The 72,089-nt window shown below is 36.0% G+C and overlaps 1 protein-coding gene and 2 non-coding genes across 3 annotated transcripts; 2 read left to right on the forward strand and 1 right to left on the reverse strand.

Annotated features, from left to right (window-relative positions):
• Positions 1–4,094: 4,094 nt before the first annotated feature.
• On the reverse strand, positions 4,095–4,890 carry LOC133304816 (uncharacterized). Its single transcript, XM_061504879.1, has 2 exons — positions 4,398–4,890; positions 4,095–4,348 (listed from the first exon to the last, which is right to left on the reverse strand). The coding sequence occupies exons 1-2, from the start codon at positions 4,888–4,890 to the stop codon at positions 4,095–4,097; spliced, it is 747 nt and encodes a 248-aa protein (XP_061360863.1).
• Positions 4,891–5,818: 928 nt separating this feature from the next.
• On the forward strand, positions 5,819–5,925 carry LOC133304820 (small nucleolar RNA R71). Its single transcript, XR_009750670.1, has one exon. It is a non-coding gene; the product is annotated as a small nucleolar RNA R71 (small nucleolar RNA).
• A 33,049-nt stretch (positions 5,926–38,974) lies between these two features.
• LOC133304823 (small nucleolar RNA R71) lies at positions 38,975–39,080 on the forward strand. The gene has a single exon (XR_009750673.1). It is a non-coding gene; the product is annotated as a small nucleolar RNA R71 (small nucleolar RNA).
• The last annotated feature ends 33,009 nt before the right edge of the window (positions 39,081–72,089 follow it).

Below are 72,089 nucleotides of genomic sequence, written 5' to 3' on the forward strand. Positions count from 1 at the left end.
GTGATGGAAAGATTTTTATGTGAATTAATGTCAATTACAATATATCTTTCTTGACACCTTGATCACTATGCACACTTACTGTAATTTTAACTTATGCATAACCACTATGAGTACCCATGTGAGTATTTTGACAACCAATTCGCATGAGCATCACAACAAACATTTCATATTCAGCATTTATTTAGGAATTTATGCTCTTAGAGGTGAACACCATTCTGGATTAATTTTTTTTTTGATTTCCAAAGTAATCACAACCAAAGTTCAGATTTGTCAAATTAAGATGAATGTGATTTTGATAGTGCCATGTTTCTAAGTGTGTAATGCATGGAAGTCTTCGAGTATACTAACTTATGATGAGCATATGAGTGTGATTTCCTTGACACATTTCATCAAACAGTTCAGGGTCTTAGGGGTTCCCATCCATATGAGCATTTCATCAAACACCTTGAGTGTAGCTACTATGAGCTGACATAATTAACATATGGTGCTTATGAGTGAGCATTCCAATACTTGTGTGAGAATCATGAGTGTGTGAGAATAATGTGGTGTGTGTGAGTCAGGCATTCAGATTACTCAAATTCGAAATGAAATCCATTTACCCCATTGAACCCCAAAATCCCCAAATCTGACTTTTCCTTAGAACCCTAGCCTACCATGTGTGAACAGAGAAGAACAATCTTCAAGCAATTAATTCAATAACTTAGAAATAGAGAGAAGAAAGCATACCTGATTCTTTCAAGAGCTTCATAGAGAGAAGGTAGAATTTGGTGTTAGGGATGTGTGTGCAGTGAATAAGGAAGAAGAGATTTTTTAAAAGAGATGGGGTAAGGGGGAAAGGTATTTAAAAGAAAATTTCAAAAATTTTGGAGTCGCTGAAGCGCGCTCTTCGAATTTTAATTTTCCCCCTTCTCGCGCGCCTGAGCACGCTGTTGTGCGCTCGAGCGCTTGATGGCAGGGGGACACCCCTGTGAACTTGATCTTGCGTGCTGGAGCAGCCAATGGGGCGCTCGAGCGTGCTAAGTGTCAATAATTTTCAATTTTTCCTGTTGGAACGCGCTCGAGCAGCTTTCTGGGTGCTTGAGCGTTCCTTTCGACCATTTTTCCTTAGAGTTGGGCGCTCGAGCGCTCACTAGCCACTCAGAAATCTATTTTTATTCCTCACATGTGTTCTCTTAGCTTTCTAATCATCTTAGCCTAATTATCTATTTTTTTGTTGCATTTTCTTAATGATTTGAACTAAAGAAATTGGAAAACAATAAATTCTAGGGTTGCCTCCCCAGGAGCGCTTGTTTAACGTCACGAGCCTGACGTACCTGACTCACTTTACCTCTACAAGGGCAACCGTGGTTGTTCCCTTGTGAATTTCTCCTCCCATGTATAATTTCAGACGTTGGCCATTGACTGTGAAGCTCCTGTCAGAATCCAACGGACTGATCTCCACTGCTCCATACGATTTCATGTTCTTCACAACGAATGGTCCTGACCATCTGGACTTTAACTTCCCAGGGAGGAGACGGAGACGAGAGTTGAAGATTAATACTTGATTCCCCACAGTGCATCATCAAGCTTCTTTGACCAGTCTCTTCAGGAACTTCCAACCGTCTTCTCTAATATTCGCTTCAGCTCTCGGTTGAATATCTCCACTTGACCACTTGTTTGTGGATGGTATGGTGTGGCAATCTTGTGTTTCACTCTGCATTTAGCCAGCACATATTTCACTTGTTTGTTGTCAAAGTGAGTTCCTCCGTCACTTATGATTGCTCGCGGCACCCCATACCTTACGAAGATATTTCTTTTGAGGAATGCAATGACTACCCGAGAATCATTAGTAGGAAGGGCAACAACCTCTACCCACTTGGAGACGTAGTCCACCGCAACAAGGATGTATTTGTTGTCATAGGAAGGGGGGAAGAGTCCAGTGAAGTCTATTCCCCACACATCGAAGATTTCAACCTCCAATATGTTGTTGAGGGGCATTTCATGTCTTCTAGAGATATTCCTCGTTCTCTGACATCTATCACATGCTTCCACAAACTTCCTTGCATCCTTATAGAGTGTGGGCCAATAGAAGCCACTCGTCAGTACTTTTGCTGCTGTTCTTTCTCCCGCAAAGTGTCCACCGTAGCTGGAACCATGACAGTGCCACAGGATGTCTTTCATCTCTTCTTTTGGAATGTACCACCTTATTACTCCATCAGCACACCTGTAGAAAAGGAAGGGCTCAACCCATAGGTATTTCTTGACATCATGTAGAAACTTCTTTCTTTGTTGCCATGTGAAGTCTACTGGAATTTCTCCTGCTGCTTTGAAGTTCGCAAAATCTGCGAACCATGGCGATGTACTTGTGGTCTTTACTTCCTCCATTTGCAAATCCGTGATAACATTGATAGCCAATATTTGCTCATAAGAGAACTATTCTCTGATCTTCAGCTCAGGTCTATCTTGAAGATTTTTTCTTGGATCCTAGAATGGTGATTGGCCACCAAGTTCTCCACGCCTTTCTTTCCTCTAATCTCGACTTCAAATTCTTTAAGAAGCAGCATCCATCTGAGCAATCGTGGTTTCGCATCCTGCTTATTCAACAAATACTTTAAAGCATCATGATCAGTGTAAACAATTACTTCAGACCCCAGCAAATACTGTCTAAATTTATCAAATGCATAGACAACTACTAGTAACTCTTTTTCAGTGGTAGCATAATTCATTTGTGCATCATTAATAATTTTACTAGCATAGTAAATCACATGCAACAATTTATCTTTTCTTTGTTCTAAGACAGCTCCTATGGCATAATCACTAGCTTCACACATTAATTCAAAAGGTATAGTGAAATCTGGTGCAGTGATTATAGGTGCGATGGTCAATCGATCTTTTAAAATATTAAATGCATTCAAACATTAATCTGTGAAGTTGAATTCCTCATCCTTGACCAACAGCTTGCATAGCGGTTTTGCTATCTTGGAAAAGTCCTTGATAAAGAGCCTGTAAAAACCTGCATGACCAAGAAAACTTCGAATACCTTTAACATTAGAGGGAGGGGGAAGTTTCTCAATAACAAATATTTTAGCTCTATCAACCTCTATACCTTCTTTAGACATCTTGTGTCCTAAAACAATGCCATCTTTTACCATGAAGTGGCATTTTTCCCAGTTTAAAACAAGATTACTCTCTTGACATCTTTATAAAACACATGATAAATTTTCTAAGCAAGTGTCAAAATAGGGGCCAAAAACAGAAAAATCATCCATGAAGATCTCAATAGATTTTTCTATCATATCAGAAAAGATAGAAAGCATACACCTTTGAAAAGTTGTCGGAGCGTTGCACGGGTCGAAGGGCATCCTCCGGTAAGCGAAGACTCCGTAAGGGCATGTGAATGTTGTCTTCTCTTGATCTTTTGGAGCTACTGCTATTTGGTTGTAACCCGAGTACCCATCCAGGAAGCAGTAGAAGGCATGGCCAGCTAGTCTCTCCAACATCTGGTCCAAGAAGGGAATTAGGAAGTGGTCCTTCCGAGTGGCTGCATTTAATCTTTTGTAGTCAACGCACATTCTCCACCCGGTGACTGTCCTTGTTGGAATCAGCTCGTTGTTCTCATTTCTTACCACAGTAACTCCACCTTTCTTTGGTACAGTTTGTACTGGACTTACCCATGCACTATCAGATATAGGATAAATCATTCCTGCATCTAACAGTTTAACTACTTCTTTCCTTCCCACCTCTTTCATGGTTGGATTGAGTCTCCTTTGTGGCTGCCTCACAGGTTTAATATCATCTTCCATTAAAATTTTATGAGTACAAAAGGAAGGATTTATACCTTTTAAGTCGGAGAAGGACCATCCTATGGCAGCTTGGTGCTTCTTCAACACCTTGAGAAGTTTTTCTTCTTCCATGGTTGTTAATTCCACATTGATGATGACTGTAGGATAAGTGTTGTTGTCACCAAGGAAAGTATATTTCAGATTTGAAGGTAAATCCTTAAGCTCCACCTTCATTGCTCCAAGAGGGATGTCTTCTTTCTTTCTTTCTTTCTAGTTCTTCCACCACTGGTTCTTTTTCTTTATCAACAAGTTCAGCTTCTTAGTTGATTTGCTCTAACTCGAGTGGAAACTCTCCTCTTTCATCGTGTCATCAAATGCTTCTTGTATTATGTCAAGCATGAAACAGTCTCCTCCATCTGACGGATTTTTCATTGACTCAAAGACGTCAATGGTGATTGTCTCTTCGTTCATCCTCAGCATCAGTTTTCCTTGCTCCACATCGATCATTGCTCTTGCGGTGGCTAGGAATGACCTCCCACGCAGTAGGGGAATCTCGGCATCTTCTTCCATATTCAGAATTAGAAAATCTGCAGGGAAGATAAATTTGTCAATTTTAACTAAAACATCCTTAATTACCCTCATCTAGTCGTCTGATCGATCTATCTGCTAACTGGAGGGAAACTGTAGTTGGCTTTAGCTCTTTGATTCCAAGAGCTCTGCACATGGAAAGTGGCATCAGATTTATACTTGCTCCCAGATCACATAATGTTTTTCCTACTTCAATATTTACTATGGCTATAGGAATACAGAAGCTGCCCGGATCTTTTAGCTTGGGAGGAAGTTTCTTCTGGATGATTGCACTGCATTCCTCAATTAAGGCCACTGTTTCGCATTCCTTCAGCTTAGGCTTCTTTGACAGAAGGTTTTTCATGAATTTTGCATAGTTCGACATGCTTTCCAGGGCTTCTACAAAAGGAATGTTTACTTGCAGCTTCTTGAGATATCCAGAAATTTTGTGTATTATTGTTTCTGGATCTCTTGTTTCAACCGCTGAGGGTATGGAACACGCGCATAGGGAGACAGATATGCCGATTTTGGTTGCCGGTCCAGAGCTTTCTTTTTCTCCCATTTGAACAGCTTCTTTTCTGGGCTGCTCTTTTCGGTTTCTCCTGCGTCTTCTTATTTCTCCTTTTTCGCTTCAGGTTCAGCCTCTTTCTTCTTCTCCACTGGTGGCTTTTCCACAGGTTGGATCACGATCCCACTTCTGGTAATAATTGAATTGCATTGTGCATTTGGGTTTTTATCTGTGTTACTTGGGAAGGTGCCTTGGGTTCTTTCAGCAAACTGTCTCGACAAGGTTCCAGATAGAAGCTTCTTGGTTCCGGAATGAAGCTCTTGTTTCTTCTCTGAAGGCATTTGAATTCTGAATGTAGTCCGAGGTAGTTTTAGACAGCTGTGCAAAATCCTTCTCCCACTCTGAAGTGTTGCCTTGAGGTGGAGGTTATTGTTGCAATGGCAAAGGAGGGTTCAGCTGGTGGTTTGATTTGTAACTAAATCCAGGGTGTTGGTTAGGATTTTTCCACCCTTGATTATGGTTATTACCATATTGGTTCCTCCTTGGATTGTTCTGGTTCTTTTGATCATACCAGATTCCGTTGACTTCAGCGTTTCCAGGTGTTCTCATGTAGTCGCAATCTTCAGTTGCATAAGCCTCTGCACAAATACCACAAGTTATCTGAGTACTATTAACAGAAGAAACTTGAGAATTAACAAATTGCTTTGTAAGAGCATCTAATTGTGCTTGTTGTTTCTTGTGAAATTGCAGCATTTGTTCATTTTGGGCTAAGATTGCATCATAGCCGTCGAGCTTCATGATTCCCACTCTCCTTTGTGTGACTGAAGCATTGTCATACTCTTGGGAAGCTAAAGATTCCAACAATTCCAATGCTTCCTCAGGATTTTTAACTTTCAACGATCCTTCTGATGCGGCATTCACCAAGGTTCTTCTACTCGGCGTCATTCCTTGGAAGAAAATTCGTCCTTTCTCCCAAGCTTCAATGCCATGTTGAGGACACTTTCAGAGTATTCCTTTGAACCTTTCCCATGCTTCGTACAAGGATTCACTTTCTTTTTGTTCAAAAGCAGTGATCTCTTATTTGAGCCTTACCAACTTTGAAGCGGAGAAAAATATGGCCAAGAACTTCATTGCTAAGTCGTCCCAGTTGCTGATGCTTCCCTTAGGCAGTGATTGCAGCCAAGCTCTTGCGTCATCCTTCAGTGAGCATGGAAATAGTTTGAGCAAGATGGCGTCACGTGAGACTCCATTCATCTTTAATGTATCACAGTAGAGTAGAAAGTTATCAAGATGAATGTAAGGATCTTCCATGCTTCCTCTAGCGAACTGATCTTTTTGAATCAATTGCAACAATGTTGGCTTGAACTCGAAGTTGTTGCATCCACGGTTGGTCTAACAATGCTCGCCGTTTGTGGAACTCGAGCTGGGGTCATGTAATCTCCCAACGTCCTTGGAGGGTTCTGAATTGCATTGTTTCTTCCTTCGGTTCCGTTGAACTTGAGGCTTCTTTTTCTTCCTTAGCCTTCCTTTCCTTTGCACTTTTTCTGAGTTTCCTTTCTGTCTTTTCTATCTCATGATCAAACTGCAAGATTCGTGGGTTAAGAGTACCTCGCATAAACTAAGATTGAAAAGATGTGAAGAAAAATAGGAAAATGCAGAAAAAGAAAACAGAAAATAAAATAAAATAATAGAAAAAGAATGCAAAAAATTAATGAATGTAAAATATTCAGAAAATTGATGTAGAATTTGAATGCAAAATTTTTTTTGGCAGTATGTTTAATGTTTAGAAAATTAAAACGTCATATCTAAAAGGTAATTAGTTACTTCTAATGTTGAAGGATCCAATCTCCGACAACGGTGCCAAAAACTTGTTGCGACTCGACAAGTGCACCGGTCGTAAATTAATAAAGTGTACCTGAGTACGAAATCGTTCCCACGAGGATCGGATTTTCAAGCACCAGTTCGCTAATCGCGATTTAGTTGGACAATCAAGAATAGGATTTGAGAGTATTGAAATTGAAATTAAAAGAATCAATAACATGCAAATTTGAAAAAATCAGAATTAAAAAGAACAATTGAAAAGATGATGGTTGATTACGAATTAAAAACAAGCGTAGTTAGGGTTTCGATTCCCCCCAATCTCCTCAATATGTTATGAATTAAACGGTCAAGAATTCGTTCTTAATATATTTCCAATCAATTCTTTCTAATTTAATTAGGGCTCAATTCCTTGTTACCCTAAATCTATGTGATCTCAGAAGAACCCTAGTTCCCTGGTTATTCCCCAAGAAAACATGCATTAAGATCAAGAACTCAAAGATTGCGTAATTACCCTATGTCTATTCCTAGATCACAAGGATTGTAATAAATTTATCAATTCAGGGTTCATGCACCAACATCCCTATTGTCATACAATTCCCCAAGATCATACTATTAGGAACAAACACATAGAAAGCATTAAAAACATATGAATTTATTCAATTATAAAAAGAAAAGAATTCAGATACAATTTAATTCATAAACAAAAAGATTCAATTGGGTTCCATCTACCCCTAACTACATAAAAGTTTATCCAAGCATACTGAATTCAAAAACAGTAGTAAAGAAAACAGAACCCCAAGCCTCCATTGGTGTGATGTTGACTTGGTTCCTCAGTGTTCCAGCGCTCCGCAATAGGAATCCTTCTTCAAGTCTCTATATAATTCTCTGGATTGGTGAATTGGTGTCTTTCCTTAACCCTCAGCTCCCTATTTATAACCATTGAAGCCATATCTTTCTGATTCTCCCAATGAATCCTTATCAAATTTGCAATCAAATATTTAATTGCCTCCTTTTTTATTTAAGATCTTGCAGATTGGGTGACAGATTGAGCTTCGAATCTTTGTTGTGATCCCTCATCAAATCTTCCCAGGGATCTCTATCAATCGATAAATCAAGATTGATTTGTTTCCGCTTTCATTCAAAATATAACAATTCTGTATCCATTGGCAAATCTAATCAAATCTTGGGCTGATTGGTTCGTGTTTGGGTGCTCAAGCGCGCTACTGGGCGCTTGAGCATCCTCTTGAGAATCAATTTAGGGATTCTGCCTGCCTTCACGCGCTCAAGCGTCCACCTGTGCGCTCGAGCGTGCTCCTCGATGGTGAATTTTTGTAGACTTGGGCGGTTGAGCGTGAAGTTGGGCGCTTGAGCGCCCTGAATTGCTCAAATAAGCTGGTGAGCGCGTGAAGGTGAGCTTCACTACTGAGCATTTGGCCAGACTGTATGTTCGCGAGATCGTGAGCCTTCACAGGGTGCCCGATAGCATCGGCGGACCCACTTTGTTGACTGTGTCTGCAAGTGCAGACACAGATTTTGGAAAAAAAAAAGTTAACTACTCGGTAAGGCATTGGACATGGATCAAACACTGGGAAGCATATAATGAATTTAATAATTTGTTAAATTTAAAGCATGGTTTAATTACTTTGATATTTTTGATATAATAAAAGATTATCTGTGACCCTGTGTAAGTGATGTGAAGCATTGAATTTAACTATTTGACACAGTTGTAACTTGTCGATTACAATGCATAAGATAGATTTTCTATTATGTGATTTTTTTTTGAACGAGCGGAATGTTTATTAGATATAATTAAGGGAAATATTATTCTTATTTTATATGAGATAATTATCTCATTTCAAAAGTTTCATCTACTTTTTTTCTTTTTTCTTTTATATCCTTTAGTGATGGGTTTCACGTGATTTTTCTATGTAACATGAGAGAATTACTCAAATGTAAAATGAGAATAACATTTCCATATAATTAATTATATTTTATATCAAAATAATAATAAAAAATGAGGTAAGATTATTTTGTATATAATTATCATGATGACTCTTGATTGCTATTTTTTTATATTAAATTGAAGTTTTTTTTCTTCTCTTTTCTTGTTTATATTTTTTAATACATTTTAAAAAAACAAAACATTTCGGGAGCGCTACCCCCGAACCTCGTCACCAAATATGCAGACATAAATAAAAAATTTTAGGTTCGCCACTGCCTGATAGTATCATCAATGATAGGGGCCCGAAGTTCACATCTCGGTTCTGGACGACGCTGTAGGGAGATTTTGGTACTCAGTTGAGATTGAGTACATCCTATCACCCTCAGACTGATGGACAAAATGAGAGGACCATCCAGAAATTGGAGGACATGTTGAGGGCTTGCACCTTGGAGCAGGGCTCAGCATGGGATAGGAACCTGCCATTGGTTGAGTTTTCATACAACAACAGTTTTCATACTAACCTGGGCATGGCACCCTACGAGGCGTTGTATGGTAGGAGGAGTCGAACTCCTACCTGTTGGTCTGAGGTTGGAGATAAGGAGTTTTTTTTTTTGGTTTGGACTTTGTCCAAGAGACCCCCCAGCAGATTCAGATGATCAGAGAAAAGCTAAAGCAGTCGCAGAATCGCCAGAAGAGTTATTATAATGTCAAGCATCATCCATTGGAGTTCAGTGAAGGTGAGCACGTGTTTGTGAGACTTTCACTGTCACCGGTGTTCGTCGGGCCCTCGGAGTGAGGAAGCTTAGCCCGAGATTTATAGTGCCATACCAGATACTTGGTAGGATAGGGCCTGTTACCTACCGGCTTGCCTTGCCTTGCCTCCGAACTTGGCCAACATCCACGACGTGTTTCACATGTCTCAACTTCGGAAGTATATCGCGGATCCATCGCACGTGGTGCAACCTGATGATTGGAGGTTCGGGAGAACCTAAAGACTCTCGTCGGACCACTCAAGATTCTTGATCGTGACGAGAAGCTTAGGAGCAAGACCATTCCGATGGTCAAGGTGCAATGGACAGGAAGAACTCCTGAGGAGTGTACTTGGGAGCGAGAGGACGAGCTTCTCCAGCAATATCCCGAGTTTCGGGACAGGTATGTTCCTGATTTTACTGTCGAAATCTTAAAAGGTGGGGTGAATGTAAGAACCCGCACCGTTAATTTAGGAATTTAATTAATTAATTATGATATTAAGGATATAATTCCATAATTGATACTAATAATTATGAGAAGGCCTTAATAATTATAGTAAGTGATTAATAATGCTGCAAGTTGCTTTTCTGACGAAAATTGCAGATACTGGTTCTGCTTCACGGTATAAATGCGTACCGATGAATCATCCCGGAAAATTATTAAAAGTATGTATATATCACTAGAATAATATCTAGGACTAGTATAACAAGTTTGGAGACAAAATAATGTGAATGGGCGTCAAGACTGATATCGGCTACGTAAAAGCGCTGTAAAAAATAAATTAAAAATATGATAAATCCTAGAAAAATGGCTAGGTTCAGGATCCCAAGTTTGAGATTAAAATGATTAGCAGAGCGATTAGCGCTAATACAGTGGGTTAAAACTTAAGTGGACTATAAATGGCTAGTGGCACATAACCCTAGGCCATATTTTCTGATTCTACATGAGGCTCTTGGTGGCTGATCAGCCTCTTCACATTGTATTGCCTCCCTCTCCTTGGAAAACCACAAAGTGATCACCTTTCTCATTGATTCTTTTCCTTAATGTGTAAACACTTAGTATTTAGCCTTGTGGGAGTGATAGACCCTTGTTACTGAGTGTCTTGGCTGTTGTGAGTTGGGTCCAGGGGTTGTGTTTCTGAGTCCTTGCGGAGGAGGCCATTTAGTTGGTATTTTGTTGCTCCAAGGAGCTATCTATGGAGAGAAAGAACCATTCTTGTGTGTCATTTTCGTGCACCTTTGAAGTCAAACTTGTGGAACTGCATAGAGAGCTCCAAGAGCACCTTTTATATTCTGTTTTGGACTTGGGGTAAGTTATTGAACCATGATAATGAGTTTTCTTTGATAAAATATGAGTGTTGGCATGTAAAAAGTGATGAATAAGTAACCAACATGATCTCTGTCATTAATGTGTCTAACAGTGGAGTCTTGGACGTTTTGTTGTGTTAAAAACACAACCTTGGAAGGATATTGTAAGCACCTGCACCGTTAATTAAGGAATTTAATTAATTAATTAAGCAAAAATAGAAAATGATTCAATAATTGACCCTAATAATTATTATAAGGCTTATATAATTATAGTAAGTGATTAAGAATGATGAAAGTCGCTTTTCGGAGGAAAAGTGCAGATACTGGTTCTGCTAGTCGGTATAAATGCGTACCGAAAAAGTATCCCGGAAAATTATGAAAAGTGCATGATAATTACTAGAATATTATATAGGACTTGTAAAACAAGTTTCAAGTTAATACAATGAGAACTGGTGCCAGAAACTGATACTGGCTATGAAAAGCGCGTACCGGAAATGTGCTCGGAAAAATATAATAAAAATATGATTATTCTTGGAAAAATTAGTAGATTCAGATTCCAAAGTTTGGGATTAAAATGCTAAGCGTAGCTATTATTGTTAACACTGTTTTGTATTTTAAGTGGACCTATAAATGCTTAATGGCACTAAACCCTAGGCCATATTGGAGGCTGCCTACGTGAGTCTTTTGCTGACTTCCCGTCAGCCTTCTCTTCTCCCCTTGAATTCTTGACCTTTGCTCTTGAAAAAGGACCAAGAAGTCACCTTTGTTGAGAGTTTTCTTCCTAGAGTTGTAAACACTAAGCTTGTAAACAGTGTGAGGGAGTTGTGAAGCATTTCTGAGTTGATGCTTGCTGTGTATTGGGTGTTTCTGGGGCTGTTCTTGCTAAGTTTGTGTGAGTGGGGCTTGTTCTTGGTTTCTTGAGCTTCAAGAAGCTACCTTTTGTCTTAAAGGATCAAGCTTGGTTGTCCTATTCATGTCTTGCTCAAGTCAGAACCTTGGTGCTGTGTAGAGTGTCCCTTGTGTGCCTCATTTCGGAGTTTTGGTGCCTTGGAGGTATACCATGAACACTCTTTGTCATTTTGAAGTTTACAGCTTGTTTAATCAATTAAAAAGAGGAACTTTAACCATTTGAGTAAAGGAATGTGTTTCTGGGTTCATAGCATGTTGGGTTATATCTGTTTAGGGAGTCATTGGACTCCCAATCGCTTTTGGACCTTTAAATTTGGGATTATGCAGAAGTTGGCCCGAATTTCTGCATTATGTGGAAGAAGTATTCGAATACTTTTCGTGTAGTATTCGAATACTTGTTCATGGTAATCGAATACTCCTTGCAGGAGTATTGGAATACTTTTCTGGGAAGAGAAGTATTCGGATACCTTTGAAGAAATATTCGAATACTGGAAAGTATTCGAATACAGTAAGATTTGGTATTCGGATACTGAGGTATTCGGATACTGGGGGAAAAGTATTTGGATACTTGCGAGTATTCGAATACTTTAATGGAAGTAATCGAATACTTTCTGGAGACAGGGAGTATTCGAATACTCATCGAGGAGTATTCGAATACCTCCTGCAGAAAATGCATAAAATGACTTATAATGAGATGGAAAGCCTCAATCACTTAGTGTAACCATGATAGATGGTTATGGATGATTACTTACTGTATAAACAGATTGTGATTGTATTGTTTGCGGGCTTTGAGCTAGTGTGGACTCTTGGCTTGGATAGTTAACTTGCAAGGTAAGCTTTCGTGTACTCGGTTTAGCCATGTTGTGGTTCCACCATGTCTCATGGGGATATGGTTATATGCATGCTGTGTTACATGCTTTTGATGTTTTCGAAATGCTGTTGAGCTTTTATATGCTAGTGCCTTTATGATATGCATGTGGTGTTCCACCTATACGGTAAGCCTGAGTATGTGGTACATACAAGATGGTGAGGTTGTGGGTGAGGTGCAAGCGGTGTTCCTTGTACTACATGTAGGTATAGACGCATTCCTGCATTTCTCTGGCCAGTAGAATAGTTATAACACACATGGCATGAATATCTGTTGCACTACATAGTTTTGGAACTGATAATGATATAAATGCTTTTAGAACTTATATTGCACATGTAAGTGAGCTTGGGGTGGAAGATCCTTGAGGACCCCTTGTCTTACTGAGATTTCTTGTTTAGAGATCTCACCCCACGTTTGGGGAATGCTTATTTCAGGATCAGGTAATGTTGAGACCTCAGGCGGCAAGAGGCCGGAGCTGAGTTAGATTTGCTGTTATTTATGCTGACATGTTGGATGCTGGAATTGCATGCTGCTTATATGCTTATACCTTCAGTTCATGTTTATGGAGTTTTATGTTAAGACTTGTTGTTTACGATGTTTATTTGGTGAGCATGGGGATTGTCCATGACACATAGTATTGTTTCGTCTTGAGTCTTTTGGGAGTTGTAATAATGTATCAGGATATTGTTCGGATTACGAGATGTAATGCCGTGATTTAGATACACACTTTATTTATATATTGAGGTATTTCAGTAGATGTCTTATTGCAATTTACATACATGCGATATTTTATGAAATTGATTAAGTAATCAAGATGGTAATTGATAATGATGTCATAATTGAAAAAAAAAAGAATATTCCGTATTTTTAATTAAGCACCGCTTAATACGATGTAATGATAACACTACCGGATATATACGGGGTGTTACATTTTATGGTATCAGAGCAACGGTTCAAAGGAAAAGCCTGTATGTATTGCAACAATTAGGATGTTTGGTTGTGTCTGTTTTGTGTGTTTGCTCCGTCGAGTATTATTATGATAATGCATATGTGATCACATTGCGTGGGCCTGATCAAATCATAATTTGTGTAACTTGTGCAGAGTCATGGTAAGACCCAGGAGAAACCATGAGACTTCGGAAGATCAGCCCGATCCTGTCCTGGCTGCATTGGCTGATATGCAGGCGACCCGACAAGCCGACCAGGAGGCCATGAGAATGGCAAACCAGGCCATGTTGGACGCCGTCAGAGAGGCAAACAGGAAGGCCACTGAGGACGTGTTGGAGGCCAACCGTCTGGCGAACATGACGATGTTTAGAGTCATGTTGGAGGAGATGAGGAATGGTCCTGCTGTTGGCCATGTTCCTCCGCCACCACCACCACCTCCACCCAGTCTGCAGGATGACTCTCAGAGTCAGATGGGTGATGGAAGTCACCTTACGGGGGCCATGCAGACCGTCCCTGTTTTGTTGAGGATCGAGATGAGGTCGATCGCCGGCTGAATGCTTTCCGTAAGCATAAGCCACCTACTTTTGATGGGTCTTATGATCCCATTGCTGCTGCAAGATGGATAGCTACCTACTACATGTAGGTATAGACGTATTCCTGCATTTCTCTGGCTAGTAGGATTCTGACACACATTACATGATTATATGCTGCATTACACAGATTTTGGAACTTATACTGTTTATTGTTTTAGAACTTATATTACACATGTAAGTGAGCTTGGGGTGGAGAGATCCTTGAGGACCCTTTGTCTTACTGAGATTTCTTTTTAGAGATCTCACCCCACGTTTGGGGTACATTTTCAAGTTCAGGTACCTCGAAGGTTGATACCTCTGGTGGCAGGAGGCCGGAGCTTAGTTGACTGACGTATGCATATTTATGCTGATCTGTTTGGATGCTGATTTATGTTCTATTGTCATTATATTGTCCTTTGAGCTGATACTCTGTTGGGCTTTGTTGCCTTATTTTGTGAGCATGAGGATTGTCCATGCCACATTGATTATGCTTTGTTTATTTAGGTTCGAGTTGTATAATGTATCAGGATTTTGTTCGGTCTACGTGTTATAGTTCTGTGACTAAATAAACACTTATTTAATGAGGTTACTCAGTTAGCTTTTATTGCAATTTACATACAGGCATTTTTTTGAAAAAAGATTAAGTAATCAACTTGGTTAATAATAATGACGTCATAATTGAATGTTTTAAAAAGTTAGCTTCCGCATTTTAATTAGTTGCGCTATTGCCATATGTATGTTTAATACGCCGGTTGCACACGGGGTGTTACATTTAACTCAACTCAAAACAAAACAAGAAGAGCATACTTAATTCTTTATTGAGTTCGGCCTCAAACTTCTATAGAAATGAGGCGTATTGACGAGATGTGATCCTCCACGTACTTCAACAATGCCTTAACTGGCAAAAAGGCTGGTTTCCCCATAATGATAACTATAGGAACTCGAATTATAATGGTCATATGACAAATACATGGGAAACTCCCCCTCTTTCCCTTCTTCAGAGAAATGAAACTGGGGTTGATGCCCTTCCTGAGCTACAACCTTGAAGAAATAACCCTTAAATTTCTTGAAAGAGTCACTGAAAATGGTGAAGAGCCGCTTTGATGAAGAACCTTGAAGGTTAGCCCAACTCTTTTGGTCCAAAGGTTAAAACTAAGGTTGGAAAAATGAGCCAACCCGCATGCAAACCGAAAAAATGATCCGGGTTAGGGTTGGCTAAAAAAAATGAGTCAGAAAACCCAACCCAACCCGACCCGAGTCGGGTTAGGGTTGGCTAAAAAATATGGCTCGTGGGTTGGCTTGAAAAAATAGCTCGCGAGTTGGCTCAAAAATTGCTCGCGGGTTGGCTCATTTTCAAGCTATTTAAATGAACCTGTAGTATTAATTCACCAGCTATGTGGCTTCTATCAGATTAAACAAAGGGTTACAAAATGAGAAATAAAAGCAAAATATTCTAGTTTCGAATTTTCTTCACAAAAAATTTGCACCAACATCAAGAAACAATCAAAACCACTTGCAACCAAGTGAGTAAGATATTTGAACCAAACAGAGCCAACACAATATAACAATATAAAAATGACAGGGACGTGAAAAGATTAGGGACTAAGGTTTAGAGAAGGAAGAAAGACGATGACAACATGTGTGGGTTTTGTCCATTTTTGTATACTATATTTTGTATTTTTTTATATATAAAAACTCAACCCGCGAGCTGGCCCGTTTGACCAGCGGGTTGGATCATTTTTTTCGAGCTGGCTCGGGTCAGGTTGGCTCGTGTTGGCAGCTCATATTTGCCAACCCAACCCAGCTCATTTTTGACAGGTTACGAGCCAACTCGACGGGTTGGCTCATTTTTGCCACCCCTAGTTCAAACCTGATCTTAGACAAGTAAACATGAAAAAAATGAAAGAATAATCTGATAGTGTAATGAAGAGCAAGATATACGCATAATTACTTGGATGCTTTGACGAAGGCCTAGCCATTCGGGTAAAGCTGGGTTAGAGTGATACAGAGATGAGATAACACATCCATCTGAAAGTAGGTCAATGGAAACTGAATTTCTATCTTTGTGATCAGGTCTTGATAAAGAAGAAGAAGATGAAGACTCATTTGGGCCCGGTCTTGAACTCACAGGCTCGTCCTTGTCTAGAAGAAAAATGTCAAAATTGTCTATCTTGCAGACTTCCAGTCCGGCTACATCCTCCAAATACATCATGGAGGTCGTATTCAGAACCTCCCAAGTTATCAAAGGATATTGGTTTGTTAACTTAGATAGAGATGGCTACATTGATGACCTAAAACAAGGAGAGCTGCGATCAGACAAATCTGAAATAAAAGAATCATTATTTGACGAGCTAGAAGACTTATCCAAAATTTCAATAGGGTGAGAAATATTTGATAATGAGCAAGATTAGGAACAGAATGAGGTTGTTGATGGTGACACTCAGCAAGGTTCGAGGCCGCGCTCCAACAACTGAGCACTTAGGAAGGAACAATATTTGCAGGTGGGAAAGGTAGATGGAGCGACGGGAAGAGGTTGGGGTAAGGAAGACAAATCTCACTTAGAAACCCTAGAAGAACGAGAACTCGACCCGAAAGCAGGGGAGACCATCAATGAGACTCAGCCCAAGGGCATCATGGTCTTGGAATGAATCGGTCTGGAATAAGCAATGTATCTTGAAGATGTTGTGGCCAAAGTACTTGTTCTGCCTCCCAACTAGGACTGTCAAACGCGCCCAGTAGTAGATTGTTGAGCTCGACTAGCTGGAAGAAGGGATATATAACCATGGCCCAGTTGGCGCGAGTCAAATCTTTGTCTGCTCCCACCACCGTGATACCCGTGAAGAAGCATCTCTCACTTCTCCTCTTTAGTATAATCAATGCCGAAGACCCAAAATCTTGCCCCAACAGGAAGACTCCTTATTAAGGCGGCTTCTTCTTCCTCTACCTCATCACCATAACCACGACCTCTTACGCAACACTCCACCTCGCCCACTTGAACCTCTCCCACTCATTTTTCGTAAAAATATTCGAATAAGGGGATCAAAGGCAACTTGAAAACCTAGAAAATAGTACTATGCAACTATCAACTAAAGCTACTCAGACCCATGATTCATCGAAGAACAAAACACAAGCAAAAGGAAAGACACCCAAGATTTGTGCAAACATTAGAAGCATAAAAAACTAGAGCAATGCCAGAAAACTAAAGCGTAAAGTTAAGGAGATAGGTGTGGAGAATACCTGTTTGAGTTTGAGGGAAGATGTCTCGAGTAAGGAAATGTGTCTCCTAAATATAGCCTCGTGAAGGAAGCAAGAAATGAACCTAGCAAACCCAAGTGTCTGGAAAGCGAAGAATAAGAACTCCAGAGGAGAGTGAAGGTGGAAAATCGAAGGGAAGGCGAAAACAGAAGTGAACAAATGAGGCATATAACATGAGTTTTGAGCGCGAATTCAAAAAGGTAGGGGCAAAAAGGATATTTCTCGGGGGACAAAACAATTATGATAGGGATGTGTGTTGTAAGACATGAATGTTTGCAGAACGTAAAGTCGACACACATCCCCCAAGCCACATTCCGCTAATAAGATCAATATGCGTGTAATAGTATAACTATTGAATGGAAGAAGGAAAGCCAAAAAGCCTCATCCAACCTAACTTCGGGCCAGAGAACCTGGATAAGAGTCGAGTCTAAACTCATGTGATGAATTGGAAACCAAAGCACTTAAACTCGGACCAAGGACAGGGTCGGGTCCTAACTACAAAGAGCGACAAATTTGACCGTGAACACGGCTAAAGGTGTAACACCCCGTATGCCCCGATGTATTAAACATACATATGGCAGTGGCGCAACTAATTAAATGCGAAAGCTAACTTTTTCTTTTCAATTATGATGTCATTATTATTAACCAAGTTGATTACCTAATCCTTTTACAAAATAATGCCTGTATGTAAATTGCAACAATTAACTAACTGAATAACCTCATATATAAATGTGTTTCTAGTCACGGAACTACAATACGTAGACCAGACATAATCCTAGTTCATTATACAACACGAGTCTAACTAAACGTAACATAATGAATGTGGCATGGACAATCCCCATGCTCACCAAATAAGGCAACAAAATCCAACAAAGTATCAGCTCAATAAACAATATAATGAAACTAAAACATGGTCAACACCCAAGTATATCAGCATACATCTCAACTCAGCTCCGGCCTCCTGCCGCCCCAGGTATCAACCCTCGAGTTATCTGAACCTGAAAATGTGACCCAAACGTGGGGTGAGATCTCTAAAAAGAAATCTCAATAAGAAGAAGGGTCCTCAAGGATCTCTCCACCCCATCTCTCACTTACATGTGCAATATAAGTTCAAAAGCAGTATAACAATATAAGTTCCAAAATCTGTGCAATGCAGCCTATATCGATGTCATATGTGTATGCATCCTACTGGCAGAGAACAAAAATGTAGGGATTACATACGTCTACAACCTACAGTACAAGGAACACCACTTCTACCTCACGCACAGAATCACTATATTGTATGACGCTACATACTCAGGCTTACCATCTAGGTGGAACACCACATACATATCATAAGGCACTTGCACAAAACAACTCAATAGCATTTCAATAATCATCATTTCATGAAAACACATCATGCATATAAACCATCTATCTATGAGGTATGGTGGAACCAACAATGGGCAAAACCGAGGACACAAAAACTTACCTCTTAAGCAATCAATCCAAGCTAAAGTCCACACTAGCTCAAGGTCCATAAACAACACAATCACAATCTGTTTAGACCAGCAATCATATCAATATTTATAATCTAAGAGTTCATGACACAATGACAATGTTTTCTTTTTCGTTTCATGCCACGAGGCTTCTCCCAAAGCCCTAAACCCTTAATCCAATTGATTCTTACTTAGTTCAATTATTATAGAGGTTCAACTAACCCATCATGGGTCCACAAACCCAAAATACAGTTCTGTATGAACAGAACAGTGCACCACTCGCACTTTCCTAGAATATCTGGATATATATCGGGGCCATATCCGGATATCGTATCTGGATATTCATATCCGGATATCACAAACCCCATATCCGGATATCATTATCCGGATATCAATATCAGGATATCAATATCAGGATATCATATTGATTCTGACTTAGTTCAATTATTACAGAGGTTCAACTAACCCATCATGGGTCCACAAACCCAAAATACAGTTCTGTATGAACAGAACAGTCCACCACTCGCATTTTCCCAGAATATCCGGATATATGTCGGAGCCATATCCGGATATCCATATCCGGATATCACAAACCCTATATCCGAATATCAATATCCGGATATCATATCTGGATATTTCGCGACAGAATGCAGTTTCTGCATTTCGCGAAAATATCCAACCAAGATCCCTTTTTTAGCACTTATACACGTTAAAGCATGCATATTTAAGCCCATTTAGACCAGTGATCATGTTAGCTACTTAATCAACTCATTAAACATGTCAAGACTCATATTTTATCAAGGAATCTCATGATCAAAGGTAAGTAATATACCCCAAAGTCTTAAAACAGAGGCCAAGGTTGCTCTTGGAGCTCTCAAGTCAGCCTCAATGGTATGCCACTTTGGGAGCACAAAAATGACAATCAAGCTAGGACCTTTATCTTCAAAGGTAGCTTCTTGGAGGTCAAAATGCCAAGACAATGGCTCCCTCAACTCACACCAAGAAGTCAGCCCCTAAACCACCACTAACCAGAGACCAAACACTCAGAAAAAGGCACATCTCTCCCTTACCAATCACACACCCAAGTGTTTACCACATTTGGAGGAAGAAACAAAGAGAAAGGTTGGGTTTTTGTTGAGTTTTCATGAAGAAGAAGGTGGTAGCTTGGAGACTCAAGGCTTCAGAAATAAACTCACACAGGAGGCTGAGTATCAGCCTAGGGTTTAGTGCCAAGCGCTATTTATAGGCGGTTAAAGTTTAATCACACTGTATTAGCACTAATAGATACGCTTATCATTTTAATCCCAAATCTTGGACTCTGAACCTAGCAATTTTTCTAGTATTTATCATATTTTATTATAATTTTCGCAGCACTTTGTCGGTACGCGTTTTTACGTAGCCAGTATCAGTCCTGATCCCAGTTCTCATTATTTTGATTTCAAACTTGTTATACTAGTCCTATATATTATTCTAGTATTATATACATACTTTTTATAATTTTCTGGGATACTTCATTGGTACGCACTTATACAGTGGAACAGAACCGGTATCTGCATTTTTCGTCAGAAAAGCGACTTTCAGCATTATCAATCACTTACTATAATTATTTAAGCCTTCTCATAATTATTAGGGTCAATTATGAAATTATTATCTAAATTCACATTTAATTAATTGAATTCCCAGATTAACGGTGCAGATTGTTACAAAAGGCATCAACCACAACCGCAGGGCGGATGAAGGTCATAGAAAAAGACAAGCTTGTGATCACAAACACAGCATCACTTACGTCCCGGCAACCTGAACACCCAGACTATCAGCTGGGGGATAATTGTTGTGGGCTTGAAAAAAAGGCTCACATTCTAGAAGGCTTAGGAAGGGCAACAACTAAAAGGAAATTAAGGAATATTAAGGAAAGATTTTGTAATTATACTAATCCTAATGTGACAACTGTTGATCAAACATTGGACCCCAAAAAGGCCACCAAAGGCCCAAAATTTCTCTACTCATAGGTAAACTTTATAAATAAGAGATAAAACCTACAGGTATAACACTTACTCTCTACTTGTTGTTACTGTGCACAAACCACATCTTTTGCTACGCCATTATTCTCTTGTACACACTGATCTACTACCCGCCAAGGTATTTCATCCATAGATATCTAAGAGAGCTCTTATATCTAAGATAAACTTGCTAATCTCTTAGTAGACATCTTTATCCAGAAGTAAGAACATAACCTATCTCAATTTAAAATTCGAGACCAAGTAAAAGCATAAGCGCATTGAAAAGCCAAAGATTAGCCCCAAAATAATCAATAATTGGAGCTAAAACATTAATGCATTGTTCGGTTTGACAGCTTTGGGAAGAAGGGAGATGATTAAAGGAAAGTCTAGCCATGACATCTTTATGCTTTTCTTTCTTTTTTGGGGTGAATAACGACATTTTTTGTTTTTAATTTATTTATTTTATTTTCATACTTTTCACTTATAATTTGTCTTTCGTCTTTGTAAACCAAACAAAGTCTTAAGAAACATCTCATGATCAATTACGTTATCTTCTCTTTTTCTCTTACAAACCACGCAAAATGAAGGAAGCATATTAGCGTTTTTTACGTAATAAAATCAATATTTATAAACCTTCACGTAATTAATAGTTTAATTATTTAACAGAACTTATTCTTATTAATGTAGAATTTACATATGTAATTTATAAATATTGTGCAATTAACACACGATTTTTTAATTATTGTTTTAGGAATTAAATGCCCCAAAGAAAAAATGCCCCAAAGAAGAAATGATTATTAATAATTTCACTAACAATAACTTGTAAGTGATGCCATCGAAGCATGTAGGCTTCACAACATTGGTTTGGTCGGTGAAACTTTGTGCAATCGGTAGGTTCAAAATTCTAATTAATACCACTTTCTAGATTAGAAAAGCATATTACTGCAGTAACTAGTGTCAGAATTCAGAAATGCTTCATTTTCGAAGTTAATTTGTTTAAGGAAGAAAACATGTATAAACTCCACTTTGAATCTCAGATTCTTTAAGGTGTAAATTACATCCCATTTAGATTTTGACAGATATTGTTTTCAATTTCAGAATTGGACAAAGTACGATATTCCCTTTCTAAGCGAGCATATGTCTCTCCAAGACTACAACTGTAAACCACCAACATTCTAGAGACACGCGAAGATATCGCTAAGAGGCCCCGGAAAAATAAAAAGGAGAAGAGGATAAAATGTACTTTCTCGGTTGAATTGTTGTTAAAAATTACATTTAATGTATTATTTGTGCCTAACTTTTTATGCTATCATCAACTAATATGTTGATATATTATTAAAAGAGTTAGACTTTTTAAGTAATAATAATTATAATGATAGACAAACTTTTTTTTCTTCGTAATTTGACAATAAAGAACTGAATAATAGTACTATGAAAAATTCTAACATCACAATAGATCAAAGTAAATATGGAAAAGGTAAAAACTTGTAATATTATTATTTTTATTCTTTTGAATGTATAACTTTTTTTATTACGCCAATCATGCTAATTTTCATTTAATATTAATATAAATTTCTCTTTATGGTAAATTTTATATGTGGAAACGTACTGACGATTTAGAATTATAAATAAATATATATATATATATATATATATATATATATATATATATATATATATATATATAAAGTAAAATCGTAGGAGTTGAGAAGAACCAAGATTAATTTTTCTTAAATATAATATTAGTAGTTTGTATAAGATTAACTAAAAATTAATGTTTAAATATAATATTAATAATTCGTATAAGATTACAAATTAATGTTTAATAGCTATCACTTAATACACACACAAAAAAACACACACACACATACACACACATATATATATAAAAAGATCGGTTATATTCATAATTTTTTTTTTCACAAACTACATTATGTATTACGGGTGGTACATACTTAAGTAGTATGTACCACCCAAAGCACATAGTATAGTTTGTAAACAAAAAATTTATAAATTAATATAACTCTTTTTGTATATATATTTATAGGAAAAATATTTGTTCTTTTGAAGGATAATCGATTACTTTAGTTAAAATTACTGTTTTTATTTAAAATTTAAATTAAAAAAAATTACTTACTTTCTCTCCCATGATTTTCATTGTGTATATCTTTCTTTCGCTTAAAAGGACATAATTATGTTATAAAAAAAAAAAGGACATATTTATATGTTCTTTAAAATGACAAACACCAAACTCTTTATATATATATATATATATATATATATATATATATATATATATATATATATATATATATATATAAAGTTCGCTGTTTCTGCAGTCACTGCAAATAACTTATCTGCAGTAAGCTCAATACGACGCCGTTTTGGGTGGAAATCATAGTGTTTTTGTAATTTTAATTTATTTCAGGGTTATAATAGTTTTTATATTTATAATTTTTTAAGATTTCAATACCAAAATTACGTCGTTTTGAGAATAAATGCAGATAACTTATCTGCATAAATATTTTTTCCATATATATATATATATATATATAGAGGGAGGATATTCTTACTACCAAAATTTTTCACTACCAACTTACTACCTATCTAATTACTATTGGATCAAAGAGAGAGAATGCTAAAAAGTTTTTGAAGAGAGAGAAAATGTTACTCGATTAGATAGGTATAATAAGTTGGTAGTAAAAAAATTTGGTAGTGAGAATATCCCTCCTCATATATATATATATATATATATATATATATATATATATATATATATATATATATATATATATATATATGATCTTACCATGTTTTCTTTATTTAACATAAGTATCCGCAAGTGGAGCATAAACGTAATAAATTATTAAAATGCTGTACACGTTGATGCGGTAAAAACAACGTTAAATTAAAGTGCGAATAAAGACGGATTTAATAGGATTACAATAATGTTGATAACCTTATGATGTACTTAATCAGTTGCGCAATTCACATGGTTTGGCAATGTTTTCAGTGCATCTATTTTTCGGGCTAAATTGATTATTTACAGCATAAAGATATTTACAGATCCTGTATATTTACTTCAGTAAGTAAAGAATTAATAAGATTTACGGGCAAACGATCTAATGAAAAGTGAATGAAATTCTTGTCAGTTTGCGAAGAGATTCGTTGGTAAGCAATTAGCGTTAGATAGTGATGCCTTTTATTTGACATATTCCTTTCCCTGTCCGCCCTTTGAAAGTTTGAATGATTCTTGGTATCAATTATGTTATGTCCATCATCTAGGCAATTCTTTTGGCACATCACATAAGACGTTGTCTCTAAAATTCTAGTTTCTATGACGAATTTGACCCTTTTGTTGTTCATTAGTTTTGAGTGAATGGAAAGCAAGCAATCAGGGTAATATGTCGCTGTCAATTATTATTCTTTGAACATATATTATTTACTTTATAATAAACACAACTGGCTGGCTAGCTACAGCAGCCAAACAGTATTTCAACTCTATAATGGGAGACGAATCTATAAGATAAATGCACATGCGAAGCAAATTCATTGCAACCAGACTTCAAAGAAACTACTGTTTTAATTTTGAGATCTGCTCGAACATGTAAATTGTAAGGGTTTTTGTTTTGTTTTGTTTTTTTGTGTAGTATGTTTATAACAACGGGTAATTTTTTGACTTCGTTATGTAGTCTTTCTCCCATTTTCGTCAAATTAAATTAATTACATCTTTGATATATTATATCAGAATAATATTTATGCAGTTACTGCAGATAAGTTATATGCATTTACTTTCCAAACAACGTCATTTTGAGATTGAAAAATTAAATAATTATAATTATAGAGACTATAACATCTCATAAACAAATTAAAGTTACAAAATATCATGATTTTCGTCACAAAACGACGTTGTATTAAGCTTACTCAAATATCATGATTTCGTCACAAAACGACGTCGTATTAAGCTTACTCCATATAACTTATATGCAATAACTCTGCAGAAAAAGTGAACCCATATTATATAGGTCGAGTTTTAATTTCTCGTTGATCTCTTCATTTAAACCTAGTAATAAATGGCATAATTAGTCTTCTCAAAATTATTTTTTAATAGGAAAAAAGTCCTACAATTATTTGAAAATAAATATAACTAGAGATAATATATAGACTATATACGCACCAAGTGATATAGTAACTAAGAAGTTGCTTACAGATGAATAATAGCTTAAGATTTGACAATAACATGATATGGGAGAGTTTTAGATCTATAAAATCTAGATAACTTTTTTAAACTTCTTTATCAATTTATTAATTACTCAATTAATTTAGTTTGGGGTAAATTAGAAATTCGCTTCCGTGGTAGGCTCCAAGCACTAAAAAATGTAAAAATGCTCAAAACGAAGCATCATCAGCCGTCATATGGTCTTGTCATTTGCAACATGCATACGGCTAACACCAGCATGTGTCTGTTTTTCGAATTTTATTTATAATTGTACGTAATTATAAATGCACTTAATTTAAATCAAAAGATAATAATAAACAAAATAAATCTAATAAATCACACACATATAGTAAGTATAAAATAATTACGAAGTGTTGGTTTAATTACGCTATGGGTTTTTATTTCGAGTAGTTCTACATAAATATTTTTTATACTTTAAAAATTTATATAAAATTAAATTCTATATAAATTTATAAATTATATCAATTTTTTTTTGCATGAGTTTATATATTGAATCTATTATATCTACTCTATCATTATTTCTTCTTTTTATTAAAAACTGATTTTTTTTTTTTAATTTTTTCACCAACTCATCAATTACTTTTAAAAAAATTCTTCGGAGGATTATACATCTAGCATTTTTGTTTTGTTTTTGGTCGCTTTTGAGTTGAAATGTTTATATGCATGCGTAGTTTGATAATCTATCTTTGAGGAATGTTATACTTATAATCTTATTTTTACAATCTCTTACAACTATATCTTAACACCGTTGATTTCCCTCAATCAACGGTTATTATTTTCGCAAATTAAACTTATTAATTAATTATTAAATCACAATAAATGATAATCGTTGATCGACGAAAATCAACGGTGTTAAGATATGATTGTCAGAAATTGTAAAAAAAAAAAGTTGTAAATATAACCTTCCTCTCTATGTTTAGTCTCTTCGTTGTTTGTTTGTTAAACAAGCTCCTTTTGTTGATGTGTGATTTAAGGGATAGATCTAGGGATTTTATTTTATAGGGCCAAGAATTGTAGAAAGAGTGTTGTTAAGCTAAAGTCTTTAAAAAAAATAGTAATTTGAACTGAAATGAAGCAGTGTTAGTTATTTTCGAAAGATTTAATTCAATATTTTATCGAAGTTTGTATGTTATTTAAATTTATTCATGTAAAAAATAAAAAGCATTCTTATTAGTTATTATCAATCCGAGAATTTATTTTCATTTAATTTATTAGTTATTAGATTTGATCAGTTTTGAGAAATAATAAAAAAAGAGTAAAAAAGAAAATGAGATTATCCGACAAGTGTAAGGAAAAGGAGATCTAGGCAACTAGCAATATGTTATACTCCAGCTATGGATGAGGAGAGAAAGCAATGATATGTAATCGAGTCCCTATAATTGTTTTATCTGTGTCATTCTCGAGCCCTGTGTGTGTTCCCGCGGTTGACTACCTCTCCCTCTTCATCTTTATGCAGATACCATGATATGATCTACTAATATTCCATGATATACATTTTATACTCACGAGTCACAATATCAGAAACACAAACACAAAAGAGATTTGATAGTTAATTAAATGGCTTGAGAAAGGAACAAAACGCGTTCATTTCATCAATTTACAATTTACTACAGTAGTAGCACATATCAATAAATGAATTAAAAATAAAATAAAAAGATTATATTTTCTTATGCAATAGGAGATATTTATCTCATGTTGCACTCATTATTTTATATGGATTTCATTGCACGGAAAAAGAAAAAAAAATTAAAGTAAGACTTATATCTTTTTAAGTATGTAAAAAAGATTTATTGTCTCATATCACATGAGATTAATATTTCCTAAAAATAAAACGGCAGTTAAGTTTTGCATAGATGTTTAATTTTATGCGTCCCAAAAGATACCACCAATCCCAAAGTTACCTAACTCTCTTCCTGGTAAGCAAGTCAATTCCAGTAAATAAAAACACAACAGAAAGAGTCATGTGCATTGGCCATGTTTGTATATTACAAAAAAAAGAAAAAAAAAAAAAAAAAGTTCCATTTGTAGCAAGCTCATCTCATCCAAACAGAGGCAGATCTATGTCACGTAGTTTTCATTTTCACTCACTGCTTCTGTTTCTGTTGTTGTGGTTTAGACTCAAGTTACAAATTAACAAAGAGAGAAAGGTATAATGGTAAGAATGGTAAATAGATGAAAGAGGTCACTGTCAGAGCAATAAATGAAGGGGGGGTGCTTTTGATGGTAACAGCCGAACAGGCATGTGATAATGGGAACAAGTCAAAAATATGCCCAAAAGATTTGGTTGCTTCCTCGCTGGCTTGTCTTTCTTGCTTTCTTATCACTTTCTCATCAACAAAAAACCCCCTCTTAAAATGAAGGCATGCTTTCAGAAAAAGAAAAAGAAACAAAATTTTACACAATCCTTCTAATTCGATTCGGTTTCAGAGCAGAGTGGCCCTTTTTTGGTGCCTGAAATTCTGGCAAATCTTGAATAAGCCGAACTAGGACAAGTAAACCAAACCACTGATGATGAATGAATAACTGTATCACATGCACTCTGGCTTTGGGTCCCGCCATTCCAAATCTTCTATTGCCATTTCTGAAAATACTTTTTAAATTAAATTTATCTTTTAAATTATTTATTTTTATTTAACATTTATAAAATTTTGTGATCTTAATTTATTTATTAGAATTTAAACATATATGTATTTTTATTTAAACACTTTAAAAATTAGTTTATTTTTTCAAATAAATTTTTCGTACTATTTTAAAAGTAGGCCCATCCATTCATTTCAGCTGTCAGGTGATTCAAGATATCTAACCTTATGAGTAAATTTTATCTTCACACATATTTTTCATATTGAATTCTTAATTTTTTGTTTCTTCCGGACTCCAGATCCGTCTATTAGACGCACAAATGAGTCTTACTTTTTTATTTATTTTTTCAAAAAATAATAATAAACCATCCGCGATTATATATCCATTTTAAACTTTAGTTTAACATTTTAAATATAAATATTTTTAAAATTATCATTTATTTAATCAGAGGTATAAAATAATAAATATTTTGTTTACACTTGTATATAATCGCGTGTTATTATATAATTTAGTGAGTTTGACATTTTATCTATTGCTAAAATTATTAAATAAAGTGTAATAAAATAAGAAATTTAACATTGAGAGTCCATAAAAAAAGTATGCTATTTTTTATTTTATTTTATTTTCATTTTACAAAAGTCACTACAATTAGTTTAAAACAATGCTGACAGACTTGACAAATTCATCAAATGAGTCAATAGTTTATAATCAACATGAACGCTATAAATACAGTTTTTTAACCCATAATAAAATTATATTGTATTAAAAAAATTATATGTTGAAAAACTAACGCACATATTTAGTGTATAGGTAAATGAATCGAAGGTTAAACTATATTACATATGTTTGAGGCTCTGGCCCTGTTGGATATAAAAAGAAGAAGCTATATTACATAAATATATTTAGTATTCATATTTTATTTTAATTAATTTTGTAATATTTATTATTGATAACATTTTTTAATATTTTTAATAATATTTTACTAAGATTAATGATATTTTAGAGTTAGTATATCTTTTTCTTATAATTAAGTTGCAAATATGTTTTGTTTAATTTTATAGAGAAGAGTTATATCTACATTTTTTTTTTTTTACAGATAAACTATATTATATACTAGGTGTAGTATATTTCAGCACCTAGTGGACTACCCCTACTATATAATGTAATTTGTAAATAAAAAATTTATAAATATAAATATTCCCAATTTTATAATAGAGATAATATTTATATAACAAGTGAAAATGATGAGAAGTTAATTTATTTAGAAATCACAAATATATTATTAAGACAAGTTATTGAATTATTTAATAAATTTTATACAAGTATTTACATATAAAAAAAAAACAACTTGCTTGTACATTAAGAGCTAGCAGGGTTGAGACCAACAAGATGTTGGCCAAATGGTAGCAACTCAAGGTCCTAAGGTGGTGAATGCAAGTTCAAGATCGGAAAATTATATCTGTTGGGAGGGAGAGTCCTTAACTGCTCTCAACCCCAGACCAGATTAGTAGGCTCATTAATTTTTTAAAGTCTTTGATTAATTTATATAAAAGACTGTTAGCTTATCCAAATGTTTAGTTGTAAAAGTAAGTTTTTAAATAAACTTTTAAGTTAATTTTTAGAAAGATCACCTTAAAATAAAACCTATATTTGATAAATAGATCATAATCTCCACATTTGAGAGATAAATCAAACCCAGACAAAAAAACGTGACTTTGACTAATTAATTTTCATTTTAGTTAGGAGATATACAAACAAAGTTTTAGCTTGACAAATTGAGTTCAATATAGGCAAATTTTATCAGCACCGCTGAAATTAAAAACTAATGGAAACAACTTGTGGTCAATACTTCAAAAAAAGAAGACAAAAAGCCACAGAAACTATAGACCATCCAAGTCCAACGTTTAACAACACAATGCTATAATCAAATTTGAACTGAATACCTCGCTTACACGTGTATGTTCTATTATATATGTTAGCTAATATTTCCTTCTTCTTTTTTTAAAAAAAAAAAAAAAAAAAAAACCATTGTCATTGTCTAAATTAATTAAGAATTTAAGATACGGTTGGAACGAAGAAATAGATTGGAGAGGGACCCAATCCTTGGCGACTACTTCACGTGAACAAGATCACATGCTCGTGTTAAAAGAAGGCTTAGAAATCAGGTTTATATCCTTAATTTTGTTCAAAGAAATTATTACAATGAATATTATAAAATCATATTAAAGGCTATCATTCCAATTTAAGGAAAAAATGGAAGTAACATGTAATGAACTATTGTTCATCATAGATGATTATTTTATGCGAGTCCTTTATTTTAATCACAAAAGGGAGATATAAATACTATCATATATCAATTATTTCGCTTCTTGGTATACGTTGATTTTTTATTTATTTATTTCATTTAAGCACTGCTAACTATTTACTTAATTACTTCCTAATCAACTCACCCTTAATTAGCTAGGTTAAATGCTCAAAAGTTATTGCTTACAAAGAAATATAATTTTTTTTTGCGGCATATATGAAAAAAAAATGTTCACGTAAATAAGGGGGCGTTTGGTACAGGATAATTTTTTTTTTTACCTTGGAATTATGATTTCCTTGAAAATGGTTGGAAATGGATTTATTCGGGAAAGTGACCAAAAAGTTGTTTGGTAGACCAAAATTTTATTGGAAATATTGGATCAATTTTCTCGTGTCAATATTTGGTTGATCGTAAAATATTACTAGGAATATGTACTGAATTTACAATAATACCCTCGATTTTGAATAATAAGGTTTCAACGTTTATTTGTTGAAGTCTCTCTCTCAAATTATTCTTCAAACTCGTTCTTTTGTTGGTGTCTTCATTTCCCTCCATCTGTCTTGCTCTTTAACTGATAGATGGTTATCCATCTCTCTCTGTCAACAGCTGCTTTCTTGTATTGTAGAGAATGTTGTAGCTGTAACACTCCATATATATCCGGTTTATTATCATATCATCGTATTAAGCCAAGCTTAATTTAAAAAATGCGGAATATCTTTTTCTTTTCAATTATAACGTCATTATCATTAATCAAGTTGAATTACTTAATTCATTTCATAAAACATCGCATGAATGTAAATTGCAAAAGACAACTAACTGAAATACCTCATAACATAGATGTGAGTATCTAAGTCACGAATCTACAACACGTAGTCCGGACAATATCCTGATACATTATTAATTACAACTAGAAATAACTAAGCATAAAGTCAAGTCAAAGTGGCATGAACAATTCCCATGCTCACCCAAATAAGGCAACATAGCCAAACAAGGTCTCAACAACAATAGCAATATAATCATAAAGCTAACAACAAGTAGCAACAAGCATAATCCAACATCCAAGCATAATCATCATATAAACAGCAATATCAGCTAAGCTCCGGTCTCCTGCCGCTAGAGGTCTCAACCCTCGCATTACCTGAACCTGAAATATGTGCCCAAACGTGCGGTAAGATCTCTAAAAAGAAATCTCAGTAAGACAAGGGGTCCTCAAGGATCTTCCACCCCAAGCTCACTTACACGAGCAATATAAGTTCAAAAGCATTTGACAGTATAAGTTCCAAAATTATGCAGTGCAACAGATATTCATGCCATGTGTGTTTTAACTATTCTACTGGCCAGAGAAATGCAGGACGTACGTCTACAACCCCACAATAAGTACAAGGAACACCGCTTGCACCTCACCCACAGTCTCACCATCTTGTATGTCTCCACATACTCAGGCTTACCGTATAGGTGGAACACCACATGCATATCATAAAGGCACTCGCATATAACAGCTCAATAGCATTTATCAAAACAATACATGAAAACAACATCATGCATATAAACCATCCCCCCATGGGACATGGTGGAACCAACAATGGCTAAACCGAGGACACGAAAGCTTACCTTGCAAGCTAACAATCCAAGCCAAGAGTCCAACCAATCTCAAAGCCCAAACACAGCAGAATCACAATCTGTTTTGGACCAACAATCATATCAAAATCATACTCAACAAGTATAAGACACAAGGACAACGTCTTTCCTTTACATTTCGTGTCTTAAGGCTTCTCACAAAGCCACAAGCCCTTAATCGCTTAGATTTTGACTTAACTAATCAATTCAGAAGCTCAACTTAATCAATCTAAGGTCCACAAACCCCAAACAACATTTTGTATGAATAGTGCAGCTACTGTTCTTCGAAAACCCAGAATATCCGGATATATGTTGGGGACATATCCGGATATCAATATCTGGATATCTGTCTTGCAATATCCGGATATCAATATCTGGATATTCAGAACCCCATATCCAGATATCAATATCCGGATATTTCCAACCCAATATCCGAATATTTCGAGACAGAACTCAGATTTCGCATTTTCGTGAGATATTGATGCTCTCCGGCAAGTATACTGATCACACAAGTAATATAAAAAGTAAGTAGAGTATCGTCTCCACAGGGATTAGGTCGAATATCAATTAATATTCCTTTCAAGAATGGATGAGTTCAAATGGTTTTTGACAAATATTGTCGATTTGTGTAAAAGTGAAAACTAATAATAAAGACTTGTTTTTGTAATTTTGTTTATGAGAAATAGAACAATAAATTGAGAATTGATTTTTGTAAATGTGAGAAAAGCATTGTAGCTAGAGCGCACTCACCTTATGATCCCCACTTATTACTTTGGATTGATTTAAAAATATTCAATTATATAAATACTCAGATAATTATCATCTTAAATTAATTAGTTAAATTTCAATCCCTTGACAATTTAACCCTTTAATCTCAATTGGAATCTTAATCCCTTAGCAACCCCTCATGAGAATTAAGCAATGAACACAATAATTCAAACATCTGCAATTCAATACATATCTATTCCAAGCATGCATACGAACCGTTATCCTACCCCCTTTCAGGATCAAAACCTCAATATTCCTATCTAGGGTTCTAACCCTCAAACTATCCTCAACTATCAGATTGATCAATTCTAATATAAAGAGAATATAAATTTCGCACAAGGTAAAGATAAAGAACTTTATATAAACAAGTAGAAATAAATCAATCCGTCGTAACAAGGGTTCACATAGGGTTTGTGACCCTAACTACAATAAAAAATAAACTAGCCAAACATAATCATTGTTAGTATATGGATGTCCTAGAGACAATCTTTTGATTAGATTAGGACATAAGTGGACTTTGTATTGTCGCAAATAAATAAAAGCATTCTTTATCCTGTTTCATATTTTGTCTCGATATTACTGTTAATATTATATATGAGTAACTGGATAAACCCCTTGGAATAAAATAGGTATCTCTTGAGTATCTGTGATGAGATCACGATCATGAGGATTCAAGGATACTGGATTTTTATTCCTAATTTTATGTTCCTAGTCTAGAGACACTGAGAATGGGGATCAGTGATCTCGGGTAAGACTAGCACGACTTATCTACTTGTATTCGGATGCAAGGTAAAGACCTCATGAGCTACAGATATGGAGATGTCTTAGCTAAAGTCGTGGGTGGACCTATAAGGGTATAGCTCGCACTGAACAGACTCACAAAAGAGACTCTATGAGGAAATCTCACAGAGAGTATCATTAGAGTAGTCTCTTTATATTTGGGTATGTCTTTCCTTAGACCAGAAGTTATTGCCTAGACTGTTTTCTAGAAGGCATGCTTTGACTGTATACCTCGTCTGCCTGAAACATGGAGACTCATAGGTATACTGTTGGGCTTGTCCTGAAAGAGCACAGGGCTAGGGTGATAAGCTGAAGGAATTCGTCAAATCTCTGCGAGAGATTAGGTTATCTGTAAACCGGAGAAATCGGGATGACATTTACAGGGACTCAGGAATCTATGCATAGTAAAAGAGATCATGAGATGATCTGCCTTTAGAGTCAGTAAATTGAAGATTCCCTATTTCGAATAAAGCTTACCCTAAACCGCAAGGGTTGATATGTTTCCTTACCCTAGGTTTTATGGGAAGGTAACCGAGACGAAAAGAAATACATAAGGCAACCAAATATGTGTAATAGGATGATCAAGTCATTAATCTAACTAGTTCTGGGGAAACAAAGCATTGCTAGTGCTCTGTGTTGTCATTAGATGGGTTGTGGGCTTATTGGGCCCAAACCCATTTATGTCAGTGGCTATGTTGGACCTAATGGGTCACACGCTAACACCTGATTGTCTAGATGAACTAGCATTAAAGGTATTGGGCCTAATAATGGTCATTAGTTCAAGAAGTAGTTTGGAAGTCCACCTTGAGGGTGGAGGGCGCATGGATCACAGTAATGGGCTTGGATAGTTCAAGACACTACTAATTAATTTAATTGGTTAAATTAAGTATCAAACATTTAAATTTTGAATTTTGAAATTTGGAATTTGAATTTTGAAATTTGAATTTTGAATTTGAATTTTGAAATTCGATTTTTGAATTTGAAATTTGAAATTTGAATTTTAAATTTTGAATTTTGAATTTTGAATTTTGAATTCGAATTTTGAAATTTGAATTTTGAATTTTGAATTTTGAATTTGAATGTTTGAAAGTTTGAATTTGAATGTTTGAATATTCGAATTTAAATATTTGAATTCAAATTTGAATTGGCTATGAAAAGTTGTTTCATAAGAAAAAGATAAGATAAGATCTTGCTGGAACAAATCACTAGTATCAAGAGGAGATCTTTTGGACATGATCCAAGAAGATTGGGGCGCTGATTTTGGCTGTTGGTGAGTGTCATTTAGTCATCAAAATCAGCTCCAAAAGATACGGTCTGTTGGGAGAATATGTGAGTGAGTTGATCCAAGTTTGAATGCAACTACTCAAACGTATCTGGACTCCTTTTGGGACTGAATGGGGCGCACAGTATGAGTGGTCATGTGATGACCATCAAGTCAGAATCTTGATTAGATAAAGACCTTATCTCATAAGGATTCAATGGAGAGGTTGTTGGGATTTTTGAATTGCAACAACTCCTTTATCTCTTCATTTGTTGTGCGCCACTTTCATGGGATTTTGAAGTGAAAAATCTGATTTCACTTATTTATTCCCTCACTCTCTTGTGCAATATATAAGTGTGTTCCTCCTTAGGGTTTTTAAAAAGAAAAGACCTAGCCATTCTCTCCTCCTTCCATGCGCCACCTTGTGAGGTTTTCTCTCTGAAAACATCACTCTTCTAAACACATTTGCCTAGCCTCCTCTTTCATACATTGAGCGCATAGCAAGCCTCATTGTGGTGATCAATTGGTGGTTCTACAAGAAGGAGTTCTTGCATCTAGACGTGGGTGGTGTGGATCAACGTTAGAGGGTTTGATCCCTTCAGACCTGACCTTGATCATCCTGAAGTTTCACGAACAAGGTATAATATACGTCTTAAAGCACTATCTTGATATGCATGTGTGTTCCGCTAGCGAAAAATTTTGTTTTTCCCTATCACATGCCTCGACCTTCAAGGTCATTTTACTTTCAATCATGGCTAAAAATCCAATATTCATAAAAACATAAAGTAAAAGAGAAGAAGAAGATCAAGAATTTCTCTTCGGAGCTCTCCTTCTGACGCACGACGGTCTCCTTAGGTGCAGAATACCTAATTCTGTGCTGAGCATCCTTTTTATAGTCCCCCTTTTCATCTTCCAAAACTGCCATTTTAAAAAACACGGTGCTGTGATTTCGCAATCTGGCACTCTTAGCGTGGATTTCACGCTATGAGCGTGGATGTCTCTGGATTCTCACGCTACTAGCGTGAGTTTCACGCTATTAGCGTGGGACTCTGGCCTGAACTTCCAAAAGTGCCTCTTTTTGTCGTGTTTTCTACAAAATTAGAAGGAAATCAGTTGCACAATCTTTGATTGAGATTTATCAAATTAATAGTAATTCTAGCCCTTTTTCTCCAAGATTAATCAAGATTTCTTTCTCATTTTGGCTAAAAATCATATATATGCTAGAGACATATCAAATCATTCCCAGATTTAAACGTTGATGTCCCCAGCAATGTACAAGACTCAATCTAGGACTTATTCAATTAATCCAACATAACATTCCATAGACACTCTCAGACACAATATGCCATGCATGCCTGACCCAATATCATAAACTCCCAACAATATCATCAGCTTCTTAAAGATACAAGTCTACATTGATTACCCTTCACACAGATAAATAATGTTCACTCAACACTCAGTGTTTAAGGGTATCATGAGCACTCAATCAATCACAGCTATAACACTGCCATAAGCTTGATCATATTCTCAATAATTCTTAAAAATGAAGAATCAAACACATGCATCAATTGATCAAAAGGACTTCACAGGTTGTAACTTAGCCGGGTTAAAGGGTAGGAATATATGGACGGTAGCTCAAACAACAATGAGATTGAAAAACTGATATTATTTCACTTTGACTCATTCAACTCAATGGTTTTGCTCCACTAATATTCTCACAGAATTTCGGGAATTAATTCCTTCCAAACACCTTTTATGCACATTCACCCCCTTTTTTTTTTCTTTTTCTTGCTTTTTTTCCCCTTTTTTTTAAGGCACAGATGAAATTTACATCCCCTAATTACATGACTTTTGTGGAGCTTACCTCAATTTCTTTATTTTATTTTCAACACATCAATAATTCAATCTCAATCAAGGTAAGTCACATGGATATAGGCTAAGCCATCAATCAGGCACATGTCATTTATCAACAAAATTAAGTTCAGGCTCAAGGGGCTAGCAATGGAAAAATTTCATACAGGTGGATTATTTTGGCCAATAGCTAACAAGAACAAAATGCCTTTATCACTTCAACCAATGCATGCATAACAGAGAAACAAATCAAGTTCTAGAGTGTTACAACAATGAGGTCTCTCAACAAGAAAATTCAGTGTTTAAGCTCAAACCTCACAGCTATGGTATCAATATAGACTCAAGAAAATTGACCTCAGACATTATCAGAATTTCACAACATCAGTTCAGACAAACGAGCAATCATATAATCCCATTATATCTATGCAATGTCATGCCAGAATGTCATACAACATACTTCCAAGAATTCAGTCAAGCACATTAACTAGATAAGCACATTTAAACCTGAGAATTGCTTGAAAAACAGATCACTATTTTTTTTTTATATTGCACACAAAATAACTACAAAAATAACTAAGAAAATTAAAAGAGTTAGAATATCTCCCCTGATAGAAGAATCGCAGCAGTTCTAAGATGCAAGCCTACCATTTCCAGATTTAGAGAATTGCTGTCCTCAGCAATAATTAAACCACAAGAAAGAAGAAAAACCTGCACAATGGAACAAACAGTGGCATATAGGATAAACTATAATGCGCACGTTAAAACATCAGAGAGAGATATACTAACACATAGTAACTAAAAATACGAAACAGAAAAATAAACTAATATACAAAATCTCCGTTAGCAAGGAGATATAATCAACCCTCCATGTCATCCCTTTCAACAACGTGGGATGACTCAGCAAATGGAGGGTCCAGTGGTACTGGATGCTTTGGTGTATGAGACCACCATTCCCAGATTTGTTCCAAACCATGAAGCCATGTTAAGAACTCTTTGAAGCATTGATTTTTCCGAGAGATAGAGTTTCAGTGTCCCTTGTCAAACTTCAGCTTCCGGTGTCTCTTCCAACTCGTATCAAAGAGTTTCACCACTTCCTTTCTCATTGCCTTCTTCTTTGTAGGATTACGCCTCCTTTGAGGCGTCCTCACCTCTTTGACATCATCTTTTAGAGTTTGAGGAAGCTCTTTCAATTCTACTTTTGAGGTACCATCTTCTTTGCAATCATTTGCTTTTTCAGGAACCTCAACCGCTACATTTTTTTCTTCCCTTAAGACTTCAAGACTAAAACAATCGTCTTTGTGAGAAGACTGTTTTAGAGAATCAAAGACGTGGATAGTAACGGTCTCATCATTCATTCTTAGCTCGAGCTTCCCGTTTTCAACATCAATCAGTGCACGAGATGTAGCTAAGAAAGGTCTAACCAGCAAAAGAGGCATCTCAGCTCCCCCTTCCATGTCCAGCACCACAAAATCAGCAGGGAAGATGAACTTGTCTACCTTCACAAGAACATCTTCAATAATACCACTAGGCTTCCTCACAGACTTATCAGCAAGTTGAAGAGATGCTAAAGTAGGCTTCAACTCGGTGATTCCCAAGGAATTACAAACAGAAAGGGGCATCAAATTAATGCTAGCCCCTAGATCACATAATGCCCTGCCAATTTTAGTGTTCCCAATTTCAATAGGAATATTGAAGCTCCCTGGATCATGACGCTTAGGCGGAAACTTCTTTGTAATAATAGCACTACACTCCTCAGTGAGTGTCACCGTTTGGCATTCTTGCAACTTGTGCTTCCTTGACAACAAATTCTTCATGAACTTGGCATAATTTGGCATGCTAGCCAAGGCTTCAGCAAAAGGGATATTTATATACAACTTCTTGAATATATCAAGAAATCTGCCATACTATTGCTTCTGAGCATCCTTCTTGAATCTTTCAGGATAAGGTGCCATGGCTCGCACATATTCAGGACTCAGCTCAAACTTCTTCTTTTCAATTGGCTTCTCCACTTCAGCAGGTTTTTCAATTTCTTTTTCTTTTTCGGACTCACCTGCAGTATCTAGCTTCTTTTCAGCTTCCACAATTATGCCCGACTTTTCTGGAACTGCTGCCACTTTACCACTTCTAGTTGTGACAAACATACAATCCTCCTTGGGATTTGTAACTGTGTTACTATGGAAAGTGCCTGGAGTTCTATCAGCAACTTGCTTAGCCAGCTGGCCAATTTGATTCTCCAAATTCCTGATAGAAGCAGTCATGTTTTTAGTATTGGCCCTAGTCTCTTCCATGAAGGCATTGGAGTGTTGAGTCATTGTCCAACTAACTTCTCCAAATCAGAAGGTTCCTTGGTTGGGATTGGTGGAGGCTGCAGATAATTGTTAGAACTATAATCAAAACCACCTCCTTGACCTCTCCTTTGAAAATTGCTACTTCCAGAAGGAAAATTCTGATTTCTTGGAGTAATTGTTTGAAAATTGCTACTTCCACAAGGCTGCATTCACTTGTACTTGTTGAGGTGAATCAGAAGGCATCAAAGGACATTCATTAGACTCATGATTGTCCTGGAAATATTCACACACAACAACAGCAGCTTTAGTCTGAACACTAGCAAGCTGCATCTTGTCAAGCCTTGATGTTAAGTTTGCTACCTGTTGAGATAACAAACTGTTTTCAGCCAGCACCACATCATTACCTTCCAGTTGAAGGATACCTCTCTTAGGCTTTGTTGACAACACTTGGTTTTCGTTGGCAGCCATCCTCTCAATCAGTTCAAGAGTCTCGTTTGCTCTCAGAGTTTTAATAGTGCCTCTTGCTGCACCATTCAACACCATCCGAACCTCAGGTTTGCAACCATTGAAGAAGATTCTAACCTAATTACAAGTAGTCAGGTTATACTGAGGACACCTTCTCATCAAATTCTTGAACCGGTTCCATGCTTCACACATGGATTCACCCTCAGATTGAGTGAAATTGGTGATATCATTCACCATCTGGTTGTACTTCTCCATTGAGAAGAACTGAGCAAAGAACTTCTATGATAAATCATCCCAGGTTGCAATGCTTGCTGCAGGCTGCCTCTCCAACCAACTAAGAGCCTTTCCCTTAAGAGCAAAAGGGAACAGCCTCAACCGGATCGCATCGTTCGACACCTGAGGGTGTTTGGTTGAGTCACAGATCCTCAAGAATATGTCAACGAATCGATGAGGATCTTCACTCTTCTCTCCTCCAAACTGAGCTCTCTCCACCAATTGAATATGAGAGGACTTGAGCTCCCAATTGTTGGCAACATTTGGCTGAACAATACTCGCATTGGGCCTGTTGAATAATGGAGTTAGGATAGTATCCATGAGCGGATTGTCCTCTTCATTGTTCCCTGCCATGGTGTGTGCTTCTTCAGAAAAAATTTGTAACTTGTCGAATGTAAGCTTCTGTCGAACAAGTTTTCTGTATCTCTTTTCAGTCTTGGTAAACTCCAAATCAAGTGGAAATTCTGGCTCTTTACCTCGCATACAACTCAGAAAAGAGATTAGTAGCACTGTTCAAATATAAAAAAATAAAAATAAAATCCAATCTTAAAAATCAAAATTAATTGATATAAGAAACGCCAATTCCCCGGCAACGACGCCAAAAACTTGATGCTCTCCGGCAAGTATACCGATCGCACAAGTAATATAGAAAGTAAGTAGAGTATCGTCTCCACAGGGATTGGGTCGAATATCAATTAATATTCCTTTCAAGAATGGATGAGTTCAAATGGTTTTTGACAAATATTGTCAATTTGTGTAAAAGTGAGAACTAATAATAAAGACTTATTTTTGTAATTTTGTTTATGAGAAATAGAACAATAAATTGAGAATTGATTTTTGTAAATGTGAGAAAACATTGTAGCTAGAGCGCACTCACCTTATGATCCCCACTTATTACTTTAGATTGATTTAAAAATATTCAATTATATAAATACTCAGATAATTATCATCTAAAATTAATTAGTTAAATTCCAATCCCTTTGCAATTTAACCCTTTAATCTCAATTGGAATCCTAATCCCTTAGCAACCCCTCATGAGAATTAAGCAATGAACACGATAATTCAAACATCTTCAATTCAATATACATCTATTCCTAACATGCATACGAACCGTTATCATACCCTCTTTCAGGATGAAAACCTCAATATTCCTATCTAGGGTTCTAACCCTCAAACTATCCTCAACTATCAGATTGATCAATTCTAATAAAGAGAATATAAATTTCGCACAAGGTAAAGATAAAGAACTTTATATAAACAAGTAGAAATAAATCAAGCTTTCGTAACAAGGGTTCACATAGGGTTTGTGACCCTAACTACAATAAAAAATAAACTAGCCAAACATAATCATGGCTAAAAATCCAATATTCATAAAAACATAAAGTAAAAGAGAAGATGAAGATCAAGAATTTCTCTTCGGAGCTCTCCTTCTGACGCACGACGGTCTCCTTAGGTCCAGAATACCTAATTCTGTGCTGAGCATCCTTTTTATAGTCCCCCTTTTCATCTTCCAAAACTGCCCTTTTAAAAAACACGGTGCTGTGATTTCGCAATCTAGCGCTCTTAGCGTGGATTTCACGCTATGAGCGTGGATGTCTCTGGATTCTCACGCTACTAGTGTGAGTTTCACACTATTAACATGGGACTCTGGCCTGAACTTCCAAAAGTGCCTCTTTTTGTCCTGTTTCCTACAAAATTAGAAGGAAATTAGTTGCACAATCTTTGATTGAGATTTATGAAATTAATAGTAATTCTAGCGCTTTTTCTCCAAGATTAATCAAGATTTATTTCTCATTTTGGCTAAAAATCATATATATGCTAGAGGCATATCAGATATCAATCCAAAGGTCCAACGTTTTCCGATTACAGAAGCCTAAACATGCATTTCTAGGTGTGTTTAAGCTTACCCAACTTCAAGTTGTTAACTTTAGTTCATTACATGCATCAAGGTTCCATTTTTAACCAATGAAACATATGGCCAAGGTAGATGAAGCTTACCAACAGCTCAAAACCGATAAAAGAGTGCTTTTGGAGCTCACACTACAGCTTCTACTGTACTGACTTCAAGGTGAACGAAAATGGACCAATAAAGCTTGGTTCTTTCACACCAACAAGGCTTCTAAGAGCATCACCAAGTCATGACAAGGCTCCCTCAACCAAGCTTATGAACTTAGCCCAAAGAACCTCCCAACACAGCAACCCCAACTCAGAATGGAGCTCACCACACACTTCCCATGATAGTTCCCACTCACCCAAGGTGTTTAAGTGAAGAAGCAACCAAAAAAATGATCACTTGGTTGGGTTTTTGGTCAAGAACAATGGAAGAGAGTAATGGAACAGTAGCAAACTGATCAGCCACCCTAACAAGGCACGTAGGAATGCAAGGTGCCTAGGGTTTTGGGCCAAAAGTCATATTTATAGCCGGTTTAAACTTAATCGCACTATATTAGCGCTAATTACTACGCTTAGCAATTTAATCCCAAGCTTAGGATTCTAAACCTACTCATTTTTCTAAGATTTATCATATTTTTATTATATTTTTCGCAGCACCTTTCTGGTACGCGCTTTTCCATAGCCAGTGTCAGTTCTGCCACTAGTTCTCATTATTTTGACTTGAAACTCGTTTTACAAGTCCTATATATTATTCTAGTGACATATACATACTTTTCATAATTTTTCGGGGTACTTCATCGACATGCATTTATACCGAGTAGCAGAACCGGTATCTGCGCTTTTCATCAGAAAAGCGACTTTCAACATTATTAACCACTTACCAATATTATCTAAATCTCATAATAATTATTAAGGTCAATCATGAAATTATTTCATAATTTCTCATAATTAATTAATTAACGGTGAGGGTTCTTACGGTACCCATCAATCTTCATTTTTGGAAAGGGAAGAGAATGGACATTTCCAATCCTGTGAGGAGTTTTTCTCTTTGGAAGCGAAGATGCTATTCCCAGAAGGATATGGATGCTATTCTTCGGAACGAAGACCTCCTTGTGAAGAACAATGAACACACAAACGATAAATGAAAGGACAAAAAGGTCCCAAAAATTATTAATAATTTGTCCAACAAACCGGATTCCACAAATACTACCATTTTTTGGTATTTTTAGTTGGTACTTTGGTTCAGAATTTGTACTACAATCAAAATCATGGATAAATAGGAATCAAGGGAAAAAATATACATCTTGTACCAAACTTGGATTTATTGAATTTCACACAACACTTTTCCAGGATTTAAAAAAAACACCCCTACCAAACAGCACCTAAGAGAAATCCATGATTCTCGAAATGAAAAAATCAAAGGGATAAATTTAATAAGCATGGACCTTCTCAGTGGTTGGATTCCAGAGTTTAGAGATTTTCAAAATCCAAATGCTATCTAACATCAAATTTTGTTAACAAAAAGTAATTTCATGCAAAACTTAATTCAAGGTTGGGCAATCGATCGAGACCTCGATTTTCTTTTTTAATTATTTACTATGATGATCTTATATAAGCATATCACGGTTAATTATCCGGTGAATTTATACGATTAAGCTGGTGATTTGGGCCAATGACTAGTAATTGCATGAATGTTCTCATTTTCTACTGAAGTCTCCATCAAAATATTTTTGTCGGTTAAAATTAATTTTACGTCTATTTTTCTCGTTTCACTAAGGTTACTAATATTTTTTTGTAGGTAAAAGTTTTTATTAACTTTTATATAAATCAAAACACAATTTGACATCTCTACACGGTAAGATGAAAAAAAATAAGAAAAAGAAAACCTATAAGTTAATTGTGTGACTCCAAAATTAGTTTTTAACATCCAATATATATTGTTAAGAGTGTTAGTGTTAATAGTGTAGAAGTCCCACATTGAGTGTGTCTCTTTGTATTCTTCAATTGATTTGCTATATAATAGCACCAATGTTGTGTAGTTTAATACAACAAGGATTACTATTATTTCCTCTTGTATCTATGATATTCAACATGGTATCTAGAGCCTAACAAGAGGAATCTTAATCCGTTTAACTTAGTTCTATTTTTCATAATTTCAATATGGTTATAGAGAGATATCTCCCTCCTTGAGGGATTCCCGTTGCTATTTCTTTTTCAGGTTTTTCTTACTGTGACTGCAGCTTAGACTGATCTGTCACATCAGAAAAGAATGATCCTTGGGAAGTTGTTGGGTTGACCACCGTTGTCGTTGATCGACCACCGTTGACCGCGTCGTCCACCGTTGACAGCCGTCTCCGGCGAATTTTCCGGTGACTTTTCCGATGACTTTTCGGCGATCCACCACCGTCTTCGACGACTTTTCCGACGACCCACCGCCGTCTCCGGCGACTTTTCTGATTCCGCGGAGCTTTGTTTTTCTTTAATCTTCTTTCTTCCCAAGATGGAGTATTTATACTATTCATCATCCATCTTGAGGGGGAGCACTGTCCAAGTTGCTGATGTTGTCTCCGCTGATGTTAATTCCGACACTGAAGTTCCTCTTGAGGGGGAGCACTGTCCATGTTGCTGATGGTCATTCCAGCACAATTGTCTTTGCCGATGATAATTTCGGCACTGTTTAGAAGTTCCTCTTAAGGGGGAGCACTGTCCATGTTGCTGATGGTCATTCCAGCACAATTGTCCTTGCCGATGATAATTCCGGCACTGTTTAGAAGTTCCTCTTGAGGGGGAGCACTGTCCATGTTGCTGATGGTCATTCCAGCACAATTGTCTTTGCCGATGATAATTCCGGCACTGTTTAGAAGTTCTTCTTGAGGGGGAGCACTGTCCATGTTGCTGATGGTCATTCCAGCACAATTGTCTTTGCCGATGATAATTACGGCACTGTTTAAAAGTTCCTCTTGAGGGGGAGCACCGTCCATGTTGCTGATGGTCATTCCAGCACAATTGTCTTTGCCGATGATCATTCCGGCATCTTCCATGTTGATGTTCATTTCGACGCCATTTTTAGCACATTGTTGATTTTTGGTTTCTCATTTAGGAGATTTATTTTGATGTTATGTTACTTGGTCTTTCTTGTGATAAGCTTGTAGCATAGTCAAGGGGAAACCACGGCTGCTCACCAACTGTTAAATGAAATGTCTGCGAGGGATCTTGATGCTGATGTCCTGGTCAGCTCAGTTGTCTTTGCCGATGATTATTCCGGCACCATCCATGCTCTGATGTCCATTCCAGCACTATCTCTTTATCAGCTCTTCAGACTGATGGTCATTCCAGTTGATTTGTTGTACTTAGTCATTTCATTTTGTTGATGTAGCATTGTTGTTTTTGGTTCCTAATGGGAGTATTATTTATGTCTCAAGCTTGTAGCATATGATCTATATACTACAGCTTGAGGGGGAGTGTTAAGAGTGTTAGTGTTAATAGTGTAGAAGTCTCACATTGAGTGTGTCTCTTTGTATTCTTCAATTGGTTTGCTATATAATAGCACCAATGTTGTGTAGTTTAATACAACAAGGATTACTATCATTTCTTCTTGTATCTATGATATTCAATATATATGAAGTTGGATTGTGCATCAGCTTTTGATACAGTACAATGTTCTCTGTCCAATCACTGGCATTTTCTCTGTTCTGGTTAAAAGTTGTTAGGACTATACTATACAAAAATTAACCAATTATATTGTTCAATTTCAAAAAAGTTTTTCACAGATGTAATAAATCTCAGCATAATTTACTTTTGACAAAATTAATTCTCTTATTGCAGTAAATTACTCGTCTCCTGTCATTCTCAATTTGTAAAATGTGCCTAACTTTTCTTTTCTTTTTTCTAAAAAATTGATGGGACCCAATTTGCTTCTACGTGCGGGAAAAATTGCTGATCTCCGACCGCAGAAGAAATACAAAGCCCTTTACGTTATCTTTTTCTCTCTCGAACTTTTTCCTTTATATCTAAGGGTTGTGAATTGAATCTGAGTATACTAGATTTAAATCCCTTAAGAGTGAAGGATGTTGATATGATGGAGACGAAAGAGGTAATGATATAGACCAGAGCTTTGAGATGTTACTGTATTGACGTTAGTTTAGTTGATGGTGCAGAAGAGGGGATATTTAGGGCTATAGTTATAACTGTGGAGAGAATTTAGCAGAGTAACAACAATGGAGAGCGCATGAAAAAGATGAACAATGAGGGAGCTAAAGTCCCTTTATAGGAGGTTGAAGATTCCCTTCAAGTGTACAAAGTGAGATGCCATAACGGTTTCCATTCATGTGGGCCCCACTATAGATATGAGGCTTCGTGACCCATGATGTGTAAAGGATCGTGCGTGCTTGGAAAGTGTGAGGTGACACATATACAAGTGAGTCATGTACTTCATGTATTAAGTATGATGTGTAAAGGATCATGCGCACTTGAAAAGTGTGAGGAAACACATATACAAGTGAGTCATGTACTCGTCGTACCAAGTGATGATAATTTTGTCAGGCAGATATTCGTGCTGGTTGGACAAGCCGAATCAGAACAGGTTGTAATAGCTCCTGTGAAGTTTGCACATGTCTTAGCAAGTAACAGTTCCCGAATTACTTGTATTTTACCAGTCTTGTGCATGTATGTGTATCATGCTCACATAGCATATTGTGGTCAGAGTAACCTTTCCTATGGAAATGCACATCTCGTCTACATAAACATTGAAAACTCAAGGAGTATAATATATTAAATGAGTTTGGATGGCCTCATAATTAATTTACAAATTAAACCAAATTGAAAAATTGTTCATGTTTATTACAAGAAGCATTCAACTGTGTGGTTATCTCTTTTGATCAAATTCCATGTTACTAATGTAAAGTCAAAACCAAAGTAGGACCACGATTTTACCGAAATATATGTGGCAGATTTGATTTACTTGATTACTTTTTATTTTATTTTTTTAGTAGATGATATACTCGATTACTTTGCTTAGACTGGTCCACAATCGTATGGATAGTGTGGGGGTAAGGAACTCGGCTTCTTCTCCTGGATCTGTTTATTGTGAAGAGTCGAAAAGTACTAAATTTTCATGAAACAAATGCTGCAATAAACTAATAATAGTAATAATTAGTTGCTGTTCCAATGATATATAAAAATTCAAAAAGGATTAGATAATATCGTAGTACTCATTCTAATTGAGATTGCATTCTAAAAAGCTTATTGTGATCAAACGTGGATTCAAAAACCACAATATAATTGGACATCCACAATGGTGAATTGATAATTTAATCTAAAATTTTAACTGAATAATCTGATTGATGAACTAAATTGGAATCTTTTGGGTTGCACAATTGGAAAGCTCTTGTTATGTATATTGAAAGCTTGACTTGTCAAGGATGCTATGTGTGTGATACACAAATTTCCTTTGACTGTAGGGTTCCCCGCGTACAAAGTTAGAACCAAGCCTTGCCATCATCAATATGCTAATTAGCCTTCTTTTGCCGACTTCTCTTCTTTATTTAGGTAAGGACCAAATGCATAGCAAGGGATACCACTTGACTTTGCCTCTATATATAGAGTTTTAATAATGGATACAACCAAAGACAAAGAAAGTTTAATTATTTCTACTCGAAGGACTAAGTAGTTAATAACACAAGCGATCAATTATTAGTACCTTCTATTGAAAGCCTACCTAAAATTCACCGAAAACTTTAATGGATGGTTTTGAAAATTGCAATTACAGCCTATACATGAATGACTACTGATAATGATAAAACGACATTATTGTTGGATATTGGTATAGTGGGTTAGTCATTTGTCAATGCCCCGGTTATAAATCAAGCTTAACAAAAGGCGTCTGTTAGGATCATTGACTTTCCAAATTAAAGTTTGTGCCTAATTAACTAAACTTCAACTTAGTTTAGTGCCCAGTGGATGAACAGATCGATTTGGTCTTTAAGCATTTCTTTTGGCATATAGTACTACTTTTTGAAAACCAGCTCACTACTAGATTGATCATGTGGGGGATAAAGCAAACTCTGTGCCAAAATTAAGCGCTTCAGGGACCAGACTTTAGTCAAAAGAACAACAGGAACTCACCCTTAATTTCCTTTCTTCATACGCAAATAATCTTTGAAAGGTAACAGATTTTACAGAAAGTTCCCAAAAATGAAAAAATACCGGAGGAACATTTTTATCTGAAATTCAACTACATGGCCAAAGAAAAACTAAACTATGAAACCATTACACTGAGTGTAAGAACTCGCACCGTTAATTTAAGAATTTAATTAATTAATTAAGAGATTAATGATATAATTCTATAATTGACCCTAATAATTATGACAAGGCTTAAATAATTATAGTAAGTGATTAATAATGTTGAAAGTCACTTTTCTGACAAAAAGTGCGGATACCGGTTCTGTTCCACGGTATAAGTGCGTGCCGATAAAGTATTCCGGAAAATGATAAAAAATATGTATATATTATTAGAATAATATATATGACTAGAATACAGAGTTTGAAGTCAAAATAATGAAAACTGGCGTCAGGACTAATACCGGCTACGTAAAAGCGCGTACCGTCAAAGTGCTGCGAAAAATATAATAAAAATATGACAAATCCTAGAAAAATGGCTAGGTTCAGAATCCAAAGTTTGGGATTAAAATGATTAGCGTAGCTATTAGAGCTAATAGAATGCGCTTAAAACTTAAGTGAGCTATAAATACATGGGCACAAGGCCCTAGGTCAGAATTCTAATTCTCCTAGGTGAAATTTCTGAACCCTTTGGCTACCACCTTCCTCTCCATTGCAAGGGTGGAGCTTTTCTCCATTTTCCAAGCTCAAGTTCCCACCTTTCCTCTTACTTTCTTCACCAAAGTTCCTTGTATGAGTGTGCTCTAGCCTTAGGAGGTTGAAAGTCTAGCCATTTCTGAGTTATGGGTTTTGTTTTGAGTGAGAGAGCTCTTGACTTTGTTTTATGTAAATAGCTTCGTTGCGTCATGAAAAGAGATAACTTTAATCATTCAAGATAAGGGTTGTTAATCTAGGGTTAATGAGTGTTAATGAACATATGTTTTGTGACAAAACCGAATCTTGGATCATGAGAAACCATTACCACTTCGGATTATGGAGAAAAATTCTGCAGATTGCTGTTCTGTCCGCGTGGTAATCGATTACCTTTCACTTGGTAATCGATTACCATGTGCAGTAATCGTGTAACAGCCCGTTGTACACAGGTATTATTAACATTAATGATGATATTATTACAATCACAGCAGTTCATTTATAAAAATGCGAGTAAACTTTTTCTGTTTATTACGCGAGCGTTTTAAACAATAAAAAGTTAATAAATAAAAGTTGCGACCGTAACTGTAAACTTTTTGCGGAATAATTATCTAAACTACTTTTATAACTTAATTTTACATCTCTCAAGTCACAAAGGGGTTCCCATAAACCCACTTAGCCAAAATCTCACTTTTGCATTTTCTACCTATCCGAACATGGTTCGCTCTTTAATTTTCTGCAGATGAACCGTATATAAAAAGTCTCTCATATTTTAGTATGTTATTCTAGACTTAATTACCTTTCTAGGAAGCTATCACACGAGTCATAAAGTTTTTGTTTGCTCTGGATATCTCCGTTTGAAGTTGGACAAGCAATTCTGCCAGCCAACTCCAAAATAGCTCCAAACATCCTTCACTAAATCAATTACTGCAGAAAATACACTCAACCAATTGCTCTCATATTTTTATACAACAAACTATACATGCAAAGCTTCAATTTGATATATCATACACCTAATTTTACCATGAAACGAAGCGGGAATAAATTTCCCAATTTCGGTCCAGAACTGCCCAGTGTGCAGTAGCCCACTGAACAGTCCGTGTTCACAGCCCTGTACAGGCCTACGCTCAACCTGATAATTACCTAAAAATTTTACAAAAGATAGAAGAGATCTCAAGCTTCAAAACGGCATATGGCACATCCCTATCGGACCTCTGTGAAGGGAGATATGCTCTCTAGAAGTTCGCCTAAATTATGCCAATTTCTAGAAAATTCGCGAGAGTTTCCTTTGTTTTTCCAATAATCCCAAAGTTTACACAAGTGATCTATGACCTCAAAATGTATCTAATAGTCATTGGGTGGCACACACAACGACCAATAATGTCTTGGGGCTATTACAACCCATCACAGTTTATATTAATTTACTCAATTCATATCATATAGCTTACTTTATTAACACTTACATATTTCAATCACCAATGTCCATTTTATGCATTTTCTAAACATACATATAATCATAATCCTGAAATAGGCCTATGGTCCTTTCATCATATTACATATGCTTCATGGTTACATCAACTCATGTACAAATTACAAGGCTTCCAATGACATATTACAATTACAAACCTTAACCTTCAAATAATACATAATAAATACTCCAAAATAAACATGATAAAGAAACCTCAAAATGACATAATCCAAATGTAACTAGACTTAGGCAAAATGACATGAACAAATATGACAATAAATCTCCTCCTAAATACATATGCAATGTTCATGCCCTAAGTCTAGCCTAGTCTCAATGGCTACCAAAATGCAAAGTAAAGAATCCTATGTCTCAGTCATCCCATGGGCTTCTTGCCCACCGCTCCTGCACCACTACTACCTCCTCAAATAAAGCCCTCAAGACAGAGTGAGGTATACGAATATATCTCAGTAACCCAGAGGTTCTGGAGAATACTCCGCCCAATGGCTCACTTCGATGCATATAAATAACATAACATAACATCTGTAAAACGGGATAAAGCAAGAGATTTAGTGAAATAGGGGAGCATAGGGATACAAAATACGACGAAGCTAGAATGGTCAATGCCAAAACCACGCAACGTCCAGCCTGTTGACCTCGACATATAAGCCTACGGGTCTCAACCAAGGCGTGTTCCCTGAACATCAAACCAAGGCACCCTCCATCCATATCCACCAGAGACTTCCTAGTGTGCTCCTATCCGGATCACACATCACGATCCTAGGTCAATTGGAACTCCCTCACGGAGACCTATCCAGTGGAAGTTCGTAACGCCCGAAGGCAAACTGTCTACTGGCCAGAGACACGGTACATCCTATGTACCAACACACATACTATATGCATGAACATGTTATCCTACATTACTTACATACACTTCCTACCATCACCCTCAACAGGCATGGGGGAACACACAAGGGGATCAAGCCCCAGTACCAAGATGTTACCTGTATAATCCTCTCAACGTAGCTCCACTGCAATATATATTCTGAGCTCGTTACACAATAGAAATGCCTACACAGAGGACATTCCCAATCAACTCCCATTCAACAATTTCATGCCAATTCTCAAGCATAAATGCATGATTTAAAATACTCACCACAATCCCTTTGGTCCGGGACCAAGGGCAACCCACCGAGCTTATGGTTCGGGGTTCAAATCCACGTATGGCAACCTACACGACCATATACGGATCGTCAGAATACGTCAAACCATCAAATTCACAAAACGACAATTTTCCCTCCCCTCATATAGTAAGGTTCGGCCATTGTAGTACATTTTTACAATTTATTTTTCTAAATTTTCTTTCTAATTTTCTTAAGCACCTGTCGGTTTGGAGAGAGAGGAGGGAAAGAGAATATGATGAATAGTCATGAGATTAGGTGGCTTAAGTGGTTTTAAGTGAGGTGGGCCCCACCGCCACCTCACTCGATTTCAAATTAACTTGAGTTTTCCTCTGATTCCACTAAACGTCCATAAATTCACAACCTATTTAGAAACTCTAATTTTTAACATTAACCAGTGTCCTTTAATTACCCTTGATCAGATGAATCCTGAGTTTTCCGGTCGTTCGGAGAAAATGTTGTTTTAAGCTGTTACGCGCGCTATAGGCATGTTTCCCCAAACTTACTTATTTCCATCAACTTTCCTCAGAATTCATATTTCCTAGTCCTATATACCATTTATAACTTGTATTCAAAACCTAGAGCTCAAAACTCAATCGACACGTTTTACGGTGCAACTATACTGCGGTATTTTTACCCGGTAAAAATACTATTCACTGAATTTTCTGAAACTTGCCTAACCACTCAATTTTTTTTTCTGAATCCATTTCCAGGGTTATTTTCATCATTTGAGACCTTCTACTCAATTTTACCTTCCTAGGGTTGTGTGTTTGGCTATTTACCGTTTTACCCTTTCTCTGTATTTTAGCCTAATTTCCAAGATTTTCACTAATCCATTCCTTTAATTCTCATTTAATATATTAATACATGATTTATAAATGTGAGGTGTTATAAATCGATTACTCTTTTTTGGGTAATCGGTTACCATGTGCAGTAATCGATTACCACCTGTCAGAATGACCAGAAACCAGTTTTAATGCGTGGGAAAGTCCCCATTTGGGCATGATGCCCTAAGAAGTCTGCGTTACTGTTGGAAAACAGTGATACCTTTAGTTATGGGGCTTAATGCTTGATAATTATGAACTAGAAAAGATGTAAACGAAAAAAGGAAACGTTATCGTAATGTAATTAACTTCTAGAATTGGAATGTTGATAATGTTTCTATTATTAAACAGACCGTGAGTGGGCTGTTTGGTGACTGTGGGCTGTTGTGGACTCTTGACTTGGGATTGATTGCTTGAGAGGTAAGCTTTCGTGTCCTCGGTTTTGCCATTGTTGGTTCCACCATACCTCATGGAGGAATGATTTATATGCATGATGTGTTTTAATGTATTGATATTTGAAATGCTATTGAGCTGTTAAGTTCAAGTGCCTTATAATATGTATGTGTTGCTCCACCTAGACAGTAAGCCGGAGTATGTAGCGTCATACAAGATGGTGATTCTGTGGGTGGGTACAAGTTGCATCTTGCACTCATTGTAGGTTATAGACGTATGTAATTCCTACATGTTCTCTGGCCAGTAGGATTTTGACACACATGACATGATTATATGCTACATTGCACAGATTTATGGAACTTATACTGTTTTACTGTTTTAGAACTTATATTGCATATGTAAGTGAGCTTGGGGTGGAGAGATCCATGAGGACCCCTTGTCTTACTGAGATTTTTTTTAGAGATCTCACCCCACGTTTGGGGCATATTTTCAGGTTCAGGTATCTCCGGGGTTGATACCTCTCGCGGCAGGAGGCCAGAGTTGAGTTGAGATACATGATGTATTTACTTATATGCCTGGATGTTGACTATGCTTTATTTTCATTATATTGTTATATGTGTTGAGACATTTGTTTGGCTTTGTTGCCTTATTTGGTGAGCATGGGAATTGTCCATGCCACATTTATGTTAGTTATGCTTTTAGCTTGAGTTGTATAAATTATCAGGATAATGTCTGGTCTACGTGTTGTAGTTCCGTGACTAGAAACACATTTATATATGAGATATTTCAGTTAGTTGTTTAATTGCAATTTACATACAGACAATGTTTTATAAAGGATCTAAATAATCAACCTGGTTAATATTAATGACGTTATAATTGAAAAGAAAAAAGTAATTTCTGCATTTTAATTAAGCGCAGCTTAATACGATGATATGATTACAAACCGGGTATACACGGGGTGTTACACTAAGACTCTGATACCATGTAAAGAATCAATTCAACAAAAAATTAAACTGTTGGATGAAGCTACATTAATGATTTTATATATCTCTAACATATTACATGCATGCTTTGTAATAATTATATATTTTCGCATACCTATACTTTGATATAGTCTTGTCCTGCTATTTTTCTCATACACATTCACTCCCTAATATAACTTAATTTTTCTCACCCAAAACGAGTAGGTCATGCCTACGAAGCACAATAATGCATCAATTAGTTTGGATCATTCTGGGAAGTACAATAATGCACCAATTAAATGGGATAAGGGAAAGATATGTGGGTCTTTGGCAGTGTTGTATAGTGTAATTGAAGGCTATTTATATTGGATTTATGAGACAATATTATATATATTGCTTGGTCACTAATCAAATGACAGAAAAGAAAGTTGGAATAAACAAATAGTGACAATCTCCGGGCCCACTGTTTGTTGAGATTAGAACTGCAATAAGACCAAACCCGGAAAAAGGGTTTTCCAAAAAGAAAATACATATTATGGCTTTGTGTCCCCAGTCTTTCTACGTACCAGTCCTTGTGTCCTGTCCCACGACCTGAAACCGTGGCCAGGTATTGTGTGTGTGTAAAGAAGAATACATTAACTGAAGCTAGCATTTCAGTTTTCTAATCATGTCCCATTCTGTATTCAGTATGTGTAACTGTATAGGTTACACATACATCACATAAGCAGTTATTATACTGTAACAGTAATACGTTTCCTATGCACTAAAGGGTAATAATCTTTTTACATCATCAAATGGATTGTTATGGTTTCAAAAGCATATGTTAGAGATAAATAAAATTATTAATTAACCTTACTTATCAGCTTAAGTTTTTGAGTTGAATTGGTTCTTTGTATGTCCTCATCCATCAGCTTAAACTTTTGAGTTAAATTGGTTCTTTGCAGCATATAGTATTATTTTCGTTATCAAATATCTTAATGATTATCGTCAACTTAGTGTAGGCCATGTCACTATTATCTAGAATCAGCAACATGTCGCCACTCCAGCTTGTCCCCAACAAAAAAAATCCTAAGTAAAAGCATGAATTTGGTTACGTTACTCAATTAAGTATTTTGAAATATAAAAAGACATAATTAACTAGTAAAAAAAAATTAAGTAAATTACATTAGAGATGAGGATGTGTGTTTTATTTTATATGCACCTAATTTGGAATTTCAATCAATTTCAAACTTCCTCGATTGGACAGGCAGCTCATTAGTACCATCCATATATACTATGGTCTCAGGGAATGGTGAAAGTGATGCACCGCCCAAAATAGTAACATGGCAATATCAACTTTTGCATGAGTACCCCCCCTCCTCTTCTTTTGATTATTTTATAAATTTTCTCGCTCCTCAATGCCAATATGAGTTTCTTTTGTCCCTATATATCAATGATAGTTACTTGTTCTCGATTAGACACTTTTTTAAAAATTATATGCACATTTTACTGTGAATATTCCAAACTTTGTCCCTAAACCTAAACCTACATATTTGATGAGTACACAATTGTACCAAGCAAATTATTTGGAAGGCTTTAAGCACAAATCAAAGTTGAAATATAGAACAAATTTCACCTATATATATATATATACAGGATCCTTTGACATCAGTGTCAAATTTAGAGCAATTAGATCAAAAAAGATCAATGACTCTGATTTGTAAGCATGTGACACCATTGATCTTTTTAGATCTAATGACTCTCAGATGAGGTGTCAAATTTTAAATTTGACATTAGTGTTAATTCAGTGTAGCTAGTGTATATTTAATTATTAGTTTTCCTTTCCTCCTTTCAATCTTTGACCTGTAGTAAAACAATTTGGGGATTCAAATACATTTAAAAGAAGACCCAATACATTAGTCCAAGATAGCTGCTCTGCTGCATGTGCATGCACCCAGTAAATACATTATTCACAGTAACCTTTCAGTTTCAGTGATGAGTAATGACCCCAACCCAAGTCTTATATAGGTCTCCTTGATTATTACCATTAGGTCACCAGCGCTTATTATTATATGTTAGAAAAGTGAAAGCAAAGATGCTGGAGAAGAATCTAATCAACCTTTTCATTGGATAAAGCTAGGTTGGAAACCATTGAACCAAAGACCACAGTGAATTTGTTACGAAAAAAAAAAAAGACCACAGTGAATTAAGCTCCCTCGATTTCTATTGGACGTGGGCCATAAGACAGGAACCTTTCTTTTCATTAATCATAGGAAATGACCCATGAAATGAACAGTGACCTCAACTGATCAGGCCTTTGTATGCCCATCAATCTTGGAAAGTTCAACTCTTAAAATTTAAAACTAAAATGCAGACCCAAAAAAAAAAATTAAAAATTAAAACTGATATTATACAAGTATTATTCTGCTAGATGTTACATATACTATTTGTAATATATGTCTTAACGTACGCAAAGCTTGTTGATGTGTCATTACGGGAAATATATCGGTTATACAAGTAAGAAAGTATGTGAGTAGAGTATTGTTTTAATGAGAATTGATCTATCAACTATTACTTTCACTACTCTATCAAAGTTGGATCAACTGAAATAATTGTTGAGAATGTGATCGAAATATAAAACAAATGCTATAATTACCAAATAAAAGAACGAAGAACTCAAAATAAAATTAAGAATAGAAACTAATAATGTAAAAGCATAGCTAGAGTTTCGACTTCCTTAATTTTCTCCTGATCAATCTACTTTTTTCCTTAATCAATATTCAAACTCATGTTGCTGAAAAGTTCATCACAAATTAATTAAAACACAATCCCTTGATATTTCAATTCTTTGATCTATTAAGAATCTTAATCTCGTAGTACTTCCGTTTAGGGCAAGCATTAAGAACAATGAACAAACACAATCATAGGTTCTATTAGTCTATCTCTAGATCAAATAAAATCTAACAATTATTCAAATCAGAATTTCACACCAATATCCCTATTGTCATGCAAAATTCAAGTATCTTTCTATGAGTGATCAATTCACAAAAGAATTAAGAATGAAACGCAGAATAAGCACAACATGAAAGTTTAAATATTAAATTGAAAGGAAAAGAGTAAAGATAATTAGGAATTCATTCGTTCCATGCAACCCTAACTACAAGAAAACCTAACCTAACAAAGTCAAGCAAACTAAGACGATAGATGAAAAACTAAAAAAATCGATAAAAGAAACTCAGTTGTCGATCTCCGTGGTTAAGCTTTGATCTTTTCCTCCGCTCCTCAAGTCCAAATAGAGCTTTCCTCCTCTCCAAGTCGCAGAATAATCGATGATACTTGCCCTCTTTCGTTCCCCTTTTATAAAAGATCCATGGGCTTTTCTTTATGAGATGCTCGCTGTGTTTGCTCGTTGAAGCGAGCATCTCAGTGAGTTGAAACTGAAAAAATACACGCTTTTGGTGTATTCCTTGCTAAGTTGAGCGAGCAGCTTAACGAGGAAATACGATATGCTTGTTGGCCTTCCTCGCTGAAGCGAGCAAGTCAGCGAGCAGGCTTAAAAATAATGAACTGAACCAATTTCTTTTTCTTTTTCCCTCTTTATTTCTATTCTCTTATTTATTTATTTTTTTGTCTTTTTTAATTTATTTTTACTTCTTTACTTATTTAGTTTTTTATTTTATTTTATCCCTTATTTCTTTTTTTTTTTACTTTCAATTATTTATTTCTTTTTTTTTTAAATTTTCAGTATTATTTATAATTTTTTTATTTTTTTCTTTCTTTACCTTTATTCTTTTCATGATTTTTATCATAGTTATTAGTATCATACGATATAAGATATGATGTGATACAATTCACAAGTGTAGCGATACGTGTTGCGACTAGACAAGTGCACCGATCGTTAAGTAATAAAGTGTACCGGAGTACGAGATCATTCCCACGAGGATTGGTTTTCAAGCACTAGTTCACTAATTGCGGTTTAGTTCGACAACCAAGATTGAGATGAAGAGAATTGAATTCAAACCAATCAATAACATGTAAATTCAGAATCAAAAGCAAGTAAAAAGATGAGTTGTTTGGACAATCAAGAATACGCGTAGTTAGAGTTTTGATTTCCCCCATTATCCTCTTAGTATTATGAGTAAAACAGTTACCAATCTACTCTTAATATAACGGCAAACAATTCTTTCTGAACTAATTAGAGCCTAATCCCTTGTTACTTTAATTCTATATATTCTTGAAGGAACCTTAGTTCCTCGATTATTCCCCAAGAAAACATGCATTAAGATCAAGAATCTAAAGATTGCATAATTACCCTATGTCTATTCCTAGATCACAAGGATTATGATAAATTTATGAAATCAGAGTTCATACATCAACATTCCTATTGTCATACAATTTTTCTAAATCAATCTATAAGAAGCAAACTCATAGAAAGCATTAAAATCAGATAAATGCATTCAATTATAGAAAGAGAACGAATTAGAGACAATTTAACTCAAATAATAAGAAACAAATGGGGTCCATCTGCTCCTAACTATATAAAAAATATAGCCTAGCATATTGAAATTAATAACAATGGAAAACAAATAAGAATCCCCAAACCACATTGATGATAGCTGTAAGAACCTACACCGTTAATTAAGAAAGTTAATTAATTAATTATGTAAAATTAGGAAATAATTCCATAATTAACCCTAATGATTATTATGAGGCTTTAATAATTATAGTAAGTGAGTAATAATGCTGAAAGTCGTTTTTCTGACGAAAAGTGCAGATACTGGTTCTGCTACTCGGTATAAATGCGTACCGATGAAGTATCCCAGAAAATTATAATAAGTGCATGAATATTCTTAGAATAATATGTAGGACTTGTAAAACAAGTTTCAAGTCAAAATAATGAGAACTGGTGCCAGAACTGATACTGGCTACAGAAAAGCGCATACCGAAAAGGTGCTGCGAAAAATAAAATAAAAATATAAAAAATATTAGAAAAATGAGTAGGTTCAGACTCCAAAGTTTGGGATCAAAATACTAAGCGTAGCTATTAATGCTAATATAGTGTGATTAAGGCTTAAGTGGGCTATATATACAACTTTTGCGCCCAAAACCCTAGGCAACTCAGTTACTACACGTAGAGGGGAGGCTGACCAGCTTCTTTTGACATTGTTCCATTGCTCCCTCAACCTTTTGTGAGAATTGTGGCCTCTTTTGCTTCATTTCTTCATCCTAAACACCTTGTAAGAGTGAAGGATACCTTTGAGGGTGAGTGGAGGACCTTGTGCTGAGTTCTTAGCCTCTAGTTTGGTGCTGCTAAGGGCTGTTTTCTGATTTTGGGTGAGAGGGTTCATCTTCTTAGCTTTTGGAGCTCCAAGGAGCTTTCTTTGCAAAGAAAGAACCAACCTTGATTATCATTTTCGTGCACTTAGCAGTCAGCACTTTGGAGCTGCAGTGTGAGCTCCAAGAGCACCCATAGCTACTGCCTTGAACCTTGGGTAAGTGTCACCACCTTTAATCATGAGTTTTAATGGGTAAAGAAGATGTCTTGGCATGTTTAATGAATTAAACAAGTAACCACCATGTATGTGAATCTAAAGAAGTGTAAAAATGCATGCTTGGACGTTGGAATGGGTTAAAAACCCAACCTTTAGAAGGATATCTCGCTAAATGCAGAACTGCATTCTGTCGCGAATATCCGGATATTCCGGATATGGGGTTCTGGATATTCGGATATTGATATCCGGATATTGGCAAAGAGATATCCAGATATTGATATCCGGATATGCCCCCGACGAATATCCGGATATTCTGGGTTTTCGAAGAACAGTAGCTGCACTGTTTACGAATGGCGCGGACCGACACCACACTGGCGCGAACCCGCGCCAGTTTACGAATGGCGCCTCCTAGCACCAAAAGTGGCGCGACTAGGCGCCCAAAATGAAGAAGGAATGGTGCCACCTTGCGCCAAAAGTCAACAAGGAATGGCGCCATGTAGCGCCCAAACTAAGGAGAACCGGCGCCAACCAGCGCCGAAATGCAGCATACATTGGGTAGGAAGATGGCGCTAAGTGGCGCCACACCGGCGCCAACTGGCGCCGGTTTGCGAGAAAACTACTTTGTCTTATTGCCGTGGGGGTATTTTTGGGAGAAAGAAAAGAGTCATATAAATAGGATACTTATGACAGAATTAGGAATTCAGACCTATTCTTCTGAAGAGAGACGACGGCAGAGCTCTGAGAGGATTCTTGGGATCAAGTTCTTTTTCTCCTTTCTCCTTAATTTTATGCTTTTGAATATTGGATTATTTTTAGCCATGATTATGCTTGGCTAGTTTTCTTTTATTGTAGTTAGGGTCACGAGCCCTATGTGAACCCTTGTTACGATGGATTGATTTAGTTTTATTCATTTATATAATTATCTTTGTCTCTACCTTGTGCGTATTTTCTATTTTCTTTATTAGAACTGATAAATCTGATAGTTGAGAATAGTTTGAGGGTTAGAACCCTAGATAGGAATATTGGGGTTTTGATCTTGAAAGGGGGTAGGACAACAATTGGTATGCATGCTAGGAATAGATGTGTATTTAATTGCGGATGCTTAAATTATTGCGTTCATTGCTTAATACCATGAGGAACATTGCAAGGAATTGGGGTTCCAATTGGGGATTAAAGGGTTAACCTTGCAAGGAATTGAGGGTTAACTAATAAATATTCTTAGATAATAATTTATCCGAGTAATTATATGAATAAATATTGTGAATCAATCCAAAGTAAGAAGTGGGGATCATAAGGTGAGTGCGCTCTAGCTACAGTGTTTTTCTCATATTTTTAAAATCAATTCTCATTGTTATTATTTTATTTCTCTTAAATAAAAATTCAAAAACAAGTCTTTACTTTTATTTCTTATTGTTACTCAGAATCAATTCGCAATTTTCCAAACAACAAACCGAGTTTTCCAACTTAAGGGGACTGGTTATTGTAGTACTTGGTTTACAATCCCTGTGGAGACGATACTCTACTTACTTTCTATATTACTTGTGCGATCGGTATACTTGCCGGAGAGCATCAATAACCAACATCAATGTGGCATGAACAATCCTCATGCTCACCAAATAAGGCAACAAAGCCGAACAAAGTCTTAACTCAAATAATAATATCATGACAATAAAACATAAATCAGCCTAAACAGGCAATAACAGTCAACTAAGCTCCAGCCTCCTGCCGCCCGAGGCATCAGCCCCCTTACATGGGGTGAGATATCTAAAAAAAATCTCAGTAAGACAAGGGGTCCTCAAGGATCTTTCCACCCCAAGCTCACTTACATGTGCAATATAAGTTCAAAAGCAATAATATAATATAAGTTCCAAAACAGTGCAATGCAGTAGATAATCATGTCATGTGTGTCAATATCCTAATGGCCAGAGAAAATGCAAGAATTACATGCGTCTATAACCTACAACCAGTGCAAGACGCCACTTTCACCCACCTACAGAATCACCATATTGTATGACGCCACATACTCAGGCTTACCGTCTAGGTGGAACAACACATACATATCATAAGGCACTTGCTCTTAACGGCTCAATAGCATTTCAAATGTCAATACATGAAAATACATCATGCATATAAACTATCCCTCCATAGGGTATGGTGGAACCAATAATGGCAAAACCGAGGACACAAAAACTTACCTCGCAAGCTAACTATTCAACTCAAGAGTCCAACCAAGTCCAAGGTCCACAAACAGCATTCTCACAGTCTGTTATTACCAACAATGATATCAAAACTCATATTCTAATAGTTCATGACATAACGACAACGTTATCCTTTTACGTTTCATGCCATTAGGCTTCTTCCAAAGCCATAACCCCTTAATCCCATTGATTCTGACTTGGATTAATTATTACAGAGGTTCAACTAACCAATCTAGGGTCCATAAACCCCAAATACAGTCATGTATGAACAGAACAGTCAGTGTCTCAAAATTCCCAGAATATCCGGATATTTGTCGGGGCCATATCCGGATATCTCCAACTCCATATCCGGATATCAATATCCAGATATCATATCGGATATTTCGTGACAGAATGCAGTTCTGCATTTTCGCGAAGATATCACTTAAAGGTTGTTCTTTTAACGATTCCAGAAGCTTAAACATGAATATCTAGGTGTGTTTAACTTTACCCACCCTTAAGTTATTAACTTTAGCTTGTTATATGCATCAAGGTTCATACTTTCCAAAGAAAACTCAAGAACAAAGGTGGTGATGCATACCAAAAGCTCAAAACAGAAAAAGGAATGCTCTTGGAGCTCTCTATGCAGCTCCCAAGGTTCTGACTTCAAGGAGCACGAAAATATGTAGCAATGTTGGCCCTTTCTTCATAAGGTTTACCACTTGGAACTTCAACAACCAAGGAAAAGGCTCTAACACCATAACCCAAGAACTCAGCCCACACACTCTCACTAGACAGTCACCAACACTCAGAAGTGGTGCACCTTTTCCACTCACAATGATAGTTCACACTCACCCAAGGTGTTTTGATGAAGAAAAATGGAGGAAAGGTGGTCACTTGGGCTCCTTTTTGGAGGAGGAAGAAGGTGGCAAGGTGGCTGGTTAAAGCTTCAGCTTAGGGTTCTGTGTAATACTCTATTTATAGTCCATTTAAGTTTAAACACACTGTATTAGCACTAATAGCTACACTTATTATTTTAATCTCAAACTTTGGATTCTGAACCTAGACATTTTTCTAGGATTTACCATATTTTATTTTATTTTTCGCAGCACTTTGCCGGTACGCGCTTTTACGTAGCCGATATCAGTTCTGACGCCAATCCTCATTATTTCGACTCCAAAATTGTTATACTAGTCCTAGATATTATTCTAGTGATATATACATACATTTTATAATTTTCTGGATACTTCATCGGTACGCATTTATACCGTGAGGCAGAATCGGTATCTGCATTTTTCGTCAGAAAAACGACTTTCAACATTAATAATCACTAACTATAATTATTTAAGCTTTCTCATAATTATTAGGGTCAATTATGGAATTATTTTCTAATTTCACATTTAAATTAATTAAATTCCTAAATTAACGGTGCGGGTTCTTGCATTCACCCCACCTTTTAGGATTTTGTCCGCAAAATCAGAAACATAACTGTTTCGAAACTCGAGGAATTGTCGGAGAAGCTCGTCCTCTCACTCCCAAGTACACTCTTCAGGAGTTCTTCCTCTTCATTGCACCTTGACCATAGGAATGATCTTGCTCCTCAGCTTCTTCTCACCGCGATCGAGAATCTTGAGTGGTCCTACAGGAGTCTTTAAGTTCTCCCGAACTTCCACATCATCAGGTTGCACCACGTGCGATGGATCTGCAATGTACTTTCGAAGTTGAGACACGTGAAACACGTCGTGGATGTTGGCCAAGTTCGGAGGCAAAACAAGCTGGTAGGCAACAGGTCCTACCCTACAAGTATCTGATATGGCCCTATGAATCTCGGGCTAAACTTCCTCACTCCGAGTGCCTGACCAACACCGGTGACAGGTGATAGTCTCATAAACACGTTCTCACCCTCACTAAACTCCAAGGGTTGATGCTTGACATCGTAGTAACTCTTCTGGCGATTCTGCGCCTGCTTCAGCTTCTCTCTGATCATCTGGATCTGCTGGGTGATATCTTGGACAAAGCCCAAACCAAACAACTCACGATCTCCAACCTCAGACCAACAGGTAGGAGTCCGACACCTCCTACCATACAACGCCTCGTAGGGTGCCATGCCCAGGCTAGCATGAAAACTGTTGTTGTAAGAAAATTCAACCAATGGCAAGTAAATATCCCATGCTGAACCCTGCTCCAAAGTGCAAGCCCTCAACATATCCTCCAATGTCTGGATGGTCCGCTCAGTCTGTCCGTCAGTCTGAGGGTGATAGGTTGTACTCAATTTCAACTGAGTCCCAAAAGCTCCCTGCAGCGCCTCCCAGAACCATGATGTGAACTTTGGGTTCCTATCACTGATGATACTCTCGGGCACTGATGCTCTCCGGCAAGTATACCGATCGCACAAGCAATATAGAAAGTAAGTAGAATATCGTCTCCACAGGGATTGTAAATCAAGTACTACAATAACCAGTCCCCTTAAGTTGGAAAACTCGATTTGTTGTTTGGAAAAATTGCGAATTGATTTAGAGTAACAATAAGAAATAAAAGTAAAGACTTGTTTTTGAATTTTTATTTAAGAGAAATAAAACAATAACAATGAGAATTGATTTTAAAAATTTCAGGAAAGCATTGTAGCTAGAGCGCACTCACCTTATGATCTCCACTTCTTACTTTGGATTGATTCACAATACTTATTCATATAATTACTCGGATAAATTATTATCTAAAAATATTTATTAGTTAACCCTCAATTCCTTGCAAGGTTAACCCTTTAATCCCCAATTGGAACCCCAATTCCTTGCAATGTTTCTCATGGTATTAAGCAATGAACGCAATAATTTAAGCATCCGCAATTAAATACACATTTATTCCTAGCATGCATACCAATTGTTATCCTACCCCCTTTCAAGATCAAAACCCCAATATTCCTATCTAGGGTTCTAACCCTCAAACTATTATCAACTATCAGATTGATCAGTTCTAATAAAGAAAATAGAAAACACGAAAAGGTAGAGACAAAGATAATTATATAAATGAGTAAAACTAATTCAATCCATTGTAACAAGGGTTCACATAGGGCTCGTGACCCTAACTACAATAAAAGATAACTAGCCAAGCATAATCATGGCTAAAAATAATCCAATATTCAAAAGCATAAAATTAAGGAGAAAGGAGAAGAAGAACTTGATCCCAAGAATCCTCTCTGAGCACCGCCGTCGTCTCTCTTCAGAAGAATAGGTCTGAATCCCTAATTCTGTCACCAGGATCCTATTTATAAGTCTCTTTTTCTTCTTCCAAAAATACCCCTCGCGCAGCACGATATAATTTCCCGCAAACCGGCGCCAGTTGGCGCCGGTGTGGCGCCACTTCGCGCGGAGCTTCTGTCTCAAATAGAAAAACCAAAACCGATTGTACGTAATATGGCGCCACGTCCTTGCTTTTTGGGCGCCACTTGGCGCCAACTTTTCTTCACTTTAGGCGCCTAGTGGCGCCAAGATTTCTTCCAATTTGGGCGCCTAGTGGCGCCAAGATTTTAGTAATGAATGTGGCGCCAGTTGGCGCCATTTTAGTGCCACTAAGCGCCACTCAGAAACCTCCGCTGCAAAATTCGCAATCCGGCGCCAGTCTGCGCCATTTTTCTGCCATTTGTAATGTGATACATTCCATGTGTAGTTGCATTAAGAGGATTTTTATAATTTGTAATTTTCACTGCTCTTTTTCCTGTAAAAATACAACCAAAAGGTGAATATTATTGACATAGAAAGAATCAATATAAATAGAAAATATTTATTTAAATTGTTCTCTTATGACTCAATTCTTATCAATTTTAACACAGAAAAATCACACTTGCCAGAGGCACATCAGGCACCCCGTGAAGCCTCACGATCTCGCGAAAATATAGTCTGGCCAATTGCTCAGTAGTGAAGCTCACCTTTACCGGAAGAAAATGGGAAGACTTAGTCAATCTGTCCATAATGACCCAGATAGAGTCACATCCAGCCTGAGTCTTAGGCAATCCCACCACGAAGTCCATGGAAATGTTTTCCCATTTCCACTGCGGTATCTCAAGAGGTTGAAGCTTACCAGAAGGTTGAAGCTTACCAGCCTGAGTCTTACCTCGCAAGCTAACTATCCACTCAAGAGTCCAACTCAGTCCAAGGTCCACAAACAGCACTCTCATAGTCTGTTTATACCAACAATTATATCAACATTCATAATCTAAAAGTGTATGACATAAAGACAACGTTTTCCTTTTACGTTTCATGCTATTAGGCTTCTCACAAAGCCTTAAGCCCTTAATCCAATTGATTCTGACTTAGATTATTTATTTCAGAGGTTCAACAAACCAATCTAGGGTCCATAAACCCCAAATAAAGTTCTGTATGAATAGAGCAGTTACTGTTCCCAAAATATCCGGATATTTGTCGGAGACATATCTGGATATCATATCCAGATATCCAAAACCCCATATCCGGATATATCCGGATATTCATATCCGGATCTCAAAAACCCCATATCCGGATATCAATATCCGAATATCATATTCAGATATTTCACGACATAATGCAGTTTCTGCATTTCGCGAAGATATTCTTCCAAGGTTGTGTTTTTAACACAACAAAACGTCCAAGACTCCATTTTTAGACACATTAATGACAATGATCATGTTGGTTACCTCTTCATCACTTTTTACATGCCCAGACTCATCTTTTATCAAAGAAAACTCATGATCAAGGTTTAATAACTTACCCCAAGTCCAAAACAGAATATAAAAGGTGCTCTTGGAGCTCTCTATGCAGCTCCACAAGTCTGACTTCAAAGGTGCACGAAAATGACACATAAAGCTTGGTCCTTTCTCATTAGAAATGGCTTCTTAAAGCTCAAAATGCCATGACAATGGCTCCCACAACTCACACCAAGAAGTCAGCCCACAAACTCCAACAAACAGTAACCTCACTCAGCAAGCAAGGGTCACACTCCCACCCAAGTCTCTCCTACACTCTACTATGAGGTTTTGATGAAGGAAACTAGAAGAAAGTTGATCACTTAAGGAGTTTTGGAAGAAGAATGGAGGTGGCAAGCTTGGAGAGAAAAAACTCAGAATGGAGGCACAATGGGCACGTAGAGCTTATTGGAATCAGCCTAGGGTTATGTGCCCAAGCCTATTTATAGTCGTTTAAGTTTTAATCGCACTGTATAAGCATTAATAGCTACGCTTAGCATTTTAATTCCAAACTTTGGATTCTGAACCTAGCCATTTTTCTAAGATTTGTCATATTTTTACTTTATTTTTCGCAGCACTTTGCCGGTACGCGCTTTTACGTAGCCGGTATCAGCTCTGACATCCGTTCTCATTATTTTGACTCCAAACTTGTTATACTAGTCCTAGATATTATTCTAGCGATATATACATACTTTTCATAATTTTCCGAGATACTTCAACGGTACGCATTTATACCGTGAGGCAGAACCGGTATCTGCACTTTTTGTCAGAAAAGCGACTTTCAACATTATTAATCACTTACTATAATTATTTAAGCCTTCTGATAATTATTAGGGTGAATTAGGAAATTATTTCCTAAATTCACATTTAATTAATTTAAATTCCTAAATTAACGGTGTGGGTTCTTCTTACATGGTTCATCTGCCTCTCACTACATAAAAAATCTAGCCTAGCATATTGAAATTAATAACAATTAAAAACAAATAAGAATCCCAAAACTCCATTGATGATAGCTTGTTGAATCTTCAGAGTTTCCAGTATAACACGTCGTATTTCTAAAACGTATGATTATATGTGAAAATATGAATTAAAGGGTAGGATTAGTGAAATCAATTAGGGGTCAAAATGCACAAGAAGGGTAAAATGATAATTTGCCAAACACGCAACCCTAGGAAAGGAAAATTGATTAGGAGGTCTCAAATGGAAAAAATAATGTCGAAAATGGATTTAGAACAAAAAAATTGAGTGGATAGGCAAGTTTCTGGAAAATTGATGAATATTGAGTTTACCAGTGTAAAATAATGCAGTGTAATTGTACCGATAAGTGCGTAAATATGATCAGTATTTTGAGGAAGTAAAAATATGATGTGATCGAGAAAAATATGTAGATTATGAATTTATGGGTTAAAATGGATGATTTAAGAAAGTTAAGCGACATGTGGGACCCACTTTAAGTGACTTAAGTGGCTTATAGGCTTGAAATCAGAATTTTCTGACATTTTCTCTCTTCTTCTCCTTCTTCACGTCGAGCTCTCATCCATGGAAGGGGGTTTGGTTCTTTGAAAATTTTATCTCCTTTCCTAGACACTTTTTGGAGAAACTTTCAACTACAAAGTTGTTCTCCATCCTCTTGTGAGTGACTTTCCTGTTGAGAGGATCTTGTGGGGTGTAGTGTGTGAAGAGATTTTCCTCCCTCCCTATATTTCGACTTAGGTGGTGTGTGGGAGCTTGGGAGCTCAAAATTCATGCATTGGTGCTTGGAAACCACTCCTAGGGTCATTGGGAGTACATTGGAAGTAAGTACTCACAATTTCATTGGGTTAATTTAGAAATCATAAAATGGATGAGTGTGTGATTATGTGTTGATGAGTTGTGATAGTCAGGAGAATTAAATGGTATGTCTCCTTTGGAATTTAATTCTTAGAATGATAAATAATGATGATTAATGCAATAAAAATTATTGGTGAAATGGATTCATAACTTAGGAAATTTTGAAGTGGAGATGCATGATTTCATGAAATTGTCATGTTGTAGGATTGTGTAATTGAGTTGTGGAGTGATTGTATGAGTTAATCATAGGATTGTATGATATGTGTAAGGGTTGAATTAAATTGAAAACCTTGGTGTATGATTCCATGAAGAATTCGACATATAGAGAAAAATAAGGGAAAATGATGTGAAAAATGTTGTGTAATCAATGGGTGATGCCTTGGTGCATAGATGGTTAAATGATGAGTTAGTTCAATGACTAAAATGATTGAGATAGTTGAAATAAAGGTAAGATAGCCTTTAGGCCTAAGTGTGTAGGTTGGTGTATAATTGTTGTGAAATTGAATTGATTGTTATGCAAGTGTTAATGATCATGGTTATTGGTCAATATAAGTTACCTCTCATGCACTCGATAGAAGTGGACTAAGCGTGGAGCTTACGTTGTGGAGCATTGCTTCGAAGTTAAGGTAAACTCTTGGTACTGTGGTTTATCCCCTTGTATGTTCTGTCATACCCAGTGGAGGGTAGTGGTTGGATTGTGTGCTCTTTGACATTGTATGAAATGTATGTTCATGCATTATTGCCATGATTGTGTGACATGCTTGGAGCATGTTGTGTGACATATATGTGATCTCTGGCCAATAAATGTGTGTGGTTTAGACTTCTGCTGGTGCTATCCCTTTAGGGGATTTCGGTCAGGTTTTGCTGAGGGGACATCTCTGGGAGCGGTACTATAATGATCCAAACGAGGGACTTCCGCTGGATAGGTCTCTTTAGAGTTCAGTTTGGGTTTTGCCATGGAGTAGTCTCAACCATGGGAGAGGCACCAGGAAGATTTTCGGGAGTTATATGATGAGGTCCTTGAACGGAATCCTTGTGTGGATGTTCTTGGATGTTAGCCCAGTGTTATGTGATATTTGTATGTTATACATTTTATATGATGATCATTGTATGCGCATTGAGTGAGCCATGGGTGGAGTGATCCTCTAATACCCTTGGTTTACTGAGATATATTTGTATATCTCACCCCGCGTTTGGGGTCATCATTTCAGGTTATAGTGAGCATGGAGGATCTTCGGGCAAGAGCCTGTTAGAGGAGGATTAGATAATGTTGTGCATATGGAGAACATAACATTGTATCTAGCATTTTGGACTTAGGTTATGAACATATTGCATGATGACATTGCCATGCTTTTGGGTGTTCATGACTAGATTCTAAGTCTTTTGTAATTGATGTTTATTTTGTGCTTTTTACTTATATTGAGATTTTGGTAAGCATGAGACTTGTCCATGGCCACATATGATAATTTGAGGCATTTAGAGACTATTTGTTGTAAATAAGCCATATGATGTGTAAATGGTAAAGAAAGTATGAATATTGTATTTGATGCATTGGTATGAGAAAGATGCATGGTGGAAGGGCCTATGGCCTACATTAGTAATTGTACATATGTTATATTAAGTATTAAAGTGTTAGGAGTGAGATACTTAATCCTTTTTGAAGTCAAAAAGCTATCAAAATGTGATTTCAAAGTATGGGAATCGATTCCCTGAAACAGGGGACGCAAAATTCAGCAAATGTGAAGGCTGGGAATCGATTCCTTTTGTGATGGGAATCGATTCCTAAAAATAGGAGAGAAAAAATATGGGAGTCGATTACCAGGGATCGATTCCTCAAGGATGGGAATCGATTACTTCCTTGTAGTTTTGAAAAATATGTCATTTAAAACCCGGAGTCGATAGTATTTCTTAGTAGTGTTATAGAGAATAAGTATTATGCTTTCGCAAAATGTTTCAATTATAATTATAGTGTTGTTTCTAATTAATTACGGAAATGGTTAATGGTTAATAACAAGGAATTTCAAAAAGGAAAAAATTTACCCGTAATTTAATTAACTCAATTACTGTGATTGTAATTGCGCTTAATACCATATGTAATGTTAACACTATCGGTACGTAACGGGCTGTTACACCCAGCACCTTTGTGAGTTCCACCCGCTTCTAACGCTCCAAAGCATGAAAACGTGTTTCTCTCCCTCTCTTCCTTTAGTAATCTCCAATCTCAATTGATCAAAAAGCTCTCTCTTCTGAATGTGCCACCCTTCTTTATATAGAAGAACTCATATCTTTTTTATTTTCTTATATGATCTTCGATCAAATCTCAAATTATATCTTTAATTCTATGATTTCACAAATCGGGCTTGTCTTGATTCGCAGATAAGTGTTACAACGCTAATTAGAGCGTTTTAACGAGCTCAGGCACAATGACTTTTGGGAGGAGAGCGTTTTAACGCTCTACAGCGCATTGTAAAGCGCTCATCGAAAGGAAATTCCTCATGTGGTAGCGCGATACAACGCTCTACAGAGCATTAAAACGCGCTAAACCCGAAGCCTCCTCCTCTCTTTTCCAGATAGACAGAGCATTGCAACGCTCTCTCCAACGTACTAAAGCTCTCTTTCATCCTTGAGATTTTCTCCTTGGGTGCTTTCCATGACCTTTCTGATCTTCTATTCCTTTCTTCATTCTTGCTCAATTCGAGTCAATTTACCTTAAAAATCACATAGGAATGAATTATGTTAGACTAAACTCAACTTTGCATACTTTTTCACTATAAACTTAAGTATACATGTCTTAGACTATGCAAATCATGTAATATTAACCCTAAAAACATGATAAACTATAAGTTTATCAATACTTATCATGGGGTGTATCAGAAATGGATTTGTATCGAACAATACGATACTATAGTTATTAGTATCGTACGATACACAATGCGATTCATACGATACAATACGATTCACAAGCACAACAATGTGTATCGTGGGGTGTATCAAAAAGAGATTTGTATTGGACGATATGATACTACATCGTATGATACGATACATATCGTGTACCATACGATATAAAAATTAGACGAAGGTTATATTTACGATCTCTTTTTGCTTACAAGCTCTTACAACCAAATTTTAACGGTTAAATTTCATAATCTAATGGTTATAATTTATTGGGTCATACTTATTAATTAATTATTAATTTCAAATAAATTATAATTGTTAGATTGACGAAAATCAATTATTAAGATTTGGTTGTAATATGTTGTAAATATAACATTCCTCCGAAAATTAAGACAAAGTTTATAATTTATAATATATAAAAAAAAGAAATAAAGATTTGATTTATGATTTAAATTAAAAAAAATATAAAACAATATTAGTAACAAGGAAAAGGAAAAAAAGATTTAATCTGTGACTTCAACTCAAAAACAAATATGAAAAATCTGTATTAACAAAGCAAATAATTAAATAAATATTTTAATAAATAATTTTACATTATTTTTTTTATGTTTCTGTATTTTGTGATTCACGATACATGGTATAAAAAATTGGTCAAATGATACACGATATGTTTTCGATTCAACAACATCGTACGGTACTATATCGTATGATACGATACGTATCGTGTATCATTCAATACCAAAATTAAATGAAAATTTATAATTCTTAATATAAGAAAAATAAATAAAGATTTGATTTATGATTTAATTTAAAAAATTCAAACAATAATATTAATAAGGAAAAGGAAAGAAACATTTAATTTTATGACTTCAACTCAAAAATCAAAATGAAAAATCTGTATTAATAAAGGAAACAACTAAATAAATAATTAATATATATTTTTAAATTATTTTTTATTGTGTTTCTGTATCTTATGATTTGATACGATTCATGATACAAGATATAAAAAAATCGGCCACACGATATATATTGCGATTCGACAACCTTGTTTTTTATTTAGATTCAGAAATATTTTTAATTATCAATTATGATCTGATTTAAAACTAGTTTAGAACTAGTTCTGAACTTAATCGAAATGGTTATTAGCCAGTACAGAACTAAATTGAACCAATAAACCAATTCACTTCTTAGAACTGAATTGCTTTTTGCAATTCAGTTTAATTTAGCAAGAAAATCGAATCGAACTGAAATATGAACACCCCTAATTGTTGTTGCTATTTAAATTTTTGTTGTAGCCTTAAGATTTGGGCTCTCCCAACGGATTGAGGTCTTCCTCTTCTGCTAGCCATGTACCAAATGCGTATGGACCAATTTCTCCTTAATTTCATAATCAAGGACACCCATCTCCTCATAGTTCTCCTTTCTATGTTTTCCAAAATAATATCACAATGTATTTTGGTGATAGCTTTTTGTAATTACTTTTTCAGAAAAGTATTTCTGCAGTTAATGTAGATAAGTTATCTGCATTTACTTCCAAAACGATGTCGTTTTAGAATTGAAAGATTATAAAATTATAATTATAAAGACTATAATAACCCTGAAATAAATTAAAATTACAAAAATACTATGATTTCCGTCCCAAAACGATGTTGTATTGAGCTTACTGGAGATAACTTATATGCAGTAACTGCAGAAAAAGCGAACTCTTACTTTTTTTTTTTATATATAACATTTGTATTTTGGGGTCTATTTGTCAGGGTGAATGAATGAATTTTTAGTGTTCTTAGGACAATACTGCTTTAAATGACAATTACATTTCCCTTTTATATTTGAGGTTTCAAATTATTAGAAATCGGTTCAAGTGGCTAGATGGTTATTTTAGAAAAGTTTATATTGTTTCTCACTTCAATTATGGATGAAAAGCCAAGACTTTTTTAGTTTATTTATAAAGTTGTTATATTGGACTACAAAAAATTGAAACTTCAGTGTTCTTCGAGTTTGTCATTCCAAATAAATAAATATATCAAATTATATTTGAAAAATAAATATTGAGATAAGTATAAAGTTTTAATTTATTAGCTTAAGAGATATATTTAATGTTTAAATTCTTATATATATATATATATATATATATATATATATATATATATATATATATATATATATATATATATATATTTGATGACGTTTTGCTAACAACAGTGAATATTGCATTAATTATTTTACATAATTCTTAAAAAAGTAATATATTATTTTTTTATTTATTATTTAAGGATGGTTCACCAACTGCCGGTATTTAACGAATTTATTTTTCCAAAAAATATTTTCGCATTTATTTGATGACGATTAAAGAACCAACGTTA

This window comes from Gastrolobium bilobum, unplaced genomic scaffold (assembly GCF_033153095.1).
Source record: "Gastrolobium bilobum isolate Gb01-03AN ecotype WA unplaced genomic scaffold, APGP_CSIRO_Gbil_v1 utg482, whole genome shotgun sequence".
NCBI classification, from domain to species: Eukaryota; Viridiplantae; Streptophyta; class Magnoliopsida; order Fabales; family Fabaceae; genus Gastrolobium; species Gastrolobium bilobum.

Excerpts from the sequence above, each read along its gene's own strand:
- LOC133304816 (XM_061504879.1), bottom strand. The coding sequence starts at position 4,890 with ATGGGAGAAAAAGAAAGCTCTGGACCGGCAACCAAAATCGGCATATCT. Across the intron at positions 4,349-4,397 it reads GATCAGACGACTAGATGAGG|ATTTTCTAATTCTGAATATG; the intron begins GTAATTAAGGAT and ends TCTTCCCTGCAG.